Source organism: Ipomoea triloba, chromosome 4 (genome assembly GCF_003576645.1).
Source record: "Ipomoea triloba cultivar NCNSP0323 chromosome 4, ASM357664v1".
Lineage (NCBI taxonomy): Eukaryota > Viridiplantae > Streptophyta > Magnoliopsida > Solanales > Convolvulaceae > Ipomoea > Ipomoea triloba.
The window spans coordinates 9,245,487-9,307,602 of NC_044919.1; the positions used below are offsets into that span (position 1 = coordinate 9,245,487).

General features: G+C 35.2%; 7 protein-coding genes across 10 annotated transcripts; 3 read left to right on the top strand and 4 right to left on the bottom strand.

Moving 5' to 3' along the window:
• Positions 1–6,668: 6,668 nt before the first annotated feature.
• Positions 6,669–13,026, bottom strand: LOC116016786 (histone deacetylase 19-like). 2 transcript variants are annotated; one of them, XM_031257189.1, is made up of 8 exons: positions 12,862–13,026; positions 11,068–11,598; positions 9,866–10,306; positions 9,102–9,332; positions 8,545–8,612; positions 8,390–8,447; positions 7,224–7,286; positions 6,669–7,137 (listed from the first exon to the last, which is right to left on the bottom strand). In XM_031257189.1, exons 2-8 carry the CDS (start codon positions 11,593–11,595, stop codon positions 7,051–7,053), a joined length of 1,476 nt encoding a protein of 491 aa, XP_031113049.1. In that variant the 5' UTR covers positions 11,596–11,598; positions 12,862–13,026; the 3' UTR covers positions 6,669–7,050. The 2 variants fall into 2 exon arrangements, with proteins under 2 accessions (XP_031113049.1, XP_031113048.1); XM_031257188.1 differs by having other exon boundaries at positions 11,068–11,603; positions 12,862–13,025.
• A 3,690-nt stretch (positions 13,027–16,716) lies between these two features.
• On the top strand, positions 16,717–18,198 carry LOC116016999. The gene is made up of 2 exons (XM_031257491.1): positions 16,717–16,931; positions 17,740–18,198. The coding sequence occupies exons 1-2, from the start codon at positions 16,751–16,753 to the stop codon at positions 17,931–17,933; spliced, it is 375 nt and encodes a 124-aa protein (XP_031113351.1). The 5' UTR covers positions 16,717–16,750; the 3' UTR covers positions 17,934–18,198.
• A 263-nt stretch (positions 18,199–18,461) lies between these two features.
• LOC116016666 (probable receptor-like protein kinase At1g30570) lies at positions 18,462–21,908 on the bottom strand. The gene has a single exon (XM_031257027.1). It carries the CDS (start codon positions 21,253–21,255, stop codon positions 18,742–18,744), a length of 2,514 nt encoding a protein of 837 aa, XP_031112887.1. The 5' UTR covers positions 21,256–21,908; the 3' UTR covers positions 18,462–18,741.
• A 2,400-nt stretch (positions 21,909–24,308) lies between these two features.
• LOC116015494 (purple acid phosphatase 23) lies at positions 24,309–28,242 on the top strand. Its single transcript, XM_031255581.1, has 8 exons — positions 24,309–24,685; positions 25,192–25,383; positions 25,633–25,969; positions 26,477–26,694; positions 26,822–27,012; positions 27,255–27,536; positions 27,797–27,919; positions 27,990–28,242. The coding sequence occupies exons 1-8, from the start codon at positions 24,403–24,405 to the stop codon at positions 28,113–28,115; spliced, it is 1,752 nt and encodes a 583-aa protein (XP_031111441.1). The 5' UTR covers positions 24,309–24,402; the 3' UTR covers positions 28,116–28,242.
• Positions 28,243–33,164: 4,922 nt separating this feature from the next.
• On the top strand, positions 33,165–34,977 carry LOC116015747 (9-cis-epoxycarotenoid dioxygenase NCED6, chloroplastic). Its single transcript, XM_031255920.1, has one exon. It carries the CDS (start codon positions 33,165–33,167, stop codon positions 34,884–34,886), a length of 1,722 nt encoding a protein of 573 aa, XP_031111780.1. The 3' UTR covers positions 34,887–34,977.
• A 5,055-nt stretch (positions 34,978–40,032) lies between these two features.
• LOC116015623 lies at positions 40,033–49,451 on the bottom strand. 3 transcript variants are annotated; one of them, XM_031255746.1, is made up of 11 exons: positions 49,324–49,451; positions 47,396–47,617; positions 45,558–47,214; positions 44,098–45,428; positions 43,918–43,998; positions 42,741–42,893; positions 42,404–42,567; positions 41,964–42,111; positions 41,611–41,733; positions 41,436–41,523; positions 40,033–40,464 (listed from the first exon to the last, which is right to left on the bottom strand). In XM_031255746.1, exons 3-11 carry the CDS (start codon positions 46,675–46,677, stop codon positions 40,283–40,285), a joined length of 3,390 nt encoding a protein of 1,129 aa, XP_031111606.1. In that variant the 5' UTR covers positions 46,678–47,214; positions 47,396–47,617; positions 49,324–49,451; the 3' UTR covers positions 40,033–40,282. The 3 variants fall into 3 exon arrangements, with proteins under 3 accessions (XP_031111606.1, XP_031111604.1, XP_031111607.1); XM_031255744.1 differs by having other exon boundaries at positions 44,098–47,214; XM_031255747.1 differs by lacking the exon at positions 41,436–41,523 and having other exon boundaries at positions 40,322–40,464; positions 44,098–47,214.
• An 885-nt stretch (positions 49,452–50,336) lies between these two features.
• On the bottom strand, positions 50,337–57,520 carry LOC116016780. Its single transcript, XM_031257178.1, has 9 exons — positions 57,370–57,520; positions 55,298–56,313; positions 53,641–54,262; positions 53,444–53,512; positions 52,930–53,130; positions 51,981–52,066; positions 51,040–51,139; positions 50,812–50,910; positions 50,337–50,735 (listed from the first exon to the last, which is right to left on the bottom strand). The coding sequence occupies exons 2-9, from the start codon at positions 56,308–56,310 to the stop codon at positions 50,673–50,675; spliced, it is 2,253 nt and encodes a 750-aa protein (XP_031113038.1). The 5' UTR covers positions 56,311–56,313; positions 57,370–57,520; the 3' UTR covers positions 50,337–50,672.
• Between the last annotated feature and the right edge of the window lie 4,596 nt (positions 57,521–62,116).

Here is a 62,116-nt window from a genome sequence, read left to right on the forward strand (position 1 = left end):
AACGACCAAACATGGTAACTAAATTTATCAAAAAAAAATTCCAATTAATACATTATTTGGAATTACTTTTAAAAAAAAATTTAGAATAGAAAGAGGGAATTACCATCACCCAAATACAAAAGAAAGCTTAGTTATTATCAGACAAAATACTCCTTAGACGAGCCGTTGAGGGAAACAAAGAATATATGTACTCTTCTAAAGTCTGACTTATCTCAAGAGGTGATTGATCAAAAAGAATCGTATACCTATTATCACAAAGTGAAATTTCAGTTTAAATGCCAACAATTCTATTTAATTTGCTCTCTATGTAGTAGTATAAGTTTGAAACTCAAACTTAAAGGTCCTCACTGCTTTTGCCTTGAAAATTGATGAAATAGTTAGGAAAATCGCAAGATGTGACGCAACTAATCAATAGGCTTTCAAATGCTTGTATACTAGTGTTTGTGGGGACAAATTTATACCCTCTTTTTGTCCTTAGTAAGATTTGAACCATGCATCATACAATTGTTCAAAATTAATTATAAAAAAATGTCAAATAGGTCACTAAACTTTTATATTTTTGTACAATTGGACCATTGAATTTTTTTTTTTAAATTACAATTCAAATATTTTTTTGAGTACTATTGACTCTGTTACAATGCAGTATATGTTCATAATTACTTTCTCAACCTACTGAAGTACAACTACATGATATCTACGTTTTTTTTGAAAATTTTAATAATATATTATATAATTATTGAATTATTAAATAAAAATTATTTTATATACCAAGCGGCATTATGACATTTTGTTTTACAGAAAATTTGAAAGTAACATGTAAAAAGAAAAAATAATTAGACAATTTTTGTATGTTAATTGTTTAAATTTTACATTTTTTATTTAATGTTTCAATTATACAAAGTGTAAAAGTTTAGTAATTTATTTGACTTTTTTAATTATAAAATGTAATGTGATATATAGATTGATAGGCATGTAGCATACGTATCCATGCTGTTCTGACAAAAGGAGCTGGGTAATGAAATCCTAAGGAAACACTCATCAATCAAAAAAGTAAAAGAAACTGATATTTCTATGTTGGCAAACCCTCACCTGTGCCTTCCAACGCATTATTGCGTGCATGCACAACTATAACTGCATGCTCAAATCTCAAGTTAACAAATTATATATATATATATATATATATATATATATATATATATATATATATATATATATAAAAGATTTGGAGCGGCTATTACTTTTCGTGCGGTCGTACAGCTATGCACCGCTATATATACACAAATATATTACTACCACGTGTTAAGAAATGTACCAAGCGTGTGGTGCATTTAGAAGTGCACCACTCAGTTTGTAAAATGCACCACACCTTGACGTATTTCTGAACACGTGGTCATGCATTTGGGCATACATATATAGTGGTGCATATGATTTAGATTTAAAATTTAATTTTTTCATTGACTTTTTAAACGTTATCCAAAAAGATGCATTTAGTTGTTATAAAGTGCATAGTTAATTAAGTATTACAAAGTGCAGAGTATAGTGTTACAAGTTGTAAAATAAAGTTGGTGATAATTACAAAAATATCACTATATTTTTTTAAAAAAAAATTGATCTGGTCCGTTCGATTTTTACAACTGTAAGACTGAAATTAATTATTCATTTTTTCCTGGAGTGTGTTCTAATGGGATCTAAAGTGTGCACGCGTGCGCGCGCACACACTGTGTGTGTGGAGAAAATTAACATATACTTCCTCTGTCCCATTTTACCTATCCTATGTATACTATTCATTGGTCAAATCAACTTTTTCTTTATTGCTTATTTTCTTTAGTAATTTTTTTATTTTTAAATTTAACTTTTCGTGTTTAATAGTACTTTTAATGTAGTTTCTAAGTATATAAATTTTATATACTAATGTTAAACTTAATATTATGAAAAATTATATTAAAAATAACTCCAGTCAAGCCTCGTTAAACGAATCAGACAATCAAAATGGGACAGAGGTAGTATGCAATTCAGGAAACTAAAAGCAGTGACATTTTTATATTTTTTCCAACTTAAAATGTGAAATTTATAAATATGGTGTACTTTTTAATAGTATAGATTACATTTTTTGGTAAATCCTAAAATTTAAACCAAAAAAACGAAATCGTAAACCTAAACCGTAAATATTAAACTCTAAGCAGTAAAAAGTGAACTCATAAACCAAACTAAAATGTGAAAAACTAAACCAAATTCAAGGAAGAAATTTGTTGATTTTAACGAACTAACCCTATCATAAAGTTGGGGGCAAATTATTCTGTGGACCCAGGTCCACCTTCAAGGCAGACCCGGGTCCAAAATACATAATTTACATGCTGAATGTTCACAATTTATATACTGAATGTTTACAATTAAAATATGTAAATGGACACGGGTTTACCTTGCAAGGTGGACCTGAGTCCATGGTAAAACTATTGAAAATTGGGTAGCTTGGCAAATATGTGGGCCATGGTCCATGGAATAATGATGGTAACGGAACAATATTAATAAATGGTTTAATGATCCCATTATTATAATAATTCAAAATTCTAACTAAGGTTGACAAATACCAGTAGTTTTTTACGGGGACCGAAAACACAACTTTGTTTAAAAAAACACTACCACACCACTAACACGGCAACACCATCACCACCACTACCACACCACCATCAACACTAACACCACCATCACCACTACCATACCACCACCACCACTACCACCAACAACAACAACAAAACCACTACCGCACCACAACCACTGCCACCAACATCACCACCGCATACCATCACCATCACCATCACTACCGCCAACATCACCACTACCACCACCAACACCACTACCCCAAAGCCACCACAATCACCACATATTATTATTATTATTATTATTATTATTATTATACATTCATTTTCAAGAAAATGAACCAAACAGAAAAGATGCAATTTCTAACTTTCTGCTAAACAAGAAAAATAGTTTTCAAACATTCAGCCAAACGCTAAAAAATTAAAATACTTTTTTGAAAAATGAGTCATTTTTTAAAAATCATTTTCAAGGTTTTCAAATGGATCCTTAGTTTATAAATAATCAACAAATACGAAAAATTGTTACTATGTATAACAAAAATTAAAATTGGAGCAAATAATTAAGAGAAAAGTAACATTTTTTTTTCTTTTTCTTTATTTAATATATAGTGATTCTTTATAAAAGGGAAGCCTCTCTTTTTACTAATTATTACTACAACTACTATAAGAATAATACTTTTTCTTTGCGGAGAAATTTGCGCGGTACAAATTTCAAGCCATCAGTGATCACTGATCAGTCCATCGCATTATGGTGTAATTAGTACTATCAACATCTGGTATTGATTATAAAAATAGTACTATTTTCGTTTTACCCTTTTTTCTTTCGAAATGTAATCGATATATGTAAATATAATAGCTTAAAACGAGAAAAATAATAATGAAGAAATAATAATATAAGAGAGATTTTATTAATATATAGACTACCAGTTTAACATATTTTTATAATTAAGATAATTGAGTCAACATCTATTTAGACTTCAAATTACTATATTCTACAATATTATTAATATTTTATTATGAGAACCCAATTTTTATCAGCATTTTGACATCAAATGATGATGCATACACACAGAACCCAATTATATATATTCAACCTAACTACATAATCAAAATTATATTATTCGAGTTTTGCCCAACACTCTCTTATCAAACATATCACACTTGATCGATTTTTTTAATGTAATTTATCTTTCGTATATATGATTTGTGGATTATTACACAAAAGTAAAATTTACCCATCCAGTACACACTCTTAGCCTCTTAGGAAGTGATTGCAAGTTTCTCTTGTAATCTAAAAAAAAAAATATAATTCATTTTATTTATACATAAAAATTTATAACACGGATAAAATGTTACATTACCATAGTATGGTGTCGAGGAATATATAGTGGCAAGCTACCGGACTCATATTAGCCTAGTACAAACTAACAGTGTATGGTATGCTCTTAAATATTTTCATAATGATGATACTATATCTACTTACAAAAGTGCACATTTTACTTGACGTGATCAAATTTTATATACAACATCACCTTTTTCAAATTTCAACCAAAGTATCTATACAAATCCTACAACATTATAAAGAACATACACTACTCATCACAATGCGAAAAATTATTCCCATGATTAGGCACCTCGCAAAGATATATACAAAACTATAACTTTAATTTTGATACGGAGCAATTATGTCACTCCATAACATTCTTACCATTATAACTTGACACCTAATTATCAGACATAAAATATTTGGCAAGGAATTCAACATGGTATATGTCTCCAAGCTAGCACATATATATTCGGTACACGTTACAAAATATTGATTTACAAGCTAAGAACCAATTACAATTCCATGCATAGCAAAATAAAGATTTGAACCAATAACCTAATTGAATTGTTAGGAATGAAGCAAGGTGGCTCTTATACCACCTGTTATGAATTAAGCACTTACCAAAAGTAATAGTTCACAGCGAATGTGTAACTTTATTTTCTTATATACCACCACCACATTTCCAAGAGACAAAGTGTTAGACTTAGCCTTTCATGGGCCTCTGCCCAACAATCCCCTAGCCATCAATTGTTGAATTTGTCCCTTCACCAGCTTCTACTCAACACTAATAGTAGCTCAGTTGGTTCTTGAGTGACAGATTATGGGTAAAGACGTAAAATTGAGTTTTCATAACCGCGCAGTATGAGAGTTTTACATTCTTGTGGTCGAGGTGACTCCTTACCTTGTGAAGCCAGATAATCATATACTAACTTTTCACCTAACAATGACCGTTGAGTTACCGTGATATATAGTATATTTTTTAAGGGGCATCCCTTTAGTTTCACGGCATCATCATATATTAGCAGCTGTGATATCTAACAGATTTCAAACAAATAAATATTGTAGCTTTACAAAACTTTATGAATGTCACGAAAGTCAAAATCCACAGTGATCGAACATGTATGTACAAGCATCAACCAGTTGGCATATATATATGCAGAAATTAAAAATTTTCATATTTAATTGTTTCACGTAATGTATGTATGTCAACCTCCATTCATCACTTGTCTTAATCTCATTGGTCTTAAAGCTATTCTTTTCATATCACTTTTTGATGTAATTACTTGATTTCCAGCTCATGTAAAGTAAGTAAGATGATTAAGGCCATGTTTGGTTATAAAAAGTGGTCTCAATTGAATCAATTACATTAGTGCAGTGGTGCAATAATAATATAATAATAATGCAGCATATATGAGAGGATATGGATTTATTGAGGGCAGGCTAGCTAGGCTGTAGAATCTGGGCAAGAAATGGCTTTAATTTGCTAAATGTCAACCTTCATCATCAATTACGTTATCTTTACTGCCACCAAACTCTTCATCCTCTACCGCCCTTTTTGTTTCTTTAAAGGTACAGCTTTTATGTCTTGAAACTTGAAAGCAAGTTTTTTTTTAAACTAGTATTTTCGCACGTACGATACACGGAATAGATTTATTATAATATTTTAAGAATATTTAGATCGATATACGATTATATAAATTATAACATCGAATATTATATAGTGTAATTGAATAAAAGGGTTTGATCGATTATGTTTTCTTATGTTGTCCTTGCTTAAATTCGAACAATTGTCCAATTAATAGTCAATGTGTAGACGTATGCATCTAGTGCTAAAACTTTAGAGATTTTATATAAGTGTTTAGGATTTGTATAAATTGGACAAATTTGCTCGTTCTGGAACAACTCAGTTATAAAAAAAATATATTTTCTATCTAGATATATACCAATTTCGCCATCTTCGCATATATAAGGAATAAACAATAAAACACGAAGACGTTGGATATGATCAATATATAAAGAAGAAGTTACTTCAGTCACACTCTAATGGTCACTGCATTGCACATTCTCTTAGCTAGCTAGCTTGTTTAAATGAACACTCACTTATCTAATTAAATGACAATTGGGACAATGATAATGATCTTTGGAAATATGTGGAGTATTTTGAATTTTATTTTTTGAAACGAGTATGTTGAATTTTTTTTATTTAATAGTTTAGTCATATTCTTCATGAAGTAGTGTATATATTATTAAAAAAAAAATTAAAAAAGAAGAAAGAAAGAAAGAAAGACATGTTTATATAATCTAATTATTTATACCATTGGTATTATTGGGAGTGAGAACAATAAGAAGTATGTAGTAGTATTTTCCCAAAAAATTACTCCTTATCAATGCTGCTAAATTTGAGTATTATAATAACTTTATTCTAACTTTAATCTATCTATATTCATAGATTAATAATTATATTTTGTTACAACTTTATTCTATCAAGAATTCAAGTAATAATTATTTAATAGTAATTGTAATACAACTTTTAAGTTATAAGACTTAAAAGGGTTTTAAGGAATGTGATTTTCAACAAAAAAAAAATTCTAATCAAATTTTAAATTAGAGTTGTTATTATATTGATTAATAAAATAATAATTAACAAATAATAAGTTATAAAACGGGATAAGATAATATGTGTCCAGCGCCGATTAATCCCTGCGAGTTACATACAGTTCAATCTAATAGAACAAATATGCCAATTTTCCAAAATAAAAATAAATACTGAGTAATAGAGAACTTGCTGCTGCAAATATAGGGTACATTAGAATATCCAAGTAAAAGGAGATATGGGATTAGATTCGAACTCAACACTGATGAATACAACAATTGTTGACTCTCGATCTACAAGGATGAATCAGTGTTTCAACTGCCTTTATACACTCGAGGGAAAATTGTTAGTTAAAACCAGATTCTCCCCCGAAGAGTTATAGAGCATGAACACATGCATATAGAGTATAGACATGACAAGAACAGCTTCTCCATTCAATACCTGAAGTGACAGTTTAGAGGAATTGATTGAACCACAATATGATTTGCACATCATACTGTGTTCTGGGAAGGTAGGGGTCTACTAGGTTTGACTCACAAATTCATATCCATTGGTTGACTAAATGGCTTGCTTGAGTTCCCCGCCATTTGGTGATCTTCCGCCATTGCTGAACTTGATCCCTGATAAATGCGATACAATTTAGAATTATAAAGGTCTGAAGAAAGAGTTGCCTCATAAACGTGAAATGGGCATATAAAAGCAATACCTTCATGTTTGGTTCTAATGCCAACTCTGCTTCTCTTGGGCGTTCATCAATTTTCATTTCGTCCTGAAAATTCAAATGGAAACAAGAAACTGTGTTGTCATCTACATATTAGCCCAGTTATCCTGCAGTGGAAGTGTGGAAAGAGGAAAAGAGGGTCACACAGATCTCATTTAACAGTGTCTCCTAATAAACCTCATTCAACCTCTTCACAGAATTTTAGTAAAACAAATTATAAAATGCGAGTTATATTTCTTAAATAAGAATAGTACATGATAAAGACTTCCAACCACAAAACACTCTTTTAGACTAAAGGGCTTATTGTTTACAATGAGAAAAATCTTATTTTGAGGCCTTCAGGAGTACAAATAAAAGACTGTAAGTGCAAAGAAAAATGATTACTAAATTACTTCACCATGAATCAAATGCAGGCATTAAGTTTTAGGGTACAAAATTGAAAATAATCTCTGGGTCATGCATAACTTGGAGATTAGGGCCCACAAACAACGTCAGTCATACTTGAGCCTCACTTCAAATTCAGTTAAACCAGCAGGACTTTCTTCATAGAACTAAAATTTACCTCTTATCATTATAAGCCCACCTAATAGAATACTTATTTTAGTTTTCATGTTTAGGGTATATATGTTTTCAGAGGTGCAGTTTATTTGAATTGCAGGTCTTTATTAGGAAATCAGCATGTCTCCCTCCATAAGTGCAGTTGAGTTTCTAAATTTGCATCTCTATATAAGTGGATCAAATATACTCAGGCAGTAGGGCTACCCCTTGGAGCTTTCACTAAAATCAAACTCATGAAGAGAACAAAGAAAAGATGTTGCAAATTTTAATTAAGATGCATAAATGACCCAAAACATCACAAGCTGAAGGCCACCAAAACCCCCAGATTGGTGTTCCATTCAAATAGTACACTGATTATTTCAATGCAGATGACCCTGTTGATAATAACACTAGAAACTCGAGCTAGTTAACACAGTGATAGAAGCATATTTAAGGAGTTCAGATATTTATATAATTATAATGAAACAAAATTTTTGAAATAATTTTAGTGATTAATAAAGCAGACAACTATTGTATTCAGTTTCCACAGTTCTTCATGACAAAGCATATTATCCAGGCCTCTTACACTTTCAAATTGAAATAATGACACATACCATGTCCTTGGCTTCAGGTTCAATAATCTCCCTCTTCACTCGTCCAGGTAGAGGTTTACTGTAAGCAAGTAAGATGTTCAAGGAGTCTACAACAACAGTAAGAAAATAACAAAAATTAAGCAAAAATTTGAGGTGGAGGGGAGCTAGGAATGCACCGCTCGTCATCATTTAAATCTGAACCACGACCCCACCTCTCATCTTCACCATCTTGATCATCATTTGCCTGAACATTGGTGAGCTACTATAAGTTAACTCATAATCAAAATTAAAATACTAAGCTTCAACTAAACTATTTAGTGCACTAAGAAAAAATTAAAATCATATTAATCTTTTCTTGCACTAATTTGCTCCATTGAAAGTTAAATTGTGTTCATTTTGCTTTGTCTGCAACGAGAAAGGTGTTTTCCAACTGATAGCTTGTAAAATTAGGGTCAAACCATCAAAGTATAATCATTAGAGGATACCCTCATACATGAAACACACTAAGAACATAGTACTTAGCATGTTAAAATAACATCCGTGTTGGGACTCATGAGGATACTGGTATGATGAATTACAAAAATAGAGCACAATCATAAAAACTTTAGGATAATTTCTAACATTTATTTCATTACTATACCAATATTAAGCCACAAACATTTCAGGTCAAAAGCTATCGAACTTCATGCTGATCCTAAAGATAAGTAAATAGGCAGTAAGTTCTATTCCAGACCTCTGGGAGTTCAGTATCTGGTGGCCTCTCCTGGAACTGCACACTTGGTGCATGCTGAAGTTTCGAGAGATAATCAAGAAGCTTTGATCTTATTTCTTCCACCACCGGACGGGAATTTTTGTTCTCCATGTTGCTGGGGGCAACATGAAGAGTATAATCTGGACCAAAGTACTCATAGTATTCATGCTGTGGCATCTTGTCGTCAAGCTCCATGCCAAGCGCAACTCCCGTCTGCTTAAACATAAAACCATGACTTAAAAGTTAAAGCGTATAAAGAAGCAAGCCCTACTCATGTCATGAAGGAAGGATGGAAGTAGATTATAAAAATAAATAAATAGAAGTGCATGCTAAAGAATGGTATACAAAAATTCAACATCACTCCTACAGCAAGAGAAATACAATTATCATAAAAATTGAAGCCATAAATAAAAAGGATGGGGAAAACAATTATCACTGGCCACATATAAGCGTTGAAAGTTGTGCTCATAAACTTCTCACAATTGACAAAGAATCTACACATTTTTACATATTATTCTTTTTAAGTCGCACTTTGGGCATCCTAACAAAGTGAGCCTTAAATCATTACCATGTAAGAATTTGTGCATCTTGGTTCACTTAAGATTTTTGGTCTATATTCATTTATTATTTCATTTGGATGATCACATGTTGACAAAATTAATTCAACAAAAAAATTGTATTATCAAATTTAAAATTTCTTTGAAAAACATCAGTATCCACACAGAAATAGTAAAGTAAATGCCTACTTCATAGCACCAGCAACGAGCCACATTACGAATTGTGTAGCCTCCTCCACCCAGCAATAACAATGGCACGTTAAAAGACCTCATATATCTGACACATTCCGCATGCCCTTTAATTGAGAGATTAAAGCAGCCCAATCTATCTCCTGACAAAGAATCAGCACCACATTGCAACACCACTGCACCAGGCTTAAATATTTCCATCACTTTACCCATTATTGGCTTAAACAACATCTGATAGCTTTCATCATCAATTCCATCATCTAGTGGAACATTAAGAGAGTAATATTTCCCCTTCCCAAATCCAATGTCACGTATATCCCCAGTACCAGGGAAATAATCTCCAAATTTATGAAATGAAACTGTCATGACCCTGTCTGTGGTATAGAAGGCCTCTTCAACCCCATCACCATGATGTATGTCAATGTCTACATAGAGAACCCGCTGCCACATCAATGAAACAAATTAGAATTAGATTTAGATTTAAATAATATGAACTGCAAAAATGTGGAGGATAATTCATCAGTATGTCACAAACAACAAATAAATAGGGGGAAAAAAAAGTGTACTATTCCATTAGTGAACTGTGACCAATTAAGCATCGCTTTATCACTTAAGATAAAAGCTTAACTATTACATGTAATAGTCTTTAATTTCAACAACTCATTAGATGTGTCTAAATGTGCCAGGTACACTCATTTTGGATGGACAAGCAAATGCAAGTATTATTGTTTGTGGGCACTAACATCATTGTAGCTAACCATGAAATCAATTTCGCATGTATACAACTAGATACTAAAGATGTCAGATGGAACCTTGACATTGCTAGGTTGATTTTGTTGTGCCCGAGTATAATATTATAAAAATAGAAAACACAGACATGTAGAAACATATAGGAAAAGAATTCTAGTGGAGATAGTAAACTATATAGAAGAATGTTGGGTACAAGAGCAACACAGCAGCATTATGTAGGTTAATGAAGGAAGATGTACAAAACTTTACCTCTACTTTCAGAGTGGTTGTTTTAAGGTTTGAACTCATGAGTTAATGGTCAACCAGCATGCACTTGGTTATTACATCAAGCACAAATTTTATGATTATAAATATATAATAAATAAAAGATGAAACCACCTCAATCCACTCATGCAGTTAATCAGTCCAATATAATTATATCACATTATTATTTGGTGAGTAACAAAACCAACCTCATGCACTTTGAGGAGCTCTAATATGGCAAGCACTATGTCATTCACATAGCAAAAACCAGAAGCTTCGCATTTCTTGGCATGATGCAATCCACCAGCCCAGTTTATAGCAATATCACAATGTCCATGGTTTAATTTCACAGCCCCACCAACAGAACCTCCTGCATAAGTTTGACAGAAAGAGTAGAGACCATCAAAAACAGGGCAGTCCTCACCAACATTAAATCGCTTCAACTGCCTCAGATTATCTTGCTGTGTTTCTGGAGTTATGCTTCTCAAGAAAGTAACATAGTCATCAGCATGAAACCTGCAAAGGTCCTTATCTCTTGCAGGATTAGGCTTGAGGACATGCATATGCTGTAGAAGTCCATAATGTGCAAGAAGAGCATGTGTCATCCGAATTCTGTGTGGCTTCATTGGGTGGCCTTGCCCATAATAATAATTCCCAACTTCTGGGTCATAGAAGTAACTCACTTTTCGCTTCTTCCCATCTGGTCCAGACGGTAAGGAATTTCCTCCAGTATCCATCACCTGGTCTAAAGGAAACCAGTAAAACCAAGTTAAAACAGAGTAGAAGGACAAAACATAAATTTGGAAATGTTTACACTCCATCTAAATATAACACATACAACAGGCAAAGAAAAAATAAATTTAAAACTAATAAGGAAGAATATACAGTCAACAACTCATACAAATGCCAACGTACACCCCTAGCTACAAAAAGCACTTGAGGTGCACGCATCAACAAAATTCATGCCTCCAACACTAAGGCATGTCACACATGAAAGTGTGTGTCTCCTTTTAAAACAGCAGAATCTTTATTCTTTTCCAAATAAATTGATGTTTGAACATGTTTTAGTTTACAAGTAAAAGTATATGATATCCCATTTTGCTTCTTTTTTTTCTCTTCTTCTTCCTACTCTTGATTATTATTTTCTTTAAAACAAAAATCCATTCAAAATGTAGAAACTTGAGCCTCAGGGTGTCTTTAAAAATAAATAAATAAAAATAGCTTTTCTTTCTGAAGTGTATTACACACCTAAGCCCTAGGGGTTATTACACCTTAGCCTGGCTAAGAGCAATCAGAAATGCCAAATCATAAGGGATGGGTGGATAACACAATACAGGCTTGATGGCTTTGCTCTACTTGTGGTTTCCGAAATCAAAATTCAGGCACTTTGAATTGATAGGCTTCATTGCGCCAGATATAGGAACACTAATTACGAAAACTGCAAGCAAATGTAGCCAAATCAACATTGACTACCAATGGAAAACCACAATACATCATGGATTTCTTCATTTGAAGACAAAGATCCCATCATCCATAATCCGTAAAGCTTAACCGTTCAAAAATCCAAAAAAAGGCTCGGTAAAATCACTTGTATATCCACAGTCCATACAATCAAACAGCAGAAAGAATCCAATCCATTTCTCCAAGCATTACAAGATCAAGTGTCATATCACCGAGAATGGATTACAATTCCCGGACAAGGATAATCCGATGATAAAGTTCGTGTAGTTAAAGTACAGAATACACAACACAATATTCTCAAATCTCATGAAACGCTCAAACGAATCCTAATATACATAATGCAACAAAAATCCGCATAATGCAACCATCAGATTTGAAATCTCCATAAACAGTTACAAGTGAAACTAATTAAAGGCATGAAGCATTGAATAATGAAAAACGAAATCAATTCCAGAAAATGAGACGCTCGGGGATCATCCCCACCAATTAAAGGGTAAAAAAACAACACAAAGCCAAAAAGCTGTGTATAAGAGATTTGATACCTCAGTTTAAAGACGGTTCCTGAGCTTAGTCTCTAAAATGTTAAAGCGAGTATGGCCATCATCGACAACAAACTTTGAGCTAGCTTTGTTCGTGAGAGTGAGAAATAGAAGACGTGAAAATGTGGGATGCAGTCATAGACTCATAGGGTTCAATTTTGGTTTTCCGAATGTATTAAATTATTATATCTTTCAAACGCAATACAATTACCACATTGACCGAAAAGTATATACAAACTTTTCAAAATCTGAACTTAATATCAAATATTTATTTTTGGGACACTTGTGATGCGCAGATTATATGGTGGGGTCCACAATGCATTGTGGACCATGGTCATTGTTGATAGTTTAGTTGTATTGAAAGGATACTGCAGTTGTGTTGAACTGATACTGCAGTTGTGTTGAAAGGAAACTGAGTTGCACGGAACAGAGGTCGTTCATCCGTTCAACACCACTGCAGTATCCGTTCACCACAACTGCAGTATCCGTTCAACACAATTGCAGTATCCGTTCAACACAACTGCAATTCCAGACGGATTAAACGTTCTCTGTTTCGTCGCAACTGCAGTTTCCTTTCAACACAACTGTAGTATCTGTTCAACACAACTGCAGTATCAACCATGACCCATGGTCCACAATGTATTGTGGACCATGGTCCACGGTATAAGTACTGCTTGTCATGTATGGTTCACTATTTTTTAGTAATTGAAAAGTGAATTAAATGTTGGGAGTGCTTTATCTTTTTGTTAGTGACCGACAGAAAAATTGTAGACACTATTTGAAGATGTGTATTGAATAAAAATACCTTGTGACATTAGACGGTAAAGATCATAAATAAATAAACTATCATATGTTACTCATAATTGACCACTTATTAGCTCAAATCAAGAAGTTTAATAGATCGCTCGCGCGGGAGTCAACAAGTGCTTTTAGTAATTGAAATTTTGGTTTCAAAATAAATATTTGAATTTTTTTATTTTTAAAACAATGAAAAGCGGAAAAGGTGTTTTTAAAGTAATGTATTTCATTTTTGTTTTTCTAATTTAATTTTAAAAAATTATTAAAAAAACATTTTTATTATTTTTAAAAATTTCTTAATGCAAAAATATACATAACTTTATTTATAATTACCATTACTATTACTTACAAATTTCAAATTCACTTGTATCTCTACTCCTATTATTTACCCATACTAATAAATTACTTGTGCGATGCACGGATAATTATCTATACACCCTTAATTAATATATCATCGGCTATATCTATTTATATTTCGAATAGAGAGTGACATTGTCTTTGCACGCAAAGGGGACGGCAACAGCCAATAGGGCCAAGAACACCCTCTCCACCCCTCCCCACACTACTCACGCATATAAGAGTGCGTTAAAATAAGAACAATATGCACGTGTAAAAAGTGATGTCTGACATTGTCTTTTTCTCTCTTTTTTCAACAACCCTCAACGATTTACCCAAATTGATGAATCAATCCCCCGTGACCAGTAGGCCCAACACAAGCCGAGCGGACAGATAGTTCGGTCAAGCAAGGGGTGTGGGGCCACCGTGGGACCCTTTCCCCAAATTGGTTCACGATCAACTTGTGCCGATCCTCTCTGGTCCACAACAGCCAGTCATTGTCCGCCATCCCTAGGCAGGTTGAAAATCGAGGTTGACAGCGCTAGCCGAGCAGACCAGTGTCGCAACCATTTAGTATTTATTCCAATTTCTGCTCAATTTTGTGCAACCTTAGTCCTTCAAGAAAGATTTCTATATTTTAGGAGTTTTTCTTAATTGATATTAATATTTTAAAAAATTATTTCCAAAATTAATAACTTAGAATTGCAATAGAATGATTGGAATTTTAAATTTTATGTAAATGATCATTCCTCAATTCTTATTAATAACATTTAAAAAAATATATGATGTGACATATGTATGACATGACAAAGTGTACATTATAGCAATAACAAATCATATAAAGCATCTAACAAAGCATTAACATGGTAAATCAAAGTATTGACATGATAAATAGTACTCTAGTTTGAGAAATTAGTTTAAAATTACAATATATATTTAGTAAATAAGTGGTATTGACTTCATGCTCTGGTTTTGCCTAGGGTGGCATAGGTCTGTGTGTAGGCTTTGCCCACGAGTTTTAGGCATTGGTGTAGCCATTATTGCATAGGCAAGAGTGAGCATGGGATGTGAGTTTTGGCCCACGCCTTTCATTGGCAAGTTGGCCAATTTGCACCAGCACAGAACAAAGTTATCTCTTAGCTTCTTTGAAAATTTGGACACAAGAACTAGCCTGAACAATTTGTTTGAAAGTAATTAATATGAAATTTTATTGTTAGTTTATATGTTTAATTGAGTGTGTGTATATATAAATTAAGTAATTAAAACATAAATTCTTAACGTGGTGGGATTGTGAATACACATCATTACTATCAAGGTAGTAGTAATTAAGCCAAACCGAAAATAAAATGTTCAGGGTCCGTTTGGAAAGCAGGAAAATGACTTCTGGAAAATATTTTATGGAAAATGAGTCATTTTCCGAAAAACAGTTCCATTTCTAGTATTTGGATGTATTATGAAAAATTGTCTTTGTGTGTTTAGTTCATTTTCTAGAAAATGGATAGAATTGTATAATTAAACATTGTAATTGTTTTATTTAAAATATAAAAAATTATAATAGTTATTAAAATAATGGTATTTAATAAAAAAATAGAATTTATAAAAAAAATTAAAAATTTTAAAAAATTTAAAAAAAATTGTAGCAAAGGTTTTCGGCGATTTTCCACCTCCTTGGTCCATGGTCATGGGTGATATGCCTTGGTTTTGGTCGAAAACATGCAAAATAGCTATTCTGGCGATTCCGTAAAATGAATTTCGGAAAAAAAATTCCGTAAGTCATTTTCCGAAAAAATGAATTGATTTTTCCTTGGTCAACAGAAAACATTTTCAGTTGACCACATTTTTCGGACGTTGCCAAACACAGAAAACTCGAAAAACATTTTCCGGAAGTCATTTTACGGGTTACCAAATACACCCTTAGATGAAAACGAGCCTAATGAGGGCTTTGTGGGACTAGATGTGGCTAGGGGGTGAACGAGAAGCGGATTGGAGTGAATTTTAGGTGAATCTACATCTAATTCATTAAAGGTGAATTTGAAAATTTTCATCTTGATCTGCATCTGCTAAGGGTGCAAATCCAATCCAATCTAATCCACTAACATTGAATATGACGGATTAGATGTGGATCGAATAGAGCAAATTTTAAGTCTAACTTGAAGTAGTGTTTATTGAGCTTGTGATTGTGACGTTGTGAAGAAGAACAAATCTAACTTGGTGAGAGAAGAAGGTGAAATGTAAGAATTCGAAAACGACAATTGAGAAATAAAAAGCTAAAACCGTAAGCTAAGTATAGAAAAATTAAAGATTAAATTTGAATTATAATTTTAGATTTGGATTGCCCCTGCCATTCGACAATCGGGCAAATTATTGCATGGGCCATGGTTCACACAGCTGTGTTGACAAAAATAAAAAGTACATTATTTTTGTACTGAAGGTACATTATTTTTGTACTGTAGGTACATTAAATAATATGTACCTACAGTACAAAAATAATGTACCTTCAGTACAAAAATAATGTACTTTTTATTTTTGGTGGTCCATGCAATAATGATTGCGACAATCGATAGTGGGCTACTAGACTTGTGTGTGTGTATTGTGTAACAACAAATTATTGTGTGGAATATGGGCTTTGAGGCCCACCAAACCCAGTTCCCGATGTGGGCGCTGGCCCAATAACCCAACTATTACTTTTCATCTTTCCCCTGCAACGAACTATTTCAAAATTCGAATTCAAAACTCAGAGAGAGAGAGAGAGAGATCAATGGCGTCGAAATCCGAAATCAAGGGTTTCTACAAGCAACAGAAGAAGGGCGGCATCTCCAAGCCGAAGCCCAAGTCAAAGACTGCTTCTTCTTCTACCCCCAAGAACTCCGCCTCTTTCGGCGCTAAGGTTACTCAACCTCCGGCCCTCGTCGGATCCCATGGCTCCCTCGATTTACAGGGTATTTCTCTCCCCCCTGCAATCCTAACCTCGATTCATGCAATCCTTTTCAATACACGTATGTGCACGTATAATAGAAACCCTAATTACAGGGCAAGGTACGACTTTCTTAGTAGAGAATTCAAATCGTACCATGTGCTTTAACAGCTATACCCTGTTCTGACGGTTAGAATTTGTTCAGGCTCAACAAATTATCACTATTTCTACTGTTATTGCTAACTAATGTGAATAGAATTATAATTTGAAATTGAAAGAAGTGTTAAATAAGCTGCTTCTGTGCAATTGGGCCATTAAACATAAAAAGTGCCCAATTCAACCATCAAGTATGTGCAAATGAAACATTTTTCCAATTTTTCCATTAGAATCTAATCATATTACTTACGTGGTATGTACTAAGAGTTGCCATTTCCCTCTCTCATACTAGTTTTGATGAAAGAGTGAAATTTTCCATTAGATTCTGATCATATTGTGAGTTGACATTTCCCTCTCTTATATTAGTTAGTTTGGATGAAATAGTGAAACGTTTTCCACTCAAATTGCATTAAAAAGAAATCTAAAAAAATGTTTGAATTGCACATATTTTGTTTGTTTGATGGTTCAATTAGACTTTTTAAGTTCAGTGACTAAATTGCACAAAAGCAATAAGTTTAGTGGCCTATTTGACACTTCTTTCTTTAAAATAATAATTATTTCAATAAAGTTTGCAGTTTGAACTTTGAACGTTTCCGCGTCCTGCAAATTAAGGAAAATGATGAGTTTTAATGATTCTGTTTTGGTCTGTTTGTTGTATTGTGTGATTATGTGGACAGATGAATATGGCGAGAAAGAGGTTGCGTTGAGGCAATTTGACATGAACATGGCGTATGGACCGTGCCTTGGAATGAGCAGACTGGAGCGATGGGAGCGTGCCAAGTCTCTTGGCTTGAACCCTCCGAATGATCTTCTGCGCATCCTCGAAGGCAAGAATGCTCGACAAGAATGTCTGTGGGATTGCCGTGTTTAGAATAATACTGTCTTCCCATGCCTGCTGCTTAGCTTTTCCTAGTAGTTTTCTTTAGCTGTTTCTGTTTAACCCCCCCTTGTACAGCCCCTGGCTGTTCTTGTAGTGCTTGCACTTTGCTATCTCTAAATATTAAAATCTTGGCAGCCATCCTTGGCCTCAAACATCATTCTCTTATATACTTTGTGTAACATTTTGGTCTTAGATGATTGTGTTTACTTCAATTCTTACTTCCACATAAGAAACTTCAGATGACTGTTTATTTTAATTCTACAATTTGTATTCTTTTATGAGCAAGTTTTGTGTGAAATCGTTTTATGTGATATGTATAATACTTTTAAGTTAAAATGTAATATATTTTTAATACATTCATAAAAAGTATTACATTTTAACTAAAATGTATTACATTTTAACTAAAATGTATTATAAGTTTCACGGTGAATGGTCTTACACAAGACTTGTTCTTTTTTCCAGATTTTAAGGTCATTACTCAATACTCATTGGCAGGTAAATGGACATACACATATGGTATGGATGTTCAAATGCACTACAAGTATAGCAAGCCACAAAATACTTAACACAATGACATTTCAGAGATTTTTAAGCTACAAGACAATCAAATAAAACCAATCTAACAATCATTCCTCCCAAAACCATAAAGTACATAAAAGAATGAAAGAATTGAAGAGCTGAGCACAATAACTAAACTAGGAATAATTTAAGCAGTGCGAAGATGCTTTCACTAAAACAAACATACCCTCTCAACCTTTCCGATGTCAAGCTTGCTGATTCGTTGGCTCCAAAAACCATCCTAATTGTTTTCTTCCAAACAACTATCCTTGCTGTTCTCAGGTTCTTTCTCTTCTAAGGTCTCTGGATCACGAACATCGATGACCGAGTCTCCCCCATCGTTAGATTGCAGCCAAGCCTCGTGATTTTGTAGGACATACTCCAAGTGCCATAGAACTTCTCCCATTGTTGGTCTGGCCTTCCCCTCGTCGGCAAGGCATTTCTCAGCAATCTCACCAAACATCACCAATGACTCCGGAGAATATTTCCCCTTGAGTTGTGGGTCGATAATAGTTTCTAGTGATCTTTGCCTTTGCCACCGCATTGCCCATTCTGCGAGATTAATCTGATCTTTGGGCAAGCTTGGATTGATCACAGCTCTTGCACAAGCGACTTCAAATAACACGACACCGAATGAGTAAACATCGGATTTTTCTGTCAGTTGCTGCCGCCTGAAGTACTCGGGATCAAGGTACCCGAAGCTTCCTTTCACTGCCGTGCTCACATGTGTATGCTCCAAAGAAGGACCTCTTTTGGACAACCCAAAATCTGCCATTTTCGCTACGAAGTTCTCATCTAATAGTATGTTGGTTGTCTTTATATCCCTGTGAATGATGCCACGCTCTGATCCCGTGTGGAGATAATGCAGCCCCCGAGCAGCACCGATGCAAATCTCGAGTCTTTGTTTCCAACTTAGCGGCGGTAGGTCACTCCCAAACAGATGACTCCTGAGAGTCCCGTTGGCCATATACTCGTACACCAATATCATTTCGTTCTGGTCATCACAGAACCCTATCAAGGATACCAAGTGCCGATGCCTTAGCTTTGAAAGCAGTTCAATCTCGGTCTCGAATTCTGTTAGACCTTGCTGAGATTGTGGGTTGGATCGCTTAATTGCTGCTAAGATACCATCATCAATATCTCCTCGGTATACCTTACCAAATCCACCCACTCCGATCACCAAACTCTCGTCGAAGTTGTTTGTTGCTGCTTTGATATCTGCTAGCGTGAACCGCCTTCCCGTTCTTATGGTACCAAGAGACCAGTTAGGGTTTTGGTTTCCGGTTGATCCCTTCACATTAGCATTGCTACCCACTATAGATCCATGAAGGAATAAAGGACGCCATCCCGGAGAACTCTTCTTGGTATCTCCTTCTTCGCTTCTCTGCTTTTTACACAGACAAATAACCAACATAGCTAGACCCGTGAGAACCAAAATGGATGCAATCCCCGCTCCAATTCCTAACCAAAGGATCATGGTTTTGGACTTTCGTTTGCCTTCAAGATCCCCATAGTCCTGTATATAAGCAAGATTGTTATTGCGACTCAGCTTAAATATCTCCAACCCATTCAATATAGGATCTGTACCAGGGGAACCAGTTGATGTGTCGGGACCCAATTGTACCCAAAGGCTCTTGCTTTTCGAGGGCATCACATCGAAGTAATCCTCATGGTACGCCTTGTTCATTCCTCCTGCTCGTACGAAAATATCAACATTGTCTGCTGCCGTTTTATTGTTTATGTAGACTTTGAAGAAACGCTGACTCGGTTTACCATATTCTAGCTCGCAGTAATGTAAACGGATCAAATAATCGAAATCGGGATCCACTTCCAATTTCCACGACATATTGAACCGGTTCTCCATGACTTCCGTGTTGGTCAGAGTTCTTGCGATTTCATAGACAAGAAGGGGAGCTATGGACGTGTCATTTGGGGAGGCATAAGTAACATTCGATTTGTTTCTGGCTTCTGATCCAGCATCCGGGTTGATCATATAGCTCGAATCGTCTTCCCACATCCTCCTAAACTCTGAATCTTGACGAGGCTTGATCGTCGAACCACCGACGTTCAATCGGTACATAGTCTCGACCCCTCGCTTGCTCAAACTCAAAGAAACTTTGGCACCGTTCCCGCCCACTTTGCTAACAGAGTCAACGAAAAACTTATCAACGACAGGGATGATCTCGATGGCATTGACAAAGCCAAAGGACCCTTTCTCCGGGATGAAGTCAACGACAACGACATTCGTTTCAACAGCAACGAAATACTCCTTTACTAACGACACAAAGCTAGAATTGCTCCCTGAAATGTACGAATTCTTCTGCAGAATTTCACCGGGAACATTGAACTTGGAGACTAATTTCAACCCGTTCGCCTCAACAGAAAAGTAAGACTCGTTCACATTGTAGTTCTCGAACGCAAAGGGGCAGAAATGGAGTCTAAGGAAAACATTCCCCGCAACTCCTTGGACCGTGTAGTTCAGGCTCTCAGAAAAGAATCTGGCAGTTCTGTAGAGCTCGGCGTAATCCAGATCGCCATTGATCGAGGCAGTGGAGGCCTCAATACCAGGAGAACTGAGAGTTACATTGTTTCCAGGGGCTAAATCACCCAGCCATTTGTTACCATCAACAATTAAACTGGAATTTGTGCCACAATTTATCAAATATGGTTTTCCCTGAGCTTCCCCATTCTTGGCAAAACCAAGAATCATCAACAAAATAACTAGGCCCAAGAGCCCCAAGCCCTGGACTTCCATTTCTAACCAGAACTAAGAGCCTAGCTATGACTCCCCTCTCCCCTCTTACCCCCTTTCTTATTTCCTTCACCAATCAAAAGATTTCAAGTGCAGCTTCAAAATCAGTAACTCAAGAAAATCCCAAACTGAAAACCCTAAAATCTTTTCCTCCTCTCTCTCTCTCTCAGTATACCCAATAGAAATGAATATGTATTGCCAAATGTCAATCAATAGCTTGAAGAGATCTCAAATTGAAGGAAAGGGCATGAAAATTACCTTAAAGCATACAAACATACAATATTAACAAAACCCACCAAGAATGGTACTTCAAAAAATGGCCTTTCTTGAGCAAATGAGCAAACAGTAATCAGATCTGAAAGACTGAAACAATAAAATACATGTATATATAGGGAAATATCACAAAGATGGCAAGAAAAGCAAGTGACTCAGAGACAATGAGGCTGAGAATCTCTCCAAGAGAAATCTACCTGGAAAAAGGCTGGTTCTGTAAAACAAGTCTTTTCCCAAAAGAAAGAATATGAGAAAGTGAGAGTGGAGGGTTTTGGCTGCTTCAAATTTCAAACAGACTGGGAAAAAAAAAACTCACTTTCTTTATGGGTTTAGGTGTACATTTGTTGCAACTGCATTAGAAATTTAGAACAGCCATTGCTTCTCTGTAAACACGATTTAAAACTCATTTAATACATTTTCAAAAAAAAAAAAACTCATTTAATACAGTAATTATTAGGTTTCTTGAAAATTAATGTTTATCTTTATTGCTTGTGGGGAAGAAGACAAAAGGTTCTTGGTTGCCAGGGAATGGATCTCCATTATTTGGGAGGTGGGTCACATGCAGATGTCTGGAAGATGAACTACACTCCAAATTATCACTCTCATTTCAAGATTTGCCACTTCATTTTTCTTCTTTTATTTCTTTTAAACAAGGATAGAGTTATATAGATTTGTGTTTAGAATATCTTGCTCTTATTTTTCTTTTCATCATCCACTTGATAAGTATATAAAATTCAAAATTTTAAATAACATTAATAATTGCTAACAACTAGGTACAATAATTCATACAATTTTAAGTAATGTTTTCTTTTTCTTTTTAAAGTTTTTTAACATTTAAGGAAAAAAAAACAAGATAATTTAGTGCGATATTTATGTTTTCTTCCGTACCAAATGAGTACTTGCGTAACTAGTCAAAACTTTGTGCTGTTTACATGCAACACAACACCCTCTAAAGTGGTTTTTAAAAAAATAAAAAATTAAATCAGATCTGGAATCAACTGTTGACTTCTGGACATGCAGACAACACATTTATATGCTTGCCAACAATATAAGGAATTAATTATTTTTTAAAAAAAATTTAAGAGATAATTTTAATTTTGATTTATTTTACTTTGAATTGTTAATAACTGGATCATATCAATGACTTCTATGGTTGTCAGAATCAAACGCTTATGGCTACGCTAAAATTTATAATTATTAGAAATTTATAATTATTAGTAAATGTGCAATTTATTTTCTTATGTTTACGTAGAAATTACTGCAACGTTTCAATAGTAAAAAAACAAGTTAATGGTTAAAAGTGGAACAAATATTATTTATAATGTGGAACATGCATTTTTGAAAATAAGAATCACCAATCTCAATAAATACTGAAAAAAATCATAAATATAAGGAGGCGTAGAAGACACCCACAAACATAGGACAGATGAGGAACTAGTTGCTCGAGTCAAATAATGAGCTACTTGATTCGCTAACCTTTGAATAAAGCGAACGGAAACGTTTTCAATGTCCCTAGCAATCATATAGTATTGCACCAAATCAACATAAAATGGTCTAAATTACACGAATTAAAAGCAAGACAAAAATTTAAATTGTACTATTCTGCCTTTATAACATTATAAACTTCATTTATGTCTGTACTGCCTGAACAAAACTGTACTTGGTAGAAGGGCCAAAATTTATGGGGCCAAAAGACCAAATTAGAGTATGTTAGGCTGGAATGCCAGTTGTGAGAACATATAATCAACGGTGCCAGAAAATAAATAATAAATAAATAAATAAATTTAATATTACTTTTTTTTTGTTTTTGTTTTTTTTTTTTTTACATTAGAAAGAATAATTAAATTCAGTTTTGAATTATGACTACAATATAGTTTTAATTAATTCTAATTTATAACTATATATATGTAATAGAATTTTCAGATTATAACCCAACTTTCAATTTAGCAAAAATTAGTTTGTAAAATGTAAAGTTGTTACATTGGTACACTTTTTTTTTCTTTTTAGTTAATAAAATGTGAATAGAAGATGACACGCTAATCATGTATAAATGATTTGAGGATACAATCTTACAACGAATTCATTTTGCTTTTGATTAAAAATGTAATATTTTAAAACTAAAATATAATATTAGAAGTTAAAGAGTTGACGAATTGTAATATTTATAAGGAAATATGTAATACTTAAGAAAAATTTAATTTGTCTCATGGATATGATTTTATAGGAAATTTTGCCGTAATTTGAGTATAGAAATATTTTGCAATTCGATACATAGTTTTAGTTTAGGTAAGTATATGTTATATATATATATTTTTTGAGGTGGTGATAATAATACTCCGTATTATGTTAAGTAAACCAACTAACTCAAAGTAGCAATCAACCGGCACATTTGTTTCTTTCGGAAGGAACACTTTTGGAAGAGCACTGCATTTGCTTCTTTCAGAATAAACACTCTCGACAATAATTAGTCAGAAAATTAGATGACATGATCAAATATGATACAAATTATATAATCATACATCAAATTATAAAATTTTAACGGTTAATGATTAAAATGTGATTCATGTATAATAGTAAATACCAAAAGTAAAATTTATTCTTCTTGAAATTTGAAAGTTAGAGATTATTTGATCTGTATCCCAATTTTGTTATCTTTGTTTTCCACGATAGCAATTATGGCATCTTCCAAACAACAAAAAGCAGAATATTCCATTTTTATCGAACAAAATGACAAGTTAACCACTACTACGCCACCAAACTACGCAGCAGCTGATCAGCTCATCTACGGCACTTTGATAGTGAAATACTGAAATCCAATTTGCCAATAATGAATATCATGTAAAATGCGCGATAATTAGTAAAAAAGATCGAACCTTTATGGCGAATTATGGGTTTTGTAAATGTTTATACTACATTTTCTTGATTCTTCTTGCAACGGCGGAGTTGGTGGAGATGGGTGCAGGAGAAGAGCTAATACCCACCACCTTAGACGGCCCTTTCAAGCCTGTGAGTAGGAGGTTTGATCCTTCATTGCGTCAAGGCAGTGATGACTTGCCCATGGAGCATCCCAGGCTCAAGAGGAATGTGACCTCCATGTTTCCTGAGCAGATTGCCCTTGCATTATCCACCCCTACTTCTATGTGGGTTTCTTGGGTCACTGGTATGCCCCTATGGACTCTGTTTTACTCTTTTTTTTTTTGGTTGTAGTATACTGATATATTGTTGATTAGCTAAGCAGAGATGTCTTGGTTCATTGCTATGTAGTTGGTTTCCAAGAGATTGTAGGATCACTGGTTAAAACTTGAAATGTTATTTAGCTGGATTTGATCAGTTAAGCAGTGCCTAGCTAGTTAGCACTATATTTCTTAAATTTTGGAATGGGCATTCATGGAGGATTATGGGGATAGGATGGGTGTGGAGGAGCCATATTTTGTTTGAGGTTTTATTCATAGCTGGTTAAATGCTGTCAAGGGACCACATGGCACATGGTGTAAAATCAGCCTAGGTTGCCCATAGCATACTGACTTAAACCAAGAAAGGCCAATAGGTTGCTCCCAGTAGGAGTTAAACTTGTAACATTGTGGTTAACAAGTTAACAATTTGACCAATTTGGCTGGGTTGCCCCCTATTTGAATGGGGTTTTGATTAGTGTTTTATTGGTTTCAGGGGAATATCAGATTGGATTGAATGTGACACCACTTGATCCAACAAAAGTGGGCAGTGAGGTGTTGTATGGCAAAGCAAGCAGGAAGTACACAAAGAAGAAAACTGGGGTTTCCATGGTTTATAGTCAGTTGTATCCATTTGAAGGTCTATGGAATTACACCTCTGGCATTATTCATCATGTTAGAATTGATGGTAAGCTTTTCAGAAAAGCTTTGTCCCTCCTATTTGGTTTATCTAGAAGAACATTGTGATCATATTAGGCATTGACTATTAGGATATGAATCTTGAAGTTATTGACTGCAAGTTTTTAGCAGAGTTCTACAGATAGTAACATGTTGTGCTTGCTTTGGGAGTTATGTTTCTCCTATGTGCTTTATCTCCTATGTTTCTCCTAGTCTATTCAGTTGATGCCAAATTAAGCAGCTTTGGGTTCTAGTGTAGGTCTTGAACCTCAGACAAAGTACTACTACAAATGTGGAGATAGTTCTTTAGGGGAAATGAGTGAGGAGCTTGTTTTTGAGACATTGTCTTTGCCTGCACCTAACCAGTATCCCCGTCGAATAGCTGTGGTTGGAGATTTAGGCCTCACGAGCAATTCAACCACAACCATTGATCATCTCATTGTGAATGATCCCTCAATGGTATTGATGGTTGGAGACTTGAGTTATGCAAATCAGTACCTTACAACTGGTGGAAAAGGGGCCTCTTGCTATTCTTGTCAATTTCCTGATGCACCCATCAGGGAGACATATCAGCCTCGTTGGGATGGATGGGGAAGGTAAATTGATGCTTTACTAATCAAATACATAGCTCGATGGCTCTTTAATTGATCCTATGAAAATCCAGTTTCAACTCCTTTTATATGATATGAAAGTGAAAACCATGTTTTTCTTTTCCCTTTACTTCCATCCCATGACTAGAGCTGTCAAAACGGGCCGGCAGGGCGGGCCGCTCCTTGGCAGGTCTAGGATCAGCTGGCCCGCCTTGCCCCCTTGCTAGGATTGACTGACTGACTGGGAGATTGCTTAGGTGACTAGCGATTTATCTCCTCCAGCTGACTTTTGGGCAGGAGTTCTATGGGCTTAGGATTAGTCTAGCATAAGTTAGGAAACCTAAAGTATAAAATAATAATAGAACACTATCTTGCGCCATAGCTACATCCATAGAATGGCATGGGTGATTATAACTACTCAATGGCCTACTTTGGTCATCAGAAAAGCAAGAAAAAAAATCTGGTTGTGTTCAATTGAAGGATTTTGGTAACTTAACTAAAATTGCTGTCCAGGTTTATGGAGCCCTTAACCTCAAGAGTTCCAATGATGGTCATAGAAGGCAACCATGAGATTGAGCCCCAAGCGGAAGGAGTAACATTCCAGTCATATTTGACAAGATTTTATGTTCCTTCAAAGGAATCGGGATCTACCAGTAACTTCTACTATTCATTTAATGCCGGTGGAGTACATTTCATTATGCTAGGCGCCTATGTTGACTACAACAGAACTGGTGATAGATTGATTTGATATATTATCTCATGGTTGACTCGCTTTGAAAATTTCATGTGAATTGTGATCAATCTGCCTTGTGCTAAATAAAAGCTGATGTACTGTGTCTTAATGCGATTGTTGCTTAGGTGCTCAGTATTCTTGGCTTCTCGAAGACTTGAAGAAATTAGATCGCAGCATAACCCCGTGGCTAGTTGCTGCATGGCATTCTCCTTGGTATAATAGCTACTCATCACACTATCAGGAATTTGAATGCATGAGGCTAGAAATGGAAGAAGTCTTGTATCAATATGGAGTTGACATCATCTTTTCCGGACATGTAAGCTAAAAGTATCCCAATTTCATGCAATCCGAACTTTGAATTAGGGCATTGAGCTAGGGTTACTCAGCTGGGCTATAATGCAATAGGCCAAACCACAGTAAAAGACTGAATCCAATCTCTAGTGGGAGTATGCATTAACCAGTTGAAAACTCATTATGCCTCTCTTATTACAACACCCTCATGAATCTTTAGAAAAACCTGCTCCCGTTGCCTAAAATGCCTGCTTAATTTCATGTCAGGTTCATGCATATGAGCGGATGAATCGTGTGTACAATTATACTCTGGATCCTTGTGGGCCTGTGTACATAATAGTCGGGGATGGTGGTAACATTGAGAAAGTTGATGTCGATTTTGCAGATGACCCCGGGAAGTGTCCATCCCCGGGGGACAATAAACCGGAATTTGGAGGTGTATGTCACATGAACTTTTCCTCTGGTCCTGCCAAAGGAAATTTTTGCTGGGACACACAACCAGAATGGAGTGCATATAGAGAGAGCAGTTTTGGACATGGAATTCTTGAGGTAAAACCCGAGCACTTTTGCAACACTTATCTAAATTTGTGAGCGAATGGTTGTGGTTTTGGTTTCTGAAACCACTTCGGGCTGGATACATGTCACATAAACGGAAATCTTAATGCCCTCTAGCCATTAGCAACTATTGTCGAATAACTGAATATATATGCTCTAATGCTAGACTGTAAAACAATTTAGTGTGTTTACATCTTACAATTTGAATCTTTTGTGAAATAAGGTAAAGGAATTCTCTTTTTCCTCCAATGCAGGTTATAAACTCCACTTATGCCCTATGGACTTGGCATAGGAACCAGGATATTTACAAGAAAAACGCCCATGGTGATCAAATATACATTGTACGCCAACCTGAATCTTGCTCAGTTTCTTCTAAGGTAAATTTACTACTATCCTTTTGCGTAGAATCTTGGGGAGTTTGTAATTGAAATAGCTACGTGATGACAGGATACTAAACTGGCCCCGAATGTGCCACCAGTGGCTAGAAATGGAGCAGCTGTTAATGTTATGGAATCATTATATTTGCTCTTCTTCCTCTCTGTTCTTGTTTTTATACAACATCTGAGGATTTAATTTAAGATTCATAATGAAATTCTTTGTGTTCTTGAATCTGATTGTGGTGTTATAGATTGCATACCAGAGTCAATGGTGGCATGAGCATGTGTATAGAAATGTAAATAGATAGACACTGTTCTTGTTATGGTGCTCTTAATTAGACTCCGCTACTCCGGTCCTTCTAATTTGGGATAACCTCAGCCAAGCTGGTTAGGATACGAACTTGTAATCATAAGGTCACGAGCTCGAATCACGGTCTTCTTGGTTTGAATCGGTCAACTATGGATAACCTAGCTTAATTTATCTCAGTGTAGTCCTTTGTCGAATATGGTTACATAGCGAGGCTTACTCAATGCACATCTTCAGATAGTGGTTGCAAGTTTCTCTCGTCAACTCAAAAAATGTTTACAATTAATTATAAATAATGTGTTGTGTTACTGATGGATATTTGTACAAGTATGTATGTTTATTAACAGTAAAGTGTTAGAGTCAAGAGGGACGAAAAATAGGAGAGCATATAGGAATAGAACGATTTTAAAAGTTGGACAAAAATTAGAAAAGATCATTTGGGACTTGCGTTTGAAGTCAGAATCACAAGTCCCAAATGCGTTTGTTAATTTATCCTTTTTTTTTTTTTAACGTTGACCACAAACGCAAGGCACACTTGCGTCTAAAGTATAACGCAAGTGAGACTTGCGTTCTTAAAAAAAATTATATAAAAAAAAGGACGGAAAATGTCGCCTTTTCCAGTCGCAGGAGAAAGCGACCAGTTTTGGTTGCCTTCTCTATCGCCGAAGAAGGCGACATTTTCCTTTTTTTTTTTTTTAAAAATAATAATAATAAAAATTTAACACGCAAGTGGGGCATGTGTTTGTGGTCAACGTTAAAAAAAAGTTAAAAAAAATTAACAAACGCATTTGAAACTTGCGTTTCTGACCTCAAACGCAAGTCCTAAATGCTCTTTTTTCTCATTTTTGTCCAGCTTTTAAAATGGTCCTATTCTTGACTACTCTCCTATTTTTCGTCCCATTACTGTTTTTAACCCCAAAATTTGAATGGCTATATATAATTTGAGGTTTGAAAAGAGTTGATCCCAAGCAGCCAATCATGTTGGGAGGTGGACTGGTCTTTGGACAAGCAACTTTGCCAATTTACCTCTGCCCTCTGCAACATCTGCAATGCAATAGCTATTTGTCACTGTATCACATTAACTTATAGTCTAAAATGTCATCTATATAGGGGTGAGCTAAAATGATAACAATTTTATACGGTAAAAAGTGAAGATGAATCTTATCTGCAATAAAAATTTATAAATATTTTAAAATTTTAATAAAAAATACGTGATCAACTTTATAAGTATTATAAATTTTTAAATTTATAATATTTATAAAATTGACATTACATTTCCCCCTTATTTTTTAGTAACTCTCAATAATTGATTTACTCGAGTGAATGTCTCAGATGAGCCATCACCTGAACTTTTCTATATATACAATTTCAAAAAGAATTGTAAATAATTTGTATTATGCGTCATTATCTGTGTAGAACATATAAAATGATATGGGTGGATCACAAAAATAAATTAACTTTTTCTTTATTATCTGTATAAATATTTTGATTTAGAAAAAAAAATACTTTATTCCTTACTAAATATTTAGAAAATGAGAGAAAAAAAACAATTTCCATGGCGCAGAAAATCAGAAATCAGGACAAACTAGAAGTTAAACGGCGGCAGAAGTGCACCGACAGCGCCAAAGGGGATGAGAGAGAAAGTGTAATTAGCTGACACGTGGGAAACAGTTGGGGGGCGGCCTGGCGCGTGTCGCAGCCGTTTTTATAGGGTAACAGATAGTATGACAAGTCAGATTGCGGGGTCCACTGGACCAATTATAGCAGCACGTGGCAGCCCAATACTTCCAACGCACCCGTGAAGCGGGTGGCTGTAGGCCCATAAATCATCCACGTGGCAGCCCAATTACATACTAGTTTCTAGTTGGACAAGTATTTTGAATGCAGATAGATAGATGCTGTAATCTGCAAACATTTTCAGAAATGTTTGGTCCTATTTCGACGTTTTCAGTGCCATGTTAAATACTAAGAACCTGACGATTTTTTTTTTTTTTTTGGGGGTCTTTTTATTAGTGGTATTTTAATCATTCAATTGTGATTTTGATGTCTATTTAATGTATATTCAATAATTCTTAAATTCTTATTAAAGGGGTGAAATTGGTCCCAAACAAATTTGACAATTCGTGTTATGAACTTGGACAATACATGAATATGAAAATAAAAGTTTAACATGAATGATATGAATTGTCACTATCTAGTCAACTTGCAATCGTTATATCATATATAGACCGTGATCTATCTTAAAATCTGGATTAATCATATAACGTTTATTTTTGGTATACTAATTATTTATTTTAAGCATACAATATTTAATTTTTTTGTCTCATTTAAGAGAACTCAAATCTACTTTGATCCAACTAAAATAAAAAATAGCACCTTTATATGTTTGTACCACAAAATAACCACCCAAAAAATTTCAATTTTGCTAATATTTTTCAACGAAATATGGGTATTCCATATTGCTTATTTTACTTTCAAGGGAGCATGAAGTCCTTTATAAAATGAGAGTTTCATGCTCCTATTTGCATTACGCTAATAGTGCTAATAATGCATTACACATATATTTTGGAATTGTTTTTTTTATGTTATGAATTTGGACAATACACGAATATGAAAATTGAAAAATAAAGCACATAATGATTATATTTTGCATACCAACCCAATTTTATTTAGTGGTCGAATTCATTTTAATTTATTTTTTTAGTCTGTAATTGAGCATTAACAAATTCAAATGTTTGACCCTATATCACAAGTTTGATGACAGGAAGGTGATATTAGTAGCACAAGAATCAAGATATATAATGATTTGTTGTTGTTGTTGCGGAAGTTTTATAATATTTCAAAAATATTAGAATTGTTTTTGACAAAAATATAATTATCACTATTACTTGTAGTAACTAATATGAAATTTATGCCAAAGACCTTGTGGTCAAGCGGCACCCGATGTACACTCTCATGTGGAAGGAAGTGGGTTTGAGCCTCTATATTGTAACCGAGTCAGTAGAACTCAAAAAAAAACTAACATGAAATTTATTGTGACAAATATTATTATAGCTAATATAATTAAAATAAAATATTAATATTAAATTGGTATTTTTATTTTAGTAATAATGAATTGAACACATTACTGCAAGTAAAAATATGAGTGACACAAATTTTTACTTTATTTCGTGACACAAAATTTTGTTACTATTTTAATTATTTTAATGAAAAATTTGTTACTATTTTTTTATTTGCGGAAAAGTCTATTGCTGCATTGCACTTTGGGTGAAGCCCACCTTGTGATACTAGCTGCTAAAGGACACAAGAAAGCCGGTAAACTAACCTAAATTGTTCATACTTAATTGAACCAAAATGGTCAATATGGACAATTTCTATGAGGGGTCCAATTTGGGACCTTGAAATTACATACCAAACCAATTATATTGTTTGATTAACTTGGTTGAGATTAGTTGTTATACAGTGGAATATGGTCCCCAAACTCAATGGGATAGCTCAAGTGGCAAGTGAGTTCTCTTTGTGGGAAAAAATTTCGAGAGGACCCAGGTTCAATTCGAACAAGTGACGATTCCCCTTGGGTCAGCTCCCGTGCCTCCCGGAGCGAACGTGGGTGGATCTGGACCGTTAAACAGACAGAGAAAGACCCCGTGAACTTACCAAAAAAAAATAGCACATCGTTATGTGGATCATGATCGTCAAAAAACATAGTACATTAGTGTCAAATGAAACTGTAGTATAATTAAAATGATACTTTAGTATTGTCATGATGAAAGTAGTGTGCGTGGAAAATGAAACTAAAATCTAGAGTTAACATAGTTATGAAACAGTTTGCGATTCAAATTTTCTATAGCATAGTTAGAAAAGTTGTTTATTACTGTAAAGAATGATTTACCATTTCATTGATCGTTGATGTAAACGTTTTATCTTATGAATTAATGGAATAGCTATGTTTACCTTCAAAAAAAATCTAGAGTTAACATATATTGTCAAATGACTTGAAGTACAATTAAAATACATTACTATGATTAAACTAATGTGTGTGAGAAATGAAACAAAAAAATAGAATTCAAGCAATAATGTATATTATATTATCAAATGAAACTATAGTACGTAGAACTAAAATAATACTTTAATATTATTATAATGAAACTAGTGTGGAAGGAAAATAAAACTAAAAAATATAATAGTATTGTCAAATGAAATTGAAGTGTAATTAAAATGATATATATTTCATGATTCATGATTCTACATAGACTATGGTCCACAGTAAAATTTGCCGCTGAGGTTGCCTCCATCCACTTGTTACGGTCCATGAGAGTTATGCCAAGTGATACATACCCTTAGCCCATCTCAAATAATCCAATCCAACAAAGGATAGTTAAAGGAAGACAGAAAAATTTTCAAAAGATGCCTCACTAACAACCATAACAATCAAGAAAAATACTATATATATTTCCATTTTTTATTTTTAACTTTCAGTGGCATCAAACCCTTCCCTTTATATGAGAGGTGGTGGGTTCGAGCCTCAGTGGAGGCAATACTGACTCTTGTGCTTCAATAGGTTGAAAAAGTAGTTATGAACAGATACTGCATTCTAATAGAGTTAGTAGTATTCAAAAAAAAAAAAAACTTTTATGCTTTGATGCTTGCGTTAGAGTTCACGTAAAAAAATAACTTATCAGTACTTATTATATCAAAAAATAAAATTTAGGGCATATAGTAGAACCCTGGTTAATTTGTTGGTCTAGTCTAGTAGTCTCCTCCAATTTCATGCTCATCATCACATTACACGTGTCATCCTCTACTCAAACCTAGCTGGACTTCCTCTCCTGCCCCTACTTTAATGCATTTTTTTTACCTTATTCTATATAACCCATTCTTTCTACATTTTTCTTTCCACACATTTCCCAACTATTCTCTCTCTTCTTTTTGTCCACCATGCATTCCATTCCTCTCCCTCAACCCACTCCAAAGTTACACTCCACTTCTCCTTCTTCTGTTACATGCAAAATTCTTGTTAAACCTTCTAAGCCACCAAAAACACTGCCCGGAGTAGTAACTCCGCCGTTACCGTCGGTGCTGCCACCGCCACTGGTAGCTCCGGTGAACCCGGTTAGGAGGCGTGAACTGAACCCGGTTCAAAAGATTGCTGCCTCGGCTTTGGACATGCTGGAGAGATCAGTTACGAAGCTGGAAAAGAAGCACGAGCTGAACCGGGAGGTTGACCCGGCGGTTCAGCTTCAGGGGAACTTTGCCCCGGTTCAGGAGTGTCCGGTTCAGCATGGGCTCAAGGTGGTGGGCCGGATTCCGCCGTGCCTGTCAGGGGTTTACGTTAGGAATGGGGCTAACCCGCTGTTTGAACCGCTCACTGGGCACCATCTGTTCGACGGTGACGGGATGATTCACGCCGTTACGTTGGGTCCGGGGAACGAAGCGAGTTACTCGTGCCGGTTCACGCGAACGAGCCGGTTGGTTCAGGAGTCGGCTTTAGGGAGGCCGGTTTTTCCGAAGCCGATCGGGGAGCTGCATGGCCACCTGGGCTTGGCTCGGCTCGGGTTGTTCTTCGCGCGAGCCGTGATCGGCTTGGTGGACACCTCGAGCGGGACTGGCGTGGCTAATGCCGGCTTAGTCTATTTCAACAACCGGCTCCTAGCCATGTCGGAGGACGATCTACCCTACTGCGTCCGCATCAAAGAAAACGGTGACCTCGAGACAATCGGACGGTTCGCCTTCCACGATCAAATCAACGATCCCCTCATAGCCCATCCCAAAGTGGACCCCACCACAGGAGATCTCTACACTCTCAGCTACAACGTGCTGAACAGACCTTTCCTTAAACTCTTCAAGTTCGACACGTGCGGCCAAAAGTCACGTGACATACCCATTTCCCTCCCAGACCCAACCCTCGTCCACGACTTCGCAATCACCCAAAATCACGTGATCATCCCGGACTACCAAATTATATTCAAGTTATCCGAGATGATCCGGGGCGGGTCGCCTGTAATCCACGACCCCAATAAAGTCTCCCGCTTCGGAGTCTTACCGAAATCCGACGCCGACGAGTCGAATATCCGGTGGGTCGAGGTCCCAAACTGTTTCTGCATGCATTTATGGAACGCATGGGAAGAAGGAGAAGAAACCATGGTGATAATCGGGTCATGCATGACGCCCGCGGACGCCATATTTTCGGGCGGAAACGACCCATTAAAAACCGAACTATCCGAGATCCGGCTAAACATGAAAACCGGCGGGTCTACCCGGCGGGTCATCGTGTCCGGGATGAACCTAGAAGCAGGGCAAATAAACAAGAAACTAGTTGGCCGGAAAACGCGATACGTGTACATGGCGATAGCGGAGCCATGGCCGAAATGCAGCGGGGTGGCGAAGGTGGACTTAGAGAGCGGAAAGGTGACGGAGTTTAGGTACGGCGAAGGAATATACGGCGGGGAGCCGTGTTTGGTGGCGACCGGGGAAGAAGAGGAGGAGGGGTATCTGATGAGCTTTGCGAGAGATGAGAGAAAAGGGAGATCGGAGTTGGTGATAGTGAAAGCGTCGAATATGAAGAAGGTGGCGTCGGTAAAGCTGCCGAGGAGAGTACCGTATGGGTTTCATGGTACATTCGTTAGTTCGGAAGAACTACGTAAACAAAGGTTAGATTAATTAAACGTAGAATGCATGCATGCATGCATGCAAATTAATATATGTGGATGGCATGCTGCTGTAATTCTTTATGTAATTAATAATAGTCTTACGTATACTGATCAGCATTCTTGACCTCTAATGTGCATAATGTTGTGATAATTTTATGCCAAGAAAATGGATTTGAAAACAATGACGATATGTTTGAGGAGTACAGCTGAGTACAGTTTAGTTTGGTGTATTTACTTAAGAAGACGTTCCCATTTATTTTTTTACTGTATTTTTTTTATATGGAATCTCTCTCCCAATAAAAATACTGAGCCTCCAACTATTTAACATGCTTGGAAAAATTACTAGTTCCTGTGTGGGGCCTAAGTGTCAATAGTTAATTTACTCTTAGGCGCCGTGTATTTTATTATTATTATTATTATTATTTTTATTTATTTTTATTTATTTTTCAGACTATATAACTTTAATATAACTAATATTAAAATGTTAAATATAAACTTAAGGATTTGAACAATTTAGAGTTATTTTGATTTACTCAAAATAATGTTGTTTTGAGTGAAACACATTAAAAACAAAAACAGAAAAAATAGCTAATCATATCGTTCGACTAGACAGCCTAATCTGTGGCTAGGCAACTTAGGTGGCCTAATTAATTGTCTAAACTACCGATTATGGTTATATGTTAGGCGATCGTCTAAACTACCGATTATGGTTATACGTTAGGCGGTCGGCTAACGCTTAGTTAGACGCCAATTAATCGGTGTCTAAGTGCAAGTTTCGCAATACTACTATTTAATTTGAGCGTCATTTCTATTGTAAATTTTTATTGAATATTTTTGACCAATAAAATTATTTTGACTATTTAATTTTTTTTTTTTTTAGTTTAGTAGGTTTTTTAAAGCTTATATTAATATATCAAGGAGGAATGTTAGGGGTGAACAAATAAGGAGAAATAGTTATTTTCCCTTAATTGTTTAGAGCTAGGATTGCTTGAAGTTGACCGGATGGGTGCCTGCAGGGAATTGAAGTGAATTGATTTTCATCATTCTTCATTTATCCTCCATTTTTTTTCTTACTGGCTTGAGAAAAGTTACTTTAAAACTACTATAAAAAAAGTTAAAAATAAAGATAAACACTATAAAACTACTTTCTTAGTCTAATTTATAACTAATATACACTATCGAGCTCCAATACTACAATTTCTAATAAATATACAAAATAAAAATATAATTGGATACATGTACGATTTAACCTAGGACTCTGAAAAAGTATAATCATACAATTTGAACCCTACTTGACTAATACTTTTAATATTTGAATTGGAGAAAATCTCAAGCAAGTTGTCAAATTATTGACTTAGTAAGTATAAGGATTACAAGTTCAACTCTTAACAAAAGTAGAGATCTTTTGCCAACTAGGTTTAGAAGTATACAAATTTGTCTTATTATATATATTGATAGCCAATATTAGTGGTAGTTGTGATCCCTAATTCTGGTCACTAATGCTATTTTGTCTGTTGCGCAAATAAAATTTGGTGCTTGCGCTCACGGAATTCATGTGGAGTAAGAATATAAGTAAAAGTGATTGGTTAAGAGTAAAATTTAAAAAACTAACATTGATATATATGGATCATGGTGACAACATAAATACATAATTATAGCATGGGTTTTCTTTGTTTGTAGAATGAATTCTATATTTAATTAATTTGTACATGTAATTGATATATATGTCTTATCCTACAAAAGAAAAGGATAATGACATAGGCCATGCACAATTCATACATAATTTAATGCGCTGACTAATTGTACCATAGTCCCTCCACCCCCTCCCAAGTTGTCACAATTATTTGACCTGTTTTATTTAGGTTTTAGTGTTTGATAATTGGAAATTAAAATGTTTGGAGTCAATTGGCAATAATTTTGATTGGCATGAAGCTATCCAATAGTCGGTCGACATGACCACACTCACACTCACTTGCATGCTCTCATCTAGTGGATTGGGGCGCCACTTTATTATCAATTGTTATACCATAAATTAGGATTCACTTTGTACAATTGAGATTAAAAAGAACAAATCATAAGAATTAAGGAAACAAATCTTTTTAAAATATTAGAAAATATATAATTATGAGTAAATCAATCTTATTTCAACCCAATAGGGTAGCTCAAGTGGCAAGTGAACTCTCTTTGTGGGAAAGAATTTTGAGAAAACCTGGGTATGATTCCCCTTGAACCAGCTCTTGTGCCTTGTGAATTTCCCAAAAAATTTAATAAATTTACAGTTAACATTTTATACATCTTTAGTTAATAACATGGTTGCAGTAGGCGCTAGTCGGGTGGTAGACTAGCGCCTAGCGCCTAAGCAGTCTGGACGGCGCCTGGGCGGTTCTAGGCGGCGACCTATAAATTAAAAACAATAAATTACTTCATGTGTGTGGGTGTATGTCATATATATATATAATATATATATATATATATATATATATATATATATATATATATATATATATATATATNATATATATATATATATATATATATATATATATATATATATATATATATATATATATCTTACTTATATAAATAAATAAATTTAAATATATATAAATATAATAATAAAATTAACAAAGCCTAATCGCTCGAGTTAACTCGGCTAACTCTGCCGAGTTGGGTGAGTTAACTCAGCCAAATTCGGCCTAGTCGGCCGCCAACTCGGCCCAGTCGGCCGAGTTAGGCGCTAGGCGGCCGGCCACCTAAACGGAGGTCTAGGGAGTAATTCGCCTCGGTCTAGAAGCGCCTAGCACCTAGGCGGGGATTTTTGCAACAGTGGTTAATAAGCATAACATGTTAACTACAGACACATAATGTGAATGTTATTTTGGACCAGAATCTACAATGCAAGGTAAATTTTGGTCAATGGTATAATTTCAATCGTTATATCGTAGACCACGGTGCACATAGCAATGTGCACCCTGGTCCAAAACGATGTCGTTTCGATGTTAGTGGGCGCAGACGCGAATGACTCCAGGGAATTCATTATCTATAATACACATAATCATTATCTAGAATACACAGAACATTTGCCTAGAATACACAGAATGTTTGCCCAGAATACACAGAGTATTGACACAAAATACACAGAACTCATCCTCCTAACATTCGAATGCACAAACACATCACAACCTGTGTTAATAACATGAATACACAGAATATTGGCACAAAATACACAGAACCCATCCTCCTAAACATTCGAATGCACAAACACATCACAACATGTGTTACTAACATGAATACAAAGAACGGTTGCCTAGAATACACAGAATGATTGCCTGGAATACACAGAACGATTACCTAGAAACATAGAATATTAACATAAATACATATACCGACCTAAACGAGAAACGTGATTTCCAAAAAAATGGACGGTTAGTTTACAATGCTCAAAACGACGTCGTTTACGTACGTGGTGCACTTTATAATTTGCCGTACAATTTGGCCTATATTATGTTTTCTTCATAAATTTTAAACAAAAACAAAAAAACTCTTTATATTTAATGGTTATATGTGAATTAATTGGATGGCTTTATTAAAAATTAATTGAAAAACGTGGAGTATTAGATTCACCAATTACTAATATGATTGGCAGGCATATATGTTGTCATTGGTCATACAGGACTACAGGTGGAGCTTTTTTAAATCAACTAATAACAGTATCAAGAATTATTCATAGCGTTTGGGAGCAAAGAATTATTCATAGTGTGGGCAAGAAGCTTTAACTAGTATCAAGTGTTTGACTTGGTTAAACAATTAATATAAATGTTTGATTAATTAACTTTTTTTTATAACAATTTATTGTTCTAAAACATTAAAATTGAAAAAGTTGTTCAAAACTATTTTTTCTATAAATTTTTTGAGAAAGTCATTTTACATGTAATCAGCTATCAACTAACAACTAATTTATCAAACATCTTTCTACAATCAACTGATATTACCAATTAGTCAAACTCACTAACAAAATCAACTAACAACTATTTACCAATCACCCCATATATATATATCTAAATTCTTGTACGTACAAACAAAGGCTTAGATGTGTAGGGGTAGATAAAGAAGGGCGGCTGAGGTTTCAAATAAACACAGGCTGACAGGCAAAACCTAAGATACTGGACAGACAATATTAAATTAATACTATGGTTGGCAGGCAAAAGATAATGAAGATTCATAATCATGTCTGCTAACGTGGTACTTATAATTCATTGTTTAGTTTATCTATAGGTGTTTTAAAAGTCTTTTCTCAAACCCAATTGCCCGCAGTTGACATTTCAGGTGTAATTATTCAGAGCCAATGCTGTATGATTCATGTGAAGTGAAGTGAAGAAAAATGAGCATCTATCCCACAAGCCACAAGAGAGCATAGCTTAGTAAAAGTTGACTTAGAAGAAAAGATCCCACTAATGCAAAGATAGATAGATAGGATGTGGCACTAAAATTGGAAAAAAACTATACTATGCCGACACATGCCACTTATGGTCTCAAGCAGAGCATAATATGCACACAAAAAAATCTGCAGATATTAGAGCCGGGTCGACGGATGGTCCTTAAAATTCAAAGCCTGTGCCGTCATTGTTTCTTTGAGTAGCTCATTTTTACAGTATTTCAGGTCAAATTATGCAATGAATCACGATCTACTTTGGATAGTGGAACATATTATGTATCTGCAATTAAGATATTCTGTACTTGCATTTAAATAAACACGAAGATTCGTTCTTTAGCAAAGTGTTCACTTTTTTTTTCGCCAGGTTTCATTCAATTTGTTGTGGATTGGATGATGGAAAAACCAACAAGCTACAACTTCAAAGCTTACCTTATTATAAATAAAGGGATTCTTTTTTATAGATTAAGAGGTTGAGTAAGGAGAACAGAACACTGAAGAGCGAAAAAAGCCGCGCTAGCTAGCCTATTACGTTTTTCAGCATCAAGCTATGGTCTAATGACCCCCTAGCCTAGGTTGGGGCGAAAACTCAAAAATCCAGACAATATTGACCCTGGTGCATGGTATAACCATTGGTATTTCAGAATCTTGACAATTACTCTTTGGTGATTTACTTGTGTATATATTTGTTAAAGATTAAGCAATAAAGAATCTAGAGCTGGAATGTACAGAACACCACAATAAAGATTAAGCAATAAGTTTTGTAGGCAATTGAATAAGAGTGCACCACAAAATAACATATTTAGACAAACTATCTGGTATCTCATTCATATCTTCAATGTACAGAACTTAATACTTTACAATATTTACATTTATGAATGTAGCTTGTTAACTTGTTTAATAGAGACAGCGAATGGGCGTGTATAATTTTTCTGCTCGAGTTTGTTCGTAAGACTTACGTTTAACGTATAATCTCATTTCCTCGCTCTTGTCTTCGGATGGAGAGCTGCAGACATGGCACGCAATCGGCCTGTTATTTCAGTAAACGATGGCCTTGCCGCTGGATCAGATGACCAGCAATCTTCCATCAACTTTCTCCACTCGGGATCGCAATGTTGAGGGATGGGAGGCCTAAGAGTGTTATTTAGGATGCCACCTTGCACAGAAGCAAAACCCAAGAACAACAGTCAATCTCGAAAATATTGTCATTAGTGTTATGAAGCAGAAAATTCAAATGTACTGGATGCATATGAAGAATTAATGTTCTATATCAAGCCATCAGATTTAGGCCACAACAACAAAACCAATTTGAAAAAACTAGGAAGTGGCACCTGAATGTTGTTTCTGAAATTGAGATACATAATATGATAAAGTGATAAACGTGTTGGGCTCGGCTGAGTTCAACCCCTACTCGATTCAAGACGTGACGCTGTGGCTTACCATGAAGGCAAGGTTATCAAGGCGGACTTTCTAGGCGAGATGCCATCAACTGCCTAGTCGACTAGGTGACCGCCTAGGCGATGAGTAATATATATATATATATATATATATATATATATTCTGCCATGTCAAAAGCTTTTCTTTATGCCCATATATATATATATTATATATGCTCGGAACAGGAGGACGACGCCGGAGCAAGAACTCCCGCCATCAGAGCCACCACGCGCCGCCGTTTCTCCGACACCACGCGCCGGCACGTGAGGCATATTCCGGCGACTTCTCCGGCTGAAAATTACACCGGTCAACTCGCCTTAGTGTGTAGGTTCTGTCCATGTATTTTTTGTGGAGTTTTAGGTTGTATTCTGTACTTAGGCAAGGCGAGCACATTAGGCATTCGGTCCCGATCGACCGGACGCCTTGATAACCTTGCATGGAGGGATGTGATTAAATGGTTAATGTCCACCTACTTATCACCAATTGGTTTTAAGAAGGATATGGCAATCAGATAACCAAAGAACTTTGTGGTTAAGCGTGCTTGACTTACAGTTAATTTAGTTTGTTTCATGTTTGACAATTCTATTTTTGTTCTTTCCTGCTTTGATTCAATTAATCCTAATTTGGTTTTAAAGCTTCTATAAAACAAAAGAGTGAATGAAATTTTTCAAATTGTTATCAAAAGCCTACCTATGATGGCACCACAGTGCATATTTGCATATGGTTCCTCTCCTGTCAAGAGCTCCCACATTGCTATGCCAAATGAGAAAACATCAACCTAGGACAAAAGGAAATGGCCACGGGTTCACTTCTAGGTAAAATAGCGTGAATTGAAAAGCTAAAAATCTCATATCTGAGGTATTACTTTTTCAGAAACGCGACTGCTGTTTCCATTTAATAGCTCGGGCGCCATCCATGGAAGCGTTCCTCGAACACCACCCGAAACAAGAGTGTTCCGTTTTATTCTTGACAGTCCAAAATCACCAACCTGAAAACGAAACCCTTCATTGATTATTTTTGGTTGAAAAACATCAATTTCACAGGACGGGTTTACAACCTTCTGGAAAATAAATTCTTCATGGCGAGAAGATTAATCTAGGGAAACTATCCGTTCAAGAAAAAGACAAGGAAAAAAGTGGTCAATAAGGATTACATACTAACATATATAAACGCACACATATCCATGTGACTTGGAACTAATTTTATATGCAAATTTACCTTGCATACTGGTCGCTGAGGATCTCCCAAATTGACAAGTAAGTTCTCACATTTCAAATCAAAATGAACAATATTTTTCGTATGCAAGTACTCCATACCAAAAGCAGCAGCTAATGCAATCTTAAGCTTTTTGCGCTTGTCAAGAGTTCTGCAAAAAAAGAGACATTCTATATGTAAAAAACATTTCAAAAGTGCAGGAACATGAAAATTACAAGCAGGTACAAGAGCAAATTTCACTTTAACTTCTCGACTATTGTGTAATGAGACAAAATTAAAAGAGTAGGACTAAATGTGGCAATGCTACAATAGTCGAAGAGTAAAATTGGAATTTGCTCTAATAGTAATAGTGGCAGTAGTAACAGTAATAATTATAGTAGTAGTAATAATTACTATTACTATCAATATTAATAATAGTAATAGCAATAATAATAACACCTCACCTATCCTTCCTCACAAGAACATGTCTCAGTGACCCATTAGCCATGTATTCAGTAACTGTAGCCATTGTTCCTCCAGGTCCATCAGGAACCACCCCATAGAATGCTACTACATTTGGATGGTGAAGTTTGGAAAGAATCTGAGCCTCCCTCCAGAAATCTTTAGTCTGCAAAATAGCGCATTTAAATATTTATTGAGGCAATACCAGAATACAATTTCTTTCTTCCTATCCTTAACCAGTTAGGGATATTTCTGCCAATTTATCTCATTCCATTTCTGGCAACTTTCTCCAAAAGAAACTATTAAAACTCCAATTTTGTGTCCGAGTTTGGGACCTACCAACTGCTCTTGATCAGATGATCTGCCAGCAAAACAGCTCTCTTTTATCATCTTGATAGCAACATCTGTTCCCCTCCACTTTCCATGATATACAGTTCCAAATGTACCAGATCCCAACTCACGTAATTCTCCAAGATCACTATTTCTTATAATCTGTCCATAGTAACTCAAAACATTCAGTTTACAGTTACAATGACCAAACTTAAAGGACATGGAACAGTAATCAATGCAAATACCAAAGTTACAATGACCAAAACCCTATCAACTATTCAACTATAGTTATAGTTCAACACTTCAACTAATATCAGCTAGATTAAAAGCTTATTTTAACCTTTTAATGTTATTCAAAGGTCAACCCAATATATTGTTAATTTGTTTTATGTTCTTTTAGCCTTGTATATCTGGTTGGAATTTAATTATACTTTCTAGTCAATCTGCATAAGTAATCCTGCTTGATTTTTTGACCTGTTTAGTAATTGACCAAGCCAAATTGCAAAATAAGTACTATGTAATGTATATCTATTTGCCAGTCATCAGTTTGATGCAAAGTCCTAGCACGGGGTCCATATAATTTAATACAACATTTTACAAGTTTATTACTTCAAATGTATTTAACTTAGAAGTATATTAGAATCAACATCAAGGTAGAAAAAAGGGAAGAACTAAAGTGTATTGCATAATTAACTTCAGATCTGTAATTGTATATAGGGGTGAATTTCTTCAAATAACTACAAGATAGAAAGTTAAACTTCAGAGCTGCTTCTAGAGCCCATCCACATGTCCAAGTTCTCAGGGAAAACAGGTTAAAGTGAGAAAGAGACATTAAAACTAATTCACAATGGTTGAGCTTTATTTTCCAGGCCTCTCTTCATTGAGTTTCTGTACATAGTGCTGGCATAATTGCACTAAAATATTAGGATGTAAAATAACAGAACTGAAGAATGTCTTACAGCAAGCGTCATGTGTGCAACAGCATGTTCTTCTGGTCTACCTACTTTGGTCATGGTAAAATGAATCATAAACAACATAATACTCCGTATATAATATTTAGTAATACCTATGAAGATAAGATGGCACCATCCAGGAACCATACTAGCTATGAAACTTAGGGGAAAAAAAGGTGCAAACTCCACATATAGAAATATAAAGTATTAAAGTGAAAACTGTGACTTCTGACCTGAAAACCATATATCCCTGCCTCCATTTCAATATTTGTACCGATAGATAAGCCCTCACTATCACCATCAACTTTGTCATCCTAACAAATACACGGAATTGTCAATTTTACATACAAATATTGGGGTCGTGATTTCAAAACTTTTCTCTTCAATATAATGACTCAACATGGCTACATTACCTTATAGGCAGGTTTGGTGGGAACACTCTCAGATTCTCTGTTTTCTCCAAGGGGTGGAAGCCCATCACTGGGTTCGTCTTGTACACGTGATACAACAGATGAAGATAAGGGAGCATCAGGAGGTGTGTTATTGGCATTACCTTCCCCAAGAATCCTCTGTTCCTGGACTCTACAGTGATGAGAATTATCTGAGAGTTGAAATTCAAAAAATTCTTCATCCCCAGAATCATGTTTTTGGTTAGAAATTCGATCACAGTTTTCCTCTTCCAGTTTACCATTGGATATATTCCCACGGATAGCAACATTTTGTGCAAAAGCAGCACCTGAAGCTGAATTTGGAAATGGTATGTCAGTAATACGGGGATCGTTCGAGTCTAAAAAGAAGCCAGATGTATCTGTGGAGTTCATGTGATAAGCAGGTTGCAGTTCATGTGATAAGCAGAAACCATCCTCAGTGTTTTTTGTTGTTCCAGATGCAGCATGCTTCTCATTTGTGGTTTCATTTGGTCTCACAAAGAAAAGTTTAGCACTAGAGTTGAGATCATGGCATTGCTCCCTAATAGGCGGTGGAGCAAAAGTTCTGTTTTCACCGACTTGTGGCTTTGAAGTTGTTTCCCAACAAGTATTAGGATCATTGCAGTTCTCTCTGCAACTGGTTGTTGAATTACTGGGAGAAACAAGTGGTTTAGAAGAGTTCCTGCCTCCATAAGCTTTTGGCGTGCAGATATCCTTAATTCCAAAATAAGATCCTTCCTGAGGTGAAAAAGCATTCTTCTGCTTTATCCAATTTATTGAATTTGGATCCCATTCTGCATATTCTTTGTTAAACTCTGGTTCTTTAAGAGTTTTCTGATGCTCATTCTTAGTCATTAACTGTTTCTGGTCTCTCAGCTCTGGCCATTGCATTGACATTTCCGGTGAAGTACTAAATATTTCAAGTGAGGGAGACATCTCTCCACTAAAGTTTGAAGGGGCTGGGCTTATTGTTTCTATGGAAGTGACATTATATCTCTCTTCACATAGCAGTTGTGGATCAGATATTGCATGATGCATTCCATAACCGGGTTTAGCTTGAAAACCTACTCTAGGGCTAGGGAGCAAGTTAATGTCTCGAGAATGTATTAGCCTTTCAGAATGCAGTGGTATATCTTTTGACACAGACATTTCGCAGTCCAAATCATTCTGATAAGAAGGTTGAAAAGTCATACAACGTTTAAATGTACGATTTTGAGAAAAGGGCTCAGAAGCCTTGTTTGATTCCAACAAATGAGTGTTCTCTTTTTGGTAATAACTCAATGGCATGGCATCAGAGGGATGATTATAGCAATATCCTGAGTTGCCAAGATTATAAGAATTATCATATGCTGCTTGTGGTTTGTCCACAGCATATGGACTATAGAATTCATGGCCATCAGGAGATGCAAAATTATTAGGGGAACGTTTGAGATCTTTAAACTGACCTGTTGGTGGAGACAAAGGAGGAGATTGAACGTATGACTTGGGAGGGGTCTGAGATGATGCATTAAACCAATGAGCAGTGGGATTTTTCGGGACTAATATGTTCATTGCTTTGGTTCTGTTCCGCCTCTCAAATGGATGGAATGAAGGAGGAGTGTCTCTTTGGCAACTTTGACTATAGTCCATAATATTTCCACACTGGCTTATTTGGCTTGCCAAGTTCTCTCGGCTCGAGTTCCTTGGAAGACCTGGCTCCATCATGCCATTAACTGCGACAACATACTGATAGTCAGCATCGGTCTGCTGTAAACAAAGACTCTCGGCATCAGAGGGAGGCACAAGAAATAGCCGTAGCCGTAGTGAACTTCTTTCCAAATCATGAAATTCCTCTATCATGTTATGGAGATCCTCATCAGAAGTCACGGATATAAGTGCATCAAGATCTTCGCCAGGCAGCTGGTATTTTATTGTGTGAGGATGATTACAAATGGCTGTCGTCTTTTTCACTAGTTCGTTATAAGTTAGGTCTTTCCTAATCGATATCATTTTAGTCTCCCCGCCCACATACCTAAGCCTACGATCATTTGGCCTGGGCAAAATTCTTCCTCCAAAGCTGCAGATAAATTTCATTTTTCCGGAGAAAGAATTGTACAAAACTTCTGGACTATGGTTGTAGGGGTAAAACGAATGTAGGGATTTCGATGCATGAAGAGGCGATCCCGGTCTAGCTCTATCGCCTTTGCTTTCGTCTGCGAACCTTGCTCGATGTTGCCCTTTCCCAGGAATTTCCATTGCATAGCTACTCATGCTATCCAAATAAGCTCTGTAATTGCCTCTTAACGCATATCCATTGTTAGGAGAAAAATCCAAGAACTCCATACCACTCTCACAACCTCTTTGAATTCCAAGCTCCTCATATACAAGATCATTTTGAGCAATGGTAAAACCATCCCCCCTCACTTGGTTACCTTTCTTGGCTGCATTTTTCGGTGTAAACTCTGCAGAAAATACTTCCCCGGTCTCTACAGAAACATTATGCACATTTGTATCCCTATAATTTATGTCATCTTGGGCACCATCATGAAAGAATTCAGATAAAGTACCAGATGACTCACTGGTCATTTTTTTTCAAATGAAGCCGAAGGAAGATAAACGAACGAGCTCTGCACCGACCCAATTGTCAGTACCGCATAGAGCTCATTACTGACGATACTATAACTTCTCGAAACACATGGACAATGAGCTCACAAAACAAAATTTCCCCACATAAAACCTCAATTGGACCTTTGCAATTATAGTATTCCACTGCCTACAAAATCAGCTTAAAACTGCCAAGAAAGAGGTTTTGTAGGCAATATATATATATATATATATGTATATATCATTCAAGAACCTCCCTTTCTGCTTTGCATTCATCCACAAAAAATGTATGCCCCTATGTACTTTCTGGCAACAACAACATAAGAAAAGGACAACCCCAATGGAAAAAACTCCTGTGCATTCCCATTTTGAGAGAGGTCAATCACAGGGCTTCCCAGCAATACAAATGAATAAATATTCATTACCTCCTATCAATGAATTTGATTGATCACAAAACGAGGCACCATTTACCCATCGAAAGAGATTCCTCCATTTGACCCTCAATACTGTAAAATCTTACTGTTCCAAGAAAATTGGAGCAACAGTTAACTAACAAAATGTCAAAATCACAAGGGAAAATAACATATTCTATTCAAGAAAACAAAAAAAAAATGCCCATCAACAGAATCTAGAAAAATATCCAAAAAAAAAAAAGGGGAATGAAAAAGAAAATCATTCAAATTATAGAATAGAATAGTACCTGTTGGGGTTGTTGAGGTCCTTGGAGGTCAGCAGTTGTTGGAATCAGGGTTTCAAAAGAGGGAAAAAAGATGGAGGTTGAATTTGGGTTTGATTTTGTTGTTGAGAGATAGAGGTTGTTGATGGAGAGAAATGGAAAAAGGGAGAGGCCATAGCACAATTGCATTTGCATGGGTCTCGGAGTTACCACCCTTACGTGTTGCTTGCTATATACTGTCTACTTCTATACATATACACAAAATTAATTATATTATTTACAATAATCTTAGCTTATCATTTGTTTCTATTTAGAGCATCTTTAATAATTACTCCGTACTAAATATTTCTTTTTTCACGTCATCTTTTATCTCTATATGACTATATCATCTATTTTATATATAAATAAATATAAAATTGTCATCACTTGATCATCAGAACTCATAACTATGCCACATAAAAAAGAAAGTGAGTCTGAGGACTAATGTTCTCCGATAGAGATGCTGTTATAATAATTGATATTCTTATTATTATTTATTCAATATGGTAGAATTTCTTTGAGTTATAACAATAAAATATTATCACATGAGAATTAAAATAATATTGAATAGAAAGAAATATTTTTTTTTAGTACTTGTAACCCTAGTACAATGCAATATCTGTTCATAACTACTTTCTCAACCTACTAAGCACAAAGAGTCACTATCGCCTCCATTGAGGCTCGAACTCACTCCCTTCCATACGAGAGTGCAACCGAGTGTCACTAGACCACAAGGTCTTGGCAATAGAAAGAAATATTATTTTCTTGTAATTTAGAGTTTACCATAACTAATAATATAAATAAATAAATAAATATGCACGAGCACACACATATATATATTAGAGATCAAAAATTTCAATTGTTGATTTCATCCAGATCGAGTCAAGTCACCGTGAGGATCTGTTCCCGACCATGACTGCCCAACCCCGAGCAGGGTGTGAAGACCGAGCAAATGCTTAACTAGCAATAGTCTTCGCCCTGCCTATAAGGATCCACCCCGACCTATTTAGGTCGGGACGACGGATCCGACCAAGTTCACTTGGAGAATAAATCTAGATTCTCTACCTCGATCCGACCACACGACTTAGTGGCAAGTTAGGAACATCGCGACACGTGGGCGTCAATGCACCGTGACCGAGCTCGCCGACTGCATGTGTAACATGTGTCAGCCATGCCGAGAGCCCTACATGTGTCTTCTCCCATCCTCTATAAATAACGTGTTAATAAGTCCTGGAAGTAGGGACTTTTGGCATCCTCACCTACTACACTATAGCTCAGGACTCTCTGAAATGCATTATTACCCAAGTTGAGGACGTAAACCAACAAGCAGACTATGTAAGGATCATCTTATGATCTGACCCTAATACCCTAACATATTTGTGAATACCTCTATATTTACCTCATCAATTATTATTATTATTATTGTTGTTGTTGCTGTTGTTACTGTATTAGTATTATATTATATTATATTTTAAAAAAAGCGAACATATTCAGTTTGGTTCGATTTTTTCCCCAAACCGAATCAAACCGTTCGATCTTCCAAAAACCTTTACCGAATGGTACTTCGGTACCTTAACGAACCGAATTGCCACCCTTAATTGTGAGACCTTGACCGATTTGAAGTGATAAAGACCCTTTGTGCATAGAGTATACATGCAAGGTGTGAAAAGCCGAGGACACAACAACAACAATAACAACAACAACAACAACAACAACAATTGAAACGTATAATTTAACTTCCCGAACTAGAATTCGTTTCTTAAATTTAGGTTACCCTATGTTCATAGTATATCAAACTTCCTTAACCCTGCGTATCTTTCAAGCTTCCACTGGGCAAGGAACTCTCCATACTTTATGCGTATAGTTTACGACAGAGACTTATTGGGAGACTAATTGGGTGAGTTGTAATTTACCTCCAATAACTCTTGAACAAGGGATATGGCAGTGTAATTGAGTGTTTTTCTTGTTTCCCTTGTTTCGATCAAAGATCTCTGATTTTTCGACATACAAATTCTCTCCCAATTGATAGTATGGAGTTGATGATTTGAAGAGGGTTTCATTTTATTCTATTCTGGAATAGGTTTAAAGAGATTGAATATGATTAAATTACATGTTAACTTTCTTAGATAATAACAAAATAACAAATCTCGGAGTATAACTATAAAAAAAAAAAAAAATCAAAAATATAGGCCCTGTTTGGTAAATAATCAGCCTATCAGCCAATTTTGGCTTATTTGACCACTATTAGTTGGGAAATAATAAGCTTTTTGTAACTTTAAAAGGCTAAAATTCAAAAGGCTACTCAAAACAGCATTTTCAATTAGTTTTTTGAGAAAAGAAATTATACAAAACAGCTATCAGCTAGCAGCTAATTTATCAAACAACTTTCTACAATAAGCCAATCTTACCAACAAATCATACCTTCTAACCCAAACAACCAACCCAATCAGCTAACATTCATTTACCAAACAGGGCCATAATGTAACAAAATTAAAAAAATAAGATTAAATGTGACAATGACACAATAACTAGGAACTAAAGTGAAATTATTTACTCCTAACATTGAAATGTTACATGCTCATATTTTCAAAAGGATGTAATATCTTTATGAAATGTGAAATTCTCAAATTTGATTTTTGGAATATTTGTGTCACATATATGAAATTTCCATTCTCCCCAATTTTTTAAGTTATATGAAATTACTGAAAATGTTGTTTGTTAACTAAAAACATTCCTTGAACCAAACTTTTCATTGTAATCTAAAATAGGAACATCGCTCACTAATATAGGGACATCGCTCATTAGTACAGAATAGCTAATCCGCTACTGTTGTGCTCATTAGTACAGAACAGCTAATCCGCTACTGTTGTATAGGTGCGTATGAATTTGGTAAAAGGTCACAGCTTTAATCCTATTAGTTGAGCAATTTAAAACAAACTGTGCCAAAATGTTGGCCGATTACTTGATTCTATAATGATAAATTGATATTCTCCATAAACAATGTAAAAAAAAAATGCTATAAATGTGCAGCGTGTAGACATTTATCCCACACGAGTATAGCCAAAAAAAAAAAAAACTACAGAATTAAAGCAAGATGTCCATCTGTAGAAAGTCCATCCAAGTGATGTGACTACAAATGGTGTTTGTTTTGTTTATACCTAACTTCACCCCAAGAATAAGAGTAAGACCTCATAGTCGTCCCGTCTGGCTTTATATGAACACGAAGCCTTGTATCTCCATTCTCCAATACCCAAATTAAAGATCAAGATATGGATGACTTGCAGACCGGGCACAATCTTCTTCTTTGCAGCCATGGGTCAATGCACTGCAGAGAGTTAAGAACATGTTAGAGCATGGTTAGGCTTATAAAGGTTTCATTCCAAACTGAAAAAGGCTATTACGTCTTTGTGAAATTTGTGTAAGCAAGGGAGATGGCGGATAGTGTCTCCTATTGTCGGATTTTCAAGACAAATTGCACAAGGTTCGTCGACATTCTCATTCTGCAAGGGAATGAACAAAACAAGCAAAATATCAAAACCAATAAGATATAATCTAATGCCTGTTACATGAAGGTAAATGTTCAAAGCAAAGATTGTTGGGGTAATCTGAAGACTTCAATTCAAAATTACCTGAACAACTGACTCTGGCAAACCATTAATCAGATTCACTGATGCACCCGAATGTTGGTGATTATTTTCATCAAGTGCCAATAACATTTCATAGTCGTTACTAAAGCAAGGAGAGGAAATATGAAAGATCAGAAGGATAGTTTTATTTTTGTATTCTGAATGTATATATATAATAATATATAGAGAGACACAAACACACAATGTTGGAAATGAAACTGCAGCTGCCATCAAGAGAAAGCATAAACCACCACAAATAGGACTGCATAGTTAAATAATAAGCCCCCCATCCCCCACCACCCAAAAGGACTTCAGTATGCCTAAATTAGACAAATGATGCTTGCCCCTTGGGGCCATTTTTAGACTAGAAGCATCAAGCATTGAAACTTCATAAAGAAAGATAGATCAATGGCTAAACTTTAGTTGCTTGGAAATTCAACAACAAATACAAAAACATTTTTATGGAGCTTGCTATATTCCCATCACATGAGTAAAACACAGAATTGACAGAATCACATAACTATCCAATCCACACCAAGAATTTCTTTAATGTTTTCAAATAGGTCATTTCACTGCTTCAAAATGATGTCACTACAATCATGCATGTACTATGAAACAACCGATGCAATCACATGGACCTCATCTTAGCATTTGATAACCAAAAACATCATGATCAAGCTAGGAACCAAGCAAGTAAAAAATCACAATTAAGCTGCTTGGGGTTTCTACCATCATAATACTTTCTAAATATCTCTGATAAAGTACTCTTGTTGCTATAATTTGTAGGTGTCACTTATTTGTTTGGAAATTATCTTCTCATTGAAGTATTGAACTTATGCTGAAATCATCTACTTCATAGAGGCACATACAAATATACAATGAAATCAATATCAATCATTTTTTAGTTAAAAAAACAAAACAAAAACGTAGAGAAGACATCTTACTTGTTGAAGTCTTGTCGAGTTTGAAGAAAGTTACCAACTACTCCCATATTGTTAAAAGCCTCTAGCGCTTCCAAAACTTGAATTCTCTGAATTAAATATAAATGGAATAAGAAATGTTAACCATTTATTTTTTATTATCAAATTAATTCATAAAAATACCATGTAAAGTTAAATTTCCCTACAACTCAATGTGGCCAAAGTGCTTTTAAATAGTAAAACTTTCCTGACAGTTGACAGCCGTTTTTCATATACTTGTGTCAAAAATGGTTTTGTCACAACAGTTCAGATAGAAGATTATTAAGATTAGAATATAAATAGACACACAGCAGCACACATTTTCTTAAGGACAAGAAAAATACTTAAGATGTTCATTTTCATAAGATTCCTGAAGAAATGTACACACACACATCCACCTGCTTCAGTTGAATCACATCTGACCACTTACCTTTTAGAAAATATAACATTCCCAAAAATCCCTGCCATCATATAGATTCAACTAACCTCTTCCCCCCACCCCATAATTAAAAAGGACAAAGAAAAAGAATGGGATATAACAACTAACAAGAGCTATATCAACAAGCATCCCCATAGTTTTCAATATCTTCAGGTTTTTCAAAATCGCCAAATATTTCCTCCCTCGTAAAACAGAACCTTTTTTAAAAAAAATTATGAAGAGGTAATGACAGTATAGGCCTTTGTTTCTTTCGAAACAAGGATGTTATCTTTTTGTACTTCCCAGCTCCTTTACATTGCCCATTCACTACAATATATTATCTGCGAATAAATTTTCTAAAAACTATATTCAATTGTCCCTCCTTTTCTGTTATTTGGTTTGAGGTCTTCCCTATTTATCTCTCTGTCTCTCTTTATATCTAAGTAATAAAATACTCAAAATTGCATATTCAAAAAAATAAGGGATAAAATGGAAAATGACAAAACTGCACAATACCGTTTCCACATTCACATTAGGAGGAAAAATTGAATTCCTTAGTCTTGGTGATGACAAAGTACGAGCTCGTCCAGGAAAACGACTCCTCAATCTCACTAATCTGTTAGAATTAGAAGCTCGAGCTAAAGACGCTCTACGAGAAACATTTGTTGAAGATTGCAATTGGGATCGCCTTTGTGAGTTTGCAACCGATCTACTTCTCTATAAATTGAAAGAGAAAAAAAAAATGAAAATATCACATCAAGAGGTTAAGGTTTAGGTGTGTGTATATACTTCAGTGAATTTTGAGTAACAAAATTTCAAGGATTCAACATGTCATTTTTAAAAACAACGCTCCACCAATCACTTGATGTAATTTTAAAAAGGAAAAGTACTTCCTTTGCCCGATCTAAATATCCATGCCACATTTTTTAGGTCAAAACTTACAGTTTTAGCATGGCATATAATACCTTCCAACATAAAAATAAGATTACAGCAGTGTTACTTTTTGCAATATTAAAAACAGCAAGCTTACAGTAACAACTGTGTTCGTTTCCCCAGAGAGAGCATGCTGCTGCAAAGCCCTTGCCAAATTTTCATCAATCTGTCTCAAGGTGGAAATGATCAATATGGAAATTTAGCATTATAATAGTGCATACTAGAAAGAGATATTCACTAAACAAATGTATCTACACGCATCTGATATACACACAGAGATGTAAGAGGGAAAACCTCACTAACTCCAAAAGCAGGCATCTCATTGTATAATTGCTCTTGAAGCTCCCGTGCAAGCATTTCATCTGCTTCTACCTGTTTGGCTGTAGCATCTTCATCACTTTGGCGAGCTAAACCTTGAGAACCGTGATTTCTTGCTTGAGGGGAGCTACCATCAATTTCAATGGTTGGTACTAAGGTATCTCTTCTGCGATGGTTTTGGTTCACGTCTGATCTATAACTTCTAACATCCTTAGATGGTCCAACAAACATGATGTCTGAATCATTAAATGCTGATGTAGAACATTCACCATGATTGATTGAGGTAGATCCATGTTTTTTTCTTTTACCAAGAGAATTTACTACTGAATGATGAACATCAACATGACCTGATTGTTCCCCAAGAGGCACTGCCATATGACTGGAAGGTTGTGCAAAGGCATGCCTACGGGAGGATAAATCCTCAGACATAGGATAATGGCCAAGATTCTGGGAATTGTTTTTGTTTCCTCTTCTTAACAACCTGTTCTGACTTCGATTTCGTGTACTCCTCCATCCACCTGGTTCTTCAAAGCTTCTGAGAGTATCTTGACTGGTCCCAGTGGTTTCATTCACTTCATCATCAATATCTATAATATTTCTGCAAGTTCAACAATAAAGCAACCTCATGATAAGAGCCTTGATCTAGAAGAAAATTAAGTTTTTGGAAATTTAATTTACCATGGTAGATGAGAATAAATTATTATATGAAGAACATATCTGAATTTAATAAAAATAATTTGACCATTAGATTATTGATTGAGGATGATAACAGCAAGTTAAAACTTGCAACAATGATGAATCTACAACCAAAATAAAAATGAATACCTCAGGGAACAGTAAAAACAACTGTTTTGTGGTACACTGGAGATGCGTATATATGGAAATTTGCAAATAAATTCATCGGTAACGATTAAGAACTACTGTCTTCCACAATGTAATCTGATATGCAGATTACCAATTTAATAAGTATCGCGATGTAATTTCATCCCATGTACCATTGTACCAATAGTGAAATATATTCACTTTTTTCATAACTTCAGTACTAACTCTCCAACTTTCAAATTTGGACAAGGTTTGATAGAAGGATGGTTATAAATAAAATTTATATATATAAAAAAAAGGGGTAAAAAACTGATACACACCCAAAATCAGGCAAATCAGAATACATAAGGAAAGGCTTAACGCAAGGGATTTGACAAGAATAAAATCAAAGGCACAATCATATCAACAATATCTCCTTTTCCATAATTATTTATTTCCTAGCACTATAAATTAGAACCTCTAGATGAGAGTAAAGCATCCAATCTTTATCCTTAGTCTTTAAGCTTTAGAAGCTGGGCAAGAGCCTAAAACTCTTGTGGGGCAAGAGCCTAAAACTCTTGTTGGGGAAAGTCTTGTGACTTCCAATTTCTCTTCTTTTTTTTTTTTTTTTAATTTCCAGTCAATAAAATTACGTCCTTGTTCTTATCTCTAACAAAAACAAATAATGAGAAATGAATGAATCTCTATAAAATTTTCAGCAGTTTTCTGGGCCATATCACTAGGGTTCAAACAAGTTATCATCATAATAATGAAAGCAAGAAGTGTTGCTAAGACCAAAAAAGCTTAATTGATCAATTTTTGTAATAAGTACCTGTGTGATGCATTTGCACTTTCTGCATTTGGTTCTGATAAAATAGAAGGTTGGACCATCACCCCTTTGCCCTTCGCGTAGCGAGAGCCCTTCGTTGAGCAAGAGGTATGGTCTTCAGACACCAAATCTTTAACATTAATTGGATTCTTTGAACTGCCAGATGATGCCAGAGGACTGCAGGTATAATTCTGTTCAACAGTTATAGGGCCATTGTGATCCTTCACAACTGGTTGTTTTGCCTTCGCTATGTTGTTTGGAGATATACATCCATTTCGTACCAATCTCTTCTTCCCAACAACCCTAGGCAGGGTAATAACAGGTGCATAACTATCCTTCATGCTACTGTGATGCGCATCATGAGCAGATTCCTTCCTCTCTCCATGGTTAACATGCACACCAACTTTACTTCGAACATCAATTTGTTTTTCTTTGTCAACCTTGTTTGTGGACACTGAAGGATTATCCATATTTTTCAAGTAAGAGAATTCACCGCTTGATAAGGCTCCCTTTTTAAATTCATTGACTCGGCTACTTCCTGGCAGTCCAAGAGCCACCCTACTTTGTTCTGTTGAATTTACAACCAAACCACCTTTGCAAGAAGATAATTCAGGATTCAACATTTGGTTCTCTCTTTTTCTAAATTGAACAGAAAAAGAGTGTTTTCCCTTGTGGTTGGGGGGACCTGTATCCTTCCTTCCAAGTAAAAGGTCATTTCTTGAAGAAGGTGAATCATGTACGCTAAAAGCTGAAGACATTGCATGGCAGTCCAATTCACCAGAATGTCCAGAACCATTGATTCTTCTCGGAGGACGAATTAAAAGTCTCCTGGTTCCAATGCCATGGGCGTTTAGCTGGTTCTTAGGCTGTTCATTGGAAAATTTCCCCTGTTGTGAATGAGTTTCTACAGATAGATTTCTCTCCTTTTTCACTACACCACTGTCCTTATTCTGTGAAGATTGTCTGTTGGGGGTGTCTGGAACTTCCAATACATTGTCAATATCCAGCTGATCCATAAGCTGCATTAAGAATAAGATGTATTAAATTATTCAAATTAGAAGAACATTGAACTTTCCCAACTAGAAATCACTCAACTAGATTCATATCTATTACCCATGTTTTTATAGTTTAGGAATACTACAGATTAACATAAATTTTCTTCCTATTGCTGAAGCAGCAGATTGCAAACATGAGACCAAGCAATGAAGCATCAAGAGGCATATTGTTAAGTATCAGTTAACAATCCCCCAGTTTCATGATTATTTTGCTACAGCTATTAAGATCCTCATAAACTCCAACTTTGAATTCTTCCCAGCATTGTTTGCTTGAAAGAGATCTAAGAAGAAAAGGACAAGCACGAGCATGATAAAGAAGATGACAGAATAAGAGCAAGTCCCCAATCTCCTTGCATGAATAAAATGAGAACACCACTTGCGTTTCACATAGTAAAATTAGTTTATCCAACTTATGAATTGCATCACATGTATGTGCATATGCTTAGAAATACAAAATCTATAAAGGTGTTACCAAACATTTTGCAACCATCATGATGGGGAAACCATGAATAGTTACAAAAAAATAATCAAACTACAATTCCTGAAACAAAGAGCCATTCATGTGCACGTACATTCAAAGGTTAAATAAGTTACAAAACAAGCTAAAAAATGGGAATCCCCAACTAAAGGTTTGAGGTACAGCACCTAGAAAAATAATGATGATGATAGCAAATTAGCAATCATATCTTATCAAAGTCGATTTCATGATATTTTGTTTATCTTATCAAACTCTTTATGGAGGCCTAGCATTAAATTTAGAATACCAGACTCCAATAAAAACCCATAGCATGCTCAATTCGAGATTCCCTGAGTTTGATTTCTGTAGCAAACCCTAGCATTAAATCACAATACTCAAAATATGAAATTTAAAAAAAAAAAAAATCAAACTTCTGGGATGCCTAATTCGAGATTTTGGTGTTTCGTTTCCGATAAAAATTAAAAGAAAACACCGTAACAAAAATTTGTATAAAATCTAAATGAAACAAAAAATAAACAAAATAGTAAAGAAAACAAACATACCTTTGATAGATTTAGAGAGGAAAAACACAAAAATGTTGCGATACCAAAGCACAGTAATTGGATTTGAATGGTTTGATGTTAGCTATTGAAGAAGAAGAAGAAGAAGACGTTGGCTGGCAAGACAGAGATCTCCGAATGTCCGATTCCAATTCTTTAGGGTATTCCCAAAATGCCCAACAATTATGAGATATTATCACTTTGACCAATAATTATGAGATTTTATTACTTTCACCCCTAATCATTTTTTTTTAACCAAAGACATCATCATATATTAATTCAAACGATCCAAAGAGATTACATCAAGAAGGGAAATCGGGGGAAGAGAGAGTGGGTCTCTGCAATCAGCAATGAATAAAACTTCCCTAACTAACACGTGGCTTGCTCTATACGCAGAATCGCAGATCACTTAGCAAATAAAAAGTTAATACAATTAAAACTTTTAGCAAAAAAACGAATATCCTCAAGGATTAGATCAAAAGTGTCAACGAAAAATAATTTGACCTTAAATTTTAAAAATTCATAATTAAACATATTAATTTATCATTTTAGTGCGCTTGGCCCAATAACTAGTTATTTATAGGCTAAAAATGATAATATTTAATGTAACAACGAACAAACATGTCAAGTCATATATACATATATACAGATAAAAAATAAAAAAATATGTTTTCGAGATTGTCATTCACCTTCTTCAAATCGAGGAAGGAGATCGACAATTGTGGTTGTCATTAGTGCTCGTCAGGAAATATTATTTAGACAATTTTTTTTAAAATAGTGATGTCATGAATCAACATTATTAACTTACAAAGATATATAAAAGTTGAAAGACAAAGATAAAATATACAAAATTACATTTTCCAAATTACATTCTCCAATAGATTGGTCCAAATTACAACTTCAAGAATCAACAATTCACAAGTATTGAGCTAATATTTATTCATAAAACAAGATTCAATAACACAATAGAACTCTTCGTTTTATTCAATAATAATAAAAACATATTACAATGATACTACGACATTTATTTAAAAAAAATAATAAAAAAAATACATAGAAAAATAGTTTCCAATTCCTCTTGTAATAGTCATTTGACCAGTGGGTCATGTTCCATTACTTCTCAAATGATCGCTCATGTCTGGCATCGAGTGCACCTGTTAAAGAAATCAAGATGTGACCTCACTCCTCTAGCCATCTATTTTCTGTAACAATCGCGAAATTGTCCTCAACCTTTTCATCAGGATGACATTTCGCTCTGTCGTAGCCGTTCACTTTCTTCTCATAATCATCTTCAAAACTAAGATTCCACTTGCCTTCCCCTTTATTACAGTTGTAGTGGATGTTAACGCTACAACAACCATCTGACCATGTAGTGAACGCGTTGCCATTGGATCCTTCATGGCCTTTAGCTGATCCAATTGATATCTCAACAGGCACCAATTGCGTGCCACCAATCATTGGTCTACGGGTTCGTGAACCCAAGTTCACCCGAGCACGTACCATCATGTGATTTTACAACTTTCGTGAAAACATCATTCCCATCGTTTATATTGTTTACCGGAGTTTCGAAATTTGCCGCTCCGACCATTTGAATTGCACCACGAGCAATATTCACCGTTTCACCTTCGTGAAATCCATCGACTTGTTCATAATTTGATTTTAAGATTGTTGGGCAAATAAGTCGATTTTGCAAAAATAATATATATAATGAAATATGTATAAACAAGTATTTCAAAAATATATATACTAAAATATATAATTCGAAAATAATAGGATTTATATAATCTTGCGAAAATAATCCCCCGACCACACCCACACACATGCACGCGCGCGCGCACACACATATAAACAAAGGGATTTAGAATTTTAGAAATTATAATCCCAACGAACAAGAAAAGGAGAAAGAACTGAAGGATCCAAGTCGTGCTAAAAACACTTTCTTTAAAACTGATTCACTACCTCCCAGGAGTGCTAGGAGCGTTGTAGCCTTAGTCTCTCAGGATAAAATGAATCATCAATACTATAGTTTGAACACTCAAGCTATAAACCTTCGACGAACTAGAACAACTGACTTGAACACAAGCTTTTTAGAATGTGCTTGGCAACAAAATTTTATCGTGTGAATGACAAGGTAGGAATGAACAAAATGAGTTTTTCAAGCCTTTAAAAATCTGCCAAAACACTATGTTAATATAGGGGATGAATTAAAATATTAGTATTTATTGGCACAATATTTCCAATTTAATAATCGAATTATAACGTTTAAAGCGGTCATATTTATTACTATAATAATATATGCGGCTACGAAATTAAATAAAATTAAGAAAAAATGGTCAAATATGTCCTCAAAATTTTAGTTGAAAAGTCAATTAGCCTACTAAACTTTTTAAAGGGAAAATTACACCTAGTATTGTCAAAGCGGGTCGACCCGCCCCATTGCGAGCCTAATTTTTAGCGGGCTTTTGCGAGCCAACCCGTTAGGCCCACGGGCTAGGGCTCATGAAACTCTAGCCCGCGAGATAGGGCTCATGCAACCCTAGCCCGCCCCACGCGGGTTGGCGGTCCCTGCACACCGGCTCACTGTTTTTTTAAAATAATATATATATATATATATGGAAAATTGCATGTTTTGTCACTAAGTTATCATTGGCGTTGCACTTTTTGTCCTTTCGTGCTCACTTTTCGTCCATGAGTTATATTAAAATTGTAAATTTCGTCCCTAATGTTTTATTAGTAAAGGGACGAAAAGTGCAACATCAATGACAACTTGATTCAATGAATACCAAAAACGGTTAATGACCTGCTATCACAGGTCATTAGGGTTCCGATAACTCGTCAGCGAGATTCCGACGAAATTTTAGGCATCAAAGTGACCGACAACTGACGAACGGTCACCGACCACGGAGAAGGAGACCAAGGTCGCCTTCAGAGAAGGCGACCCAGTGGTCGCCTTATATTGGAGAAGACGACCACAGTGGTCACGTCGGAATCTCGCTGGCGGGTTGTTGGAACCCTAATGACTTGTGATAGCAGGTCATTAATCAATTTTTTGGCTTCATTGCATCAAAATAAATTATTGATGGATGTAATTACATTTTTAAAGAGTTTAGGGACTAATTTAATTGACTTTTCAACTAAAGTTTTCGAGTTTATTTAACCCTTTTTCTTTAAATTAATTTGTATCAACTAGTAATAACTAGTTCTAAAAATATCTAAGTGCTGAGAAGTTCGTACACTAAGAAAAGTAATTTAACTTTTCAGAAAGAGTTAATTTCATTTTTTGTCCTAAATTTATAGGTGGCAGTCCACTTTTAGTCCTTTTTTATCAGAACATCATCATTTGGTCCTAGTATTATTGTGATATTGTCATTTTTGGTTCTATGTCAAGAAAATCATTGGATTGTCGTTAAATACAATGACATTTTGATCCTTTTTATACACAGTAGGTTTACCCGCTATATTTTTTATGTTAATTTGTTGAAAAATTTTAAAAATTGAAGCCTTAAATGCTCTTGTGTTTGACAAAATTTAAACTGTTTTGTTGATTGAGGACCAAAAATGGTCACATAATAATACTAGGATCAAAAGTAGATGTTTTGAAAAAAAAAATGACTAAAAGTGAACTGTCACCCATAAATTTATGACCAAAAATGAAATTAACTATTTCAGAAATTACCGAAGAGTTAATTGATTCATCTGAATTTGAGCAAGGTAGCATTCACCTTTGGTAATTAAGATGCATAATTAGCACATTAATTAAACACTCCATGCATGCACTTTCCCAAAAGTGCATTACTTGCAACTATTCGTAAGTTGCCTGTAAATTAAAGCACCATTGAAGAGTACTTTCTCCAAAGAGCACGTACCGGAAGGTGCTCAAACAACTTTTGACTTCAGTATACTTTGGAAATCAAATTTTTATTTTATCTATTAACCATTTTAAGCATACAATTTATCAATTTCTTTGTCTGACTACGAATAGTGCGAATCTATTTTGACCCGACTCAAATCAAACGTGAACCCCATATATATATATATATATATATATATATATATATATANATATATATATATATATATATATATATATATATATATAGAGTCCCCATCAGATGCGGCCAGTCTCCCCCGTGCGACTGTGTGGCCTTATTTGCACCATTAGATCCCATGATCTAAGGCTTCATATTAATCCAAACAATATAGGCGCCGATCTTTAGCTACGCGAACGGGGAGTATAATGTTGGCAATTCACTACAATTTCAAAATAACGTATACTGGTGTGTTTTAATTTTGTTGGTGCATTTGAATTGAGTGGTGTGTTTCGGTATGGTGGGGAATGGTGTGTTTTAATTTGTCCAGTGGTGGATTTTATAACGTATAATGGTGTGTTTTAATTTTGTTGCTGCATTTGAATTGAGTGGTGTATTTCGGTATGGTGGGGAATGGTGTGTTTTAATTTGTCCAGTGGTGCATTTTATAACGTAGAGTGATGTGTTTTAATACACATGGTGGTGATTTTTACGAGAGTAGTTGCATTTGTTGTGTGGTGGTTAAGTGGTGTGTTTTAATCTAAAAACTGGTGCATTTTAGTATGTTGAATGGTGTGTTTTAATAATACGTTTGTTGGTGTTTTCTGTACTCTAAAATTACCTTCCCACTTACAATTACCATAAAGCCCCCACTTAAGTTACGCGAATTAAACTTCCTAAATCCTAATATATAACCTCCACCGTCAGATCACCTCCATCCA

Bases quoted from the DNA above. Each gene is read 5' to 3' on its own strand.
- LOC116015747 (XM_031255920.1), top strand. From the start codon at position 33,165: ATGCATTCCATTCCTCTCCCTCAACCCACTCCAAAGTTACACTCCACT.
- LOC116015623 (XM_031255744.1), bottom strand. From the start codon at position 46,677: ATGACCAGTGAGTCATCTGGTACTTTATCTGAATTCTTTCATGATGGT. The intron at 42,894-43,917 runs GTCAGAAGTCAC...TACTATGGACAG, and splicing joins CAGGGATATATGGTTTTCAG to ATTATAAGAAATAGTGATCT. The intron at 40,465-41,435 runs GTAGGCTTTTGA...CTTCTGTGCAAG, and splicing joins GCACTGTGGTGCCATCATAG to GTGGCATCCTAAATAACACT.
- LOC116016786 (XM_031257189.1), bottom strand. From the start codon at position 11,595: ATGGATACTGGAGGAAATTCCTTACCGTCTGGACCAGATGGGAAGAAG. The intron at 10,307-11,067 runs GTTGGTTTTGTT...TTGATGTGGCAG, and splicing joins AGCTCCTCAAAGTGCATGAG to CGGGTTCTCTATGTAGACAT. The intron at 8,448-8,544 runs GTGCATTCCTAG...ACTTGCTTACAG, and splicing joins GATTTAAATGATGACGAGCG to TAAACCTCTACCTGGACGAG.
- LOC116016666 (XM_031257027.1), bottom strand. From the start codon at position 21,255: ATGGAAGTCCAGGGCTTGGGGCTCTTGGGCCTAGTTATTTTGTTGATG.
- LOC116016780 (XM_031257178.1), bottom strand. From the start codon at position 56,310: ATGGATCAGCTGGATATTGACAATGTATTGGAAGTTCCAGACACCCCC. The intron at 53,513-53,640 runs GTTTTCCCTCTT...ACCTTGAGACAG, and splicing joins CTGCTTTTGGAGTTAGTGAG to ATTGATGAAAATTTGGCAAG. The intron at 52,067-52,929 runs GTATTGTGCAGT...TATTTAATTCAG, and splicing joins CTAATGTGAATGTGGAAACG to AGAATTCAAGTTTTGGAAGC.
- LOC116016999 (XM_031257491.1), top strand. From the start codon at position 16,751: ATGGCGTCGAAATCCGAAATCAAGGGTTTCTACAAGCAACAGAAGAAG. The intron at 16,932-17,739 runs GTATTTCTCTCC...TTATGTGGACAG, and splicing joins TGGCTCCCTCGATTTACAGG to ATGAATATGGCGAGAAAGAG.
- LOC116015494 (XM_031255581.1), top strand. From the start codon at position 24,403: ATGGCGAATTATGGGTTTTGTAAATGTTTATACTACATTTTCTTGATT. The intron at 25,384-25,632 runs GTAAGCTTTTCA...GTTCTAGTGTAG, and splicing joins TCATCATGTTAGAATTGATG to GTCTTGAACCTCAGACAAAG. The intron at 26,695-26,821 runs GTGATAGATTGA...ATTGTTGCTTAG, and splicing joins TGTTGACTACAACAGAACTG to GTGCTCAGTATTCTTGGCTT.